Raw genomic sequence first — 72,089 nt, forward strand, 5'->3', positions numbered from 1 at the left:
GAGCTGTGCTTTCATTTGGCTCGAGGCTACCTTCTCATGCCTACACAAAGCTCCAGCCATCAGTGACAATCCTCTGGATTTTGAATATTTTATGAGAAAGGAAGCCTGCTGTCAGCTGTTTGCGAATGGTTCCCAATGCTGCTTACATCTCCCTTGACTGATCCAGGCCACCTCTCCTCAGACCCAAGGTCTTGACCCATGCCCTTTGCAGACACCACAAGCAGAAATAAAGGGCTGCTGTACCCTATAGAACGCCCATCCCTATCAAGAACGGGTGTTGATGTGTTTGTCCTGAATTCCAGCACAGCTGTCCAAGTGGCTGGCAGATTAATTGCTGCACTGACGCCCATCACTCAGAGCCACGAGCGTCCCCTGAGGCAAGGTGTTGTCTTCATTCTGGGCTGCCAGTCCTGGAGAAAGGCAGTCACTCACTTTGAAGCGTGTTAGCAGGTTGCATGCCTCAAAAAGCAAATGTTATATAAATAGGCAGGTCTGGGGGCAACGTTGCCTGACTCTCTAAGAACTCTCACTACAGTTGTTGAGTTACTGGTTTGGGGATCTTGGGAAAATAAGACAGGATTAAGGAGTCCAGAGTGATGGCAAAGACATCAGGTAAAGCCAGCAGACTAAGGCAAAACACTGAACACCAAAGAGCCTGGGAAATTAAGGAAGGCAGGATGCTGTTCATAGAATTATAGAATGGTTTGGGTTGGAAGGGACATTTGAGATCATCTAGTTCCAACTCCCCTGCTATAGGCAGGGACACCTCCCTCTAGACCAGGTTGTTCACAGCCCCATCCAGCCCCATCCACCCCCATCCAGCCCACTTCCTTCCAGGGAATGCTTCCAGGGAGGGGGCATCCACAACCTCTCTGGGCAACTTGTTCCAGTGTCTCACCATCCTCACAGTAAAGAATTTTTTTCTGATATCTAGTCTAAATCTACCCTCTTCCAGTTTAAAGCCATTTGCCCTCATCCTGTTGCTACATGCCCTTATAAAAAGTTCTTCCCCAACTTTCCTATAGGCCCCCTTCAGGTACTGGAAGGCCTCTATAAGGTCCCTCGGAGCCTACTCTTCTCCAGGATGAAGAGCCCCAACTCTCTCAACCTGTACAATAGAGGAGGTGCTCCAGTCTTCTGATCATCTTCGTGGCCCTCCTCTGGACCCACTCCAACAGCTCCATGTCCTTCTTGTGTTGGGGGCCCCAGTTCCTGAAATAAAGCCATGACTTGGCAGCTTCCATGCCTTGGAGCCCTGGCGGTGTGCTCTTGCCAAACACAGGGCAGACAGCATCCTTTGGGGAGCTCAGAGACCCTGCCAAGTACCTGCTCCCACCTCCTCCATAACAGAGGTAAAGCCAGGAATGCAAAAGCTAATTCTGAGCAGAGCTGGCAGAAATTTATCACTTTCCTTCTAAGAATGTGAAATTCTGAATGCTATATCCTCATGCTTCCTGGCTAGTCCATCTTGTCTCTTCTTCCTCATGAAGATGGCTTTGGGTGTTCAATCCAGGCTGTAGCTGGGAAAAAACACAGAGCCAAGCTCTGCTTCTGCCAAGGTGGCTCAGGAAGTCCCTGGTACAAAAAGCAGTCACTGGCACCTAAGCTATGCCCCAGAAATTCCTCTCATGTACCTTTCCCAAACTTTGCACCTCAACTCAACACACTGAAAGTGATGCTTTCAATTTATTTCTATGTCAAGTAACACTTGACTAGATGTGATGAGTGAAACACACTGATCTTGGGCATAGATAATAGTTCTCCCCGTCCAAAATTAACCAACCAGCCAGAGGCTTAGCATGCAAGAAGGTGTGCTGAACCCGTGATGCTGTGAGCTGTCACTACTTGACCTGTATTTACAGCCTTACAACAGCCAAGTAGCAGATCATCAGCCATCTCCAGTCTAGTCTGTTTCTTTCAATGACTTTTTCCTTTAAATGTAATTTTTCAAGCTATCTACAGCAAGCCTCTGCATCACATAATTTTATTGTTTTAAAGACAGATACATTAACAAGAAGCCTAAAAATCATACCTGACACAGTTTGTTGTGGATTACACGAAGAACTGGTAGTTCAGAAGATCTATAGTAGCAAATGGTTTTACTCACACCTCATTTTCTGGGGCAAGAAGCACAGAACCAGAGCTAAAGACAGTCACAGCTTGCTTATTTACACTGCATTTGCTTCTGGGGAAATCAGAGCAAAGAAGAAAAGCAACATTTATTTGTTTGTAGTAGCTGAGAGACATTTGTCAAATGTCAGATACTTTCAAACAGGAGTGCCCACAAGCAACTGTTATCTTCCAGATAATAACAGCTAAATAACTGTCCTGAGTTTTGAGAGGATGCAGCATCAGCAATGGCTGCTGCAGGCAGCAGCAGCTAATGTCCAAAAACATCAAACCTGCCACAGGCATCTGCTACTTAGCAGGGCTGGGAGGGCACACGGACAGGCAATCCACTCTTACAATACTGATTAGCATCACTGCCTGACCGCTGCACCCATGGGTCCTTTCTGGCTACCTACATTTCCCTCCTTTGTTACTGCTGGTGATAAGATCCCACCGACCAAAACAGCCGGCGTTTTTGTTGCAGTAGCTGTGGTGAGTGGTCATAACCTTTGCCAGTGGACATAGTATAGTCCTGGCCATTGGAGAAGGCTGCCCACGCTGACGGCAGTGCCAGAAGTACGGCATGGCTCTTGTCTTGCAGGTGCGAAAGGATGGGTTATCGCAGCCCTCTTCAAGGGCTTCCCAGCTCAGATTTTTTAAGATGCCTTTTAAGCAAGCATCCAGTCTGGATTTAGAAATAGCCAGCAAGATGGTGGTGTTACATAAGAAACTTTAGCAGGAGCTACTTGCTCCAAACCACAGCACAGGGAATACATGTTCTCTTCGATGTGGGTGGGATATGTGCACATGAGCCCCACACAACATGAAAATGAGCTGCAGCACTTAATTACTTTGATATGCGTGAAGACCAAGAGAGCTGGCTAGCAAAGCAGATGGTGGTAAACACGTAGCTAGCTATTTTAGGATGCTCTTAAGCTTGTGCCGCGGCTGCTTTCTCAGTCTCTCCACCAGGTGCATCCTAAGAGGCAGCGCTTGCAGAGCTCCCCTCTGGCAGCAGTGAGAAGCCACAGCTTACAACAGAGGGAACTGTCACCCCATCCAAGAACAAGTCATCCTCAGGGGAAACCAAGGCCACTGCACGGTCTGTGCCATAACATCAGCCACCCACTTCTGTGAGCATCCTGGACAGGTGAGCAAAGGCAGCATGTCAACATACGCACATACCATTGATCTCCAGAAATAGCACTATGCAATGCGCTGGGATGGTATTTTTTTCTCCTCTCCACCCCCATCACAAAGGTCTCTTAACACTTCCCCGTGGTTATTGTTCTCAGGCCATGCAAAGGCAGTGCCCCAGAGGGGCCGGGCCGGAGCCTGGTGTGATCCACACCCACATTCCTCGCCAGTGGGAGACGGAAGTCTCCACGCTGCCTCTATTTGCACGACTTACTGTATATTTCCCTAGAAGGACAATGAGCAGCTACCAAAGTGTGACTGCGCAAGAAGTGTCCCAGATGGCATGCACTGTTACTTAGGCACCCAAAACGAGGGATTTGTGAAGCACAGAAATTCCCTGCGTGCTTCTCCTCTGAGGTTTTCTCTGGGATTTTTTTCTTCCTGTAAGAGACAGAGTCATTGCATGAGTAATGCTGTCCCATGTATGGGTTTTTTTTGTCATTCATTTCTGCTTCCAGTGATTTTCTGGTCCGGGAAACTTATAGACTTCTGGAAGTCAATTTGCTTTTGTGGATAAAACGCAGAAAATCCCTCTTTCATAGATGCATAACCTCTCAAGTTCTTACGTGAAAAAGCCACAAGTGTTGCTATTTGCAGATGAGAGCATCTCATCACCAGGAGATGCTTAAGCATGTTCTGATTTTACAAGACACAAGCAATTCTGCTGGCTTGAGGCACCAATAGACAAGTGTACATTTTAAAAGCACAAGTTTATCTCACAACAGGCTTAGAGTATGTTCTTCATCAGAGATCAGCTGAGGGCAAGGTAAAGGGAGTTTTGTGGCTGCCTTGATGGTAAGAGAATAGGAAGTAGGCAAAGCTAGTATCTTTCATTAGGCCAATGGGTACAGGAGACAAAAAACAAGAAAGCTTTGGTGCACACCAGAGCTAATATGCTCCCATGTTCTTACATTTTTTCTCAGCTCCATGTGATATTACTCACCTGTTGAGAAAAAGTAGAAGAGAATTTGACAGAGATTAAAGTCTAAGAGCTGAAAGGGAAAGGAATGTAGCTGTGGGTCCTTACTGACATAGCTCTGAAGGCAGCCTCCTCTTTGCTGGTACTCGTACAATTTACATTGTGTTGGCCATTTCAGTGAGCATGAGGTGATTAAATAATAATAAAGTTTATTAGTGCTTTTTGCTATTTCTGCTATAAGCACAGCTACCCAAGGAGGAAGATTTATCTCATTTAACTTGAGATGACTGAGCATTACGCATCTAGCATGACCTGGTGTGTCTGGACTCCCGCTCAAGTCAGTGGAAAGAGATGAGCTCTTCTGAGAGTGGTTCAACATGTTCTGTCACAGATATCAGAGACCAGATAGATGAATCATCCTGTTGACAGGCTTTTCTCCATGTGCTGAGGATATAGGGGCTCTCCATCACTAGACTTAGTCTTAAGTGGCTAAAATTAAGTGAGGTGAATCATGCTCAAAAAGTGATTTTGTATGCTAGAAATGTTGACCTTAACCTACCTGACAAAATTAGTGAGACAGCAAAGTCTGTCATTGTAAACTTGGCCATGACTTTGCAGTTCAGGAATTTGAAATGTCATTTGCTAGACATCCAGTTCCTCCCTCAAACTATCCTCCCTTCCTGGAGGATACTGTACCCACATATCCCTGTGCAGACATGGCACCCCAGAAACTTTTGCTGCCCATTCCTCACCTCCAACCCTCCTTGGTCTCAAAAGCATAGGCCCAAGCCCCTTGGAAGAGAAAAAGCCTCTTTTCCTCTATGTTTCCAAAGGCAGTTATGGCAACTCAGAACATCAAGGAAATAATCTCTCAGATTAAACATCTTTAGGGCATCAAAGAAGAGTCTTAATATTTAATAGGAAATCTTGTTATTTAAGCCTCTCCCATCCAATCAGGATGAGATACAAGTAAATGAACACTATTACTCTGATAGTGACTAGAACTGAAACTCATTGGTTGTTCATACAGGGAGATCACAAGGAACAACCTCTACAATACACATCTATAGGTAATACAATTACATTTCAGCCCATTATAGCAAGAGAGATCAGTGAAGGTCTCATCCTAAACAATAGCAGACAGGGCACAAGCTTGTGTCCTGATTTAATAGTTCTCACAACACTTCCCAAACCAACTTTTGTGGCATTACTTAACACTACTGCAAATAAGCACATCAACATACATTCCCAGCTCTTTCCAAATCTTGCTAAATTCCTGGCCTAAGAGACACTATGGCCTAATGGGTTTCATATCTGAATTATGTTGCACAGGGAAAAAGTTCGAAATAATTCTCAGCTTACTTGCTACCTTTCAGTTTCTTTCGCATCCTTGGATATTAGTTAGGGCATTTCAGGAATTTTCCAGTGAAACAGATTAGAAAAGGGCAATTTAGAATGACAATGTCTTTAGGAAATGTGTCTGTTTGACAGTCTTCTGATAAAGCACAAGTAAGATGGGTCATGAAGTGGTTTCCTGCTGGGTTGCTTGATATGATGCTGAGGAGTGGATTGCTGCTGACATCCCCACTCCAGGGCAAGTCATCGTTGGGCTGGCCACAGGTAGGAAACAAGAGGCCCTGGGAACTCTGGCCCCTGATGTCCTGAAGCTTAGATTCTCCCTGCAATGAAATTTAAAGTTTTCCTGAACAAACTTTCAGTTCAATTTTTTTTTTTTTTTTGTGGAATTCCCCTTTTGCAGAAAGTTTGGAAAATATGTTTCGCCCTCCCTCCCTCAAGTCTGCAGCATTTCTTCCCTCTCTTGCCACCCAGAAACAGAAACATTTAGCCCAGCATCATTACATTCAGTCTTTTTACTTTCTGATTTCAAGAAATAGTTGCCACCTTTCCAACCTATTTCCTCCTCGAGGTATGGAGGCTGCCCTCAGTTTTCTCTGCTCTCCTGAAGAATTTCTCTAAATCTGCAGTGTCTGTTCTGAGCAGTAAATCAGCAGCAGAGCTCCCAATGCCTTTACTGGGGAACAGGATCAGTATTTCCCATGTAAAGAGCCATGTAAATTTAGGATGACTGCTACCTGAGTATTTGCATACCAATAACCACTACCCAAAGGGTGTGCACGGAGCGCATTGGTGCGTAACAGTGTGCAGTATTTGGCAGTATTTCAAAATCTTGCTTCTTCCCTTTTGGTATGTCTCTGGCATGTAACTGCAACTCTCTTAGGAATTTACTGAACACCAAATATGGGAAAAATGACTCGTTAGGTTAGAAATGCAGACCCCTTCTCTTTGCAAGGAGAATTTCAAGCTTTCTCTTCCATTCCTGTTTGGTCTGAGAGAACGGACCTGAAGGCACATTTAGGGTTGCTTCCTCTAAATGTTCATTTTAGCTTAGTATGAGCCTATCATTACAAAATTAAACAAAAAAATCTCACACAGAATGAAAAGAAAGGGCCAAAAGGTCTCCTGATGGATGTTCTTCTTCAGCGTCTTTCTTCTGAAAGAGACAGAGGTAACATTAACACAAATTTCAGGAAAAAAAATAGCAATTCCCAAACCCTGACGTCATGGGTAAACCAAGAAAACACCATGGCAAATTCACACCTTTCATTCCCTTCATTCTTCACACCATTTTTTCCTCATCCCAGCAAAGCGAATATAAAACAAAACAAGTAGGCATAAAACTGATTTGTGCTTGAAATTTACAAAGGAGCCTACAGCTCTCCCATCAATAACATCTGCTGAGGTCTCCCGTCTGCATCACTACACTGGAGATGGAATGAGGTGAAGGGGTTTGTTTAGAGACAGCAGACATGCAAATGATGAAGCTGCAACAGACCTGCTGAAAAACAAACTTGGACATTTCAACATCCAAAGCAACCTCTCCAGCTGCAGTTGCTCCTAAAGGCTGGAAGATTTTGAGAGCCACAGCTGTGACTGATGGTTCAGCTCTTTTCCATTTCATTGCAATTCATGAAGCTTGACTTCTGGCAAGCACTTGGCCCTCACAGCTGCATCACCATGCAACTGTGCAGAGCCACAAGGAAGCTTATTACAGCATGCCATCGCAGCCAGCCACCACTGACAAATGCACAAACTTTACTGTCCACCTTGAACTATACATAGACAGCCAAGCCTGGAAAAACATGAGTTGGGTCATCCACTCCACTCACTCATACCACAAGGATTATTTCCTTACTTTATTCTTGCTATTGTCTCCCCCTATCTAGTCTCACCCACCCATGTCAGTCTGACAGTTTATTCCAGTCACACTCAAGTTTATGAATTTTTTTCCTAATGTCTAGCCTGATTCTTTTTCCATTTTTAATTTTAGACCAAACTCTGTTCAACCACTTTCTCGTTAATCCAGATAACCTTCTTCCTTTCTTTCATGCAATTTCCTGTCACTTATTTATATTACTATCATCATGTCATCACCCCTCAGCCTAAATTTTTCCAAGAGCTCCTGGCCAACTCACTCTCTATTCAGCATACTCATGCAGACTTCTCTGCTACTTTTCCAAGGCTTTCCAGCTGGCTTTTCTACCATTATAATGGTTTCAGCTCTCATGTAGCATTTTCCAAGTGAAGTTCTCTGCTCCCATCCAGCTTGTAAATATAAGAGGCTAATAAATTTGTGCTCTATATTAGCATTATGTTTGTCTTTGAGGCCTTTAAACAATTCATTGCCTTCAGCATCTTGTTCATTATCATCACTGTTAGATCACAAAACATAAAGGCCAAGATTACATCCAGTGTGCACAAATCTATGAGCTCAAAGAGGGGACAGAGCAAAAGGGCTCATGTATAGGCTTAGAGATGAAGGCAGTATTTCCCAACACAGTCTGAGCAATGAGGAAAATCTCAGACTTTGTCTTTGGGTACAAACCTTCCTCTGAGAAAAATGAGTCCTTAGAGATGGCACAGACCCCAGAGGGGACATCACTGCTGCCTTTGCAGCCCAAAAGCCCTATCCCAGAAGCCCTGTCCTTGCTAACTCCCACAGGAAACAGAAGCATGTGCTTCTGGGATTCATGATCCACAAGGCTGCACAGCACACAGTGCACAGAAATGTTGGCTCTTGGGAGACCTGTAAGAGGAGGTGGCCTTTCATAAGAGATCAGAGGGGAAAAAGTCCATTAAACAGCTTGAAGTAGTAGTAAAAAATAAAAACCCAGCATTTAAAAGAAAATAACTCAACATCCAGGAGGGTTTCAGTAAAAGACACGAAAAAATGGGAATGGAGCAAACCTTCTGAAGGATAAGGGATTTTTTCAGTGGCATAACAAACAATCAGAAATCAGTTTTTCCATTGGTTTCAACAGGACTTATGCACAACTTCACATGTGTCCAAAAAATGGTCTGCTTACATGTGGATGATCGTAAATGCATTGCTGAAAGAAGCACAATCAGCTTTTCTGTGTATTCTGCTGTATCTTAGCTCTGCTTTTCACTAGGTGGTTTAGAACTAACAAAATGCTAACTCATACTCAGGCAGTTTTGCCCACTCGTACTACTTTATACTACCTTAGCCTGGAGAGATACTGTTTTGAAAAATATAACACACAACTGATTATTGTGTAAAGGGCTTTTAAAAAACAAAAAAAGTGTTACTTCCATATTGTTTTCTTTTTATAATCTTCAAATATATAAATTACACCTTAGCAAATAACTCCCTTCCCCTCACAATTTGAGCTGTACCCATCAGTCATGGGAATCTGACCCTTGTTTTTAACTCACTGCATGCTGCAGTTATTCAAACACTGACCTTGCTGTCACTGACAATAGCCCAATGACAAAAACCTTTCAGTCTTTAATGCTAGCTACCCCTATGTCTTCCACAGAATATCAGTAACTACATTTTGTGTTTTAAGCCCTCCTTCTCTACTATCCTTGTGTCATGCCACTAGAACCTTGTGCATAGCTTGTAGATTTCCTCAATAATTTCCAATGTGAAAAAAATTTCCAATAGAAAAAAATAAACTCAAAAGTCCTTTTTTTCTGAGAAAGAATAGGATATTCTGGTGATGTAGTTGAAGTCAGTCCTGTGTTCCTGAAAATGCTAATAAAAATGGCAATGTTTCCTAATGTCAACACTTCTGATTCAGGACCAGCTAAGAACTGAGATAAAGATGTTTTAGATGATCCCAACTGTAACCTGGTGCTTTCACACACTCAAGTCATGGACAGCCTTCTCAGTCTCTGGCTGTCTCACCCCACCTCATTGCTCGCATAGTTTCAAACACTGCAATTATAGATCCAACTGAAAACAACCTTCTTTCAGTAGTTTTAAGTTAGCCTGACGACCACTAGAGCTGGTGCAAAGCAAAGAACATGAGAAAAAGGACATAGATTTGCCGTCAGGAGAGAGCAAGCAGGAGCATGGTGGCCTCAGACTGCTCAAAGCAACTGTGAAACTGCACCACTGGTTACTGGCCCCAGGCCTCAACTACCCACGGCCTGTGTTATCTACCACAGGTTATGCTGGATCCTCAAAGTATACCAAGCTTATTAATTATAAATAGCTCAGCCGTGTAGTTCTCTAGTAGACTACTGTGGCAATTTTAATGCTCAAATTTACCACTCCATTTACCTCACAGTGAAGGTCCCTACTCTGGTGAGCTCTCCACTACTACGCACCTCTGCAGATAGTTTTTCCTCAGCACCAGAGCTATTCACAACTGCTTACTCTTTATAGTCTTGGCAACTTCTACAGCTAGCTCAGCTCCCATGGCAGCACAGCTCCTAACACCCCCTTGATGAGAAATTTGTCATTGGTTAGCATTCTGCTTTAGTTTTGGGGGAAAGGAAAGATAAAGAAAGGAGAGTTGTTTTTGTCCACCCGCCTCTTCTCTCCAACTTTTGTTATAGCGAAGCATTAGGGAAGACCCTAGATGGACTTACAGAAGAAAAAGTAAGATTATCCTAGTTGTCAAAATAGAATTGAAGGAGTCTGATGCAGCCCTCTCCCTGCTGCATATGTAGTGTTTAATTGGGCAGTGACCTAATATAATCACTTTGTATATCAGTTTATACAATGCTAATGTGAAGCTAGTCATTACTGTACTAAAAACAGCAGCTTTTGTGGCACCAAGTTAGAACAGAGAAATTACAGAAACCCGGGCTTCTGAGAAAGTAATAACAAATGTTTGCAAAGCTCTGTGATTATGAGATAAGTGGAAGGCTTTGAGTCGCTAATCGTTACAGTCAAACCTCTTTTGGTGAGGTGCTACACAGGTAATTAGCACAATGGCTTCAGAGAAAGGAGACATGCTACTCTCTCTCACTCCGATGGTTCCTAATAGTTCAACAAATTAATGCAATTCTGGAGGAATTACATTTTAGTTTTCCCAGCAGCTGTAGTGAAGAAACAGAAAAGTCAGTAAGAGGGAAGAATTACGACATGATTTCCAATCCAGTAGGAAGGAAAGGTCTTGTCTTACAGAAAGAAGTTACAGGCAGAAGTGTCTTACAAGGGTTTGCCAGTAAGCAGAACTGAAAGCCTTCAGCAGAGGGATACAGACATCGGGATAAGAAATATTAGATTTTCCATAGTACTATTATTGCAGGAAAGTGGGTCAGGAAGTCAAGAAACCAATTAATGAATGGGGAATAGTATGCAAGGCAAAAACAAGTATCAGCATTTTTCCCCCTTGAAGCTGTTGATAACTTGAAGCTGTTTCAATAATGATATCCCAGACCGATGACAATGTTTCCTCCCACCATCCGACATTATCCTGTTGCTTTGTGTTTTGAAGGGCCGTCAGTCACATGGAAAACAAGGAATAAAGGGTCAGCAAGGGAGGACAGGATATGAAGGAATGTCGCACAACGAAGTCAAGGCTTTTGAACGTACAGAAGCCCAGCATGGGTCCTAGCATCTTGATAAAGCCTTCCACAACATCAGCCATTGGTGTTTGTGTCAGGGAAGCCAGCAGGTCCATGCACATCACCAGTGTGAGCAGGAGCATCCATACACGGTCCCAGTGCCATGCCCACAGTTAGCACCTTGATTTAGAATTCTTCCAACAAGTCTAGATACTGCAAGGAAACTGTTAGTACAATCTGATCCCTTCTCCTTCCTGACTTTTTATTTTTTCCTTTCTTTAGATGCATCTATCCTCGCAGAAGGGAAAAAAATTTCTCTGTGGAACTGAGGTCTTCCATGCAGCAGGCACAAGTGCTGCAGAGGAACCCACATGCATCTTGGAGTAGTAGGAAAGGTTCGTGACCATGGCCACAGTTATCCTCTATACTTACTGCTCAGAGCACAGTTGCTTGAAAGATGTCCAAAGGAGAGTAAGAAATGGCAAATGATACCCGTGTAAAACCATGGGAGAGCACTATTTCACTGGGAAAAATCCACTGAGAACATCAGCCCAGCACCCATGTCTTGCTGACAATGACTGTTTTCCCTAAGTAACGAGCTTCTTTGGGTCCAGTCTTGACATCTGTGCAGATTACAGAAAAGCAATCTCTGAAACCATGTGCAGAGACATAGTTTTATCATTGATTCATCACATAATTTGTATGCCACTTTTCCTCAGTTAAAAAAGGATTTACTCATAAGCCAGAGATCACTTGGCGAGCATATTTTCTATAGGCTGTGCACCCAAGGATTCTGAGCATCTTGTCCCTTAGGTAGTAGTTTGCAGTTTAACACAATATTAGCAAGAGCTCATGTCAGAAGAGGAGCAAAGTGTCAAGGAGTAAAGTATCAAGGAGCAAGAAAAGCCATTAGACAAGCTTGTGTAAATTGCATTAATTTTACCATTGTCAGCATCTAGATAAAAGCATGGAAGTGGCCATCTGACAAAGGTGGGTTTCTAAAATTCAAGGAACACCACAATCAAAAGGCCACATTCCGGCTCCTTTGATGATAGACGATTAAGACTGAGCCTCTTAAAGCTCATAGCTACTAAACTGTTAAGGGTCAGTGAGGAGAGTAGCCGTGGAAGTAATGTGGACTATTTAACAGACTAAAGCTGTCCAGCTGATTTTTTTTTCCCAAAAAGCTAAAGCCAGAACAAAAGGGCAACTTCAGAAGGGGAAGAGACCACACACACCTGGTAGATTAGAACAGGAGCCAGGAAGATGTAGATTCCGTCTTAACAAGAACTGTTGCTTAACTTTTCAGAACTGCACAAAATTAAGACTCAGTGTAACCCACCCAGCCTTTCCTGAACTCTGTGCAAACACTTGGAACTGACTAGGTAGTGGGCATATTCAAACTTCTGTCTTGTCTGATATCCATAAATTTGGCCTAAATACCTTGCTCACATGGCTTTGAACAAGAGTTTGAACCACTAGGGGCAAGAAAAAGAGCTTTTTTTACAGGGCTCAGACCATAAGAGTAAAAAGTCAGATAAAATGTGAGGTTTTTCATATATGTTCAACACATTGTAAATACTTCATCTAAACAAGAAATAGGAAAGTATTCACTCTTTGGGAATGGAATTTTTAAAAAATCTTACTTCAGGATACGATCTGATTGCATTACTACCACTTTCTGTTATCTGAGCTTTCACAAAACACATTACAGTCCTGTCCTGGAGTTTAGGTAAGCCTTTTAAAGCTGGTAATGCTTCCATTTACTAACAAAAGACAAATAGTGATCAAAGGTGCACATAAGCTTTTTCTTTAGCTGAAATAACACTTGAATTTTCCTCCCTCTGTGCCACAGCTTCTCTAATAGCACCTTACACCAGCTTTGACTCCTATTCACAGGGATGGTGTGAGCATTGAGGAATTACATTTTAAAGTACTACTTGTCTCATTCATCAAGGAGTGCAACAGAGACATTGAGAAAGAATATCATGCCTGGTAGTCCTTTCATGGCACTGGAAGGATCTGAAAAAGGACAAGAAAGAGCAGAACCTTAGGGAAAAGGCTAAGGTGACCTCTCAGATCAGGAAGACAGTATTTCCCTTTACCAAACTCAAGAACTGTTAGATCTTAGCTCAACAAAATCCCTGAGACCACCCTCACTCTGATTCCTTCTTAAAATGTCTCAAATATCAATTGCTTAAAGTTGTGCATTTACTTAACTACTTTCATTACTAACTGAACTACATCAACACCATCTCACTTATTCACTTTCATATACCCATGAAATTCAGAGACATTAACACATTAAACAGTAGTTTAGAAGAAAACATAACCAAAACAAAGCCTATCTGAGTATAGCAGCACTCTCCCTCATTGCTCCTAAAGAGAAAGTCTTCAGTAAAAGCCCATACCTTCAAAGAAATATTACCTTGCATTTGCCTACCTGGACCTCATCTGCCACCTTTTGTCCACTCGTGTGGGCCTTCAGAACATGGTATAACATTTGCCTGTGCAAAACTATTACTTAGCATTGTCTGCAGACTTGGAGATTTTATCATTCCCTCACTTCTTTACCCTTCGTTGTGAATGAAGACACAACACTGATCCCTACAGGACTCTGCTGCTGACTATAATCCTCTGGCCATTTAGTTTCTTAATAACCTTCATTGTGGAACATTGTATGACGCCTTTGAAAATTCACATACTTTATGCTGATTGGATTCTTTTCACTCAAGAACTATTGGTACCCTTCTAAAGATCCAGAGACAGATGTTCCCTTTGCAGAAACTTACTCTTTCCCAGGAAAGGTATGGAGTCATCTATTGTGTTCACAAGGATGGAAGTCAGACTGGTCTGACTTCCCAGTTCTGGCCTATAGTTCCCAATTCTAAAGGCAAATTAAATAAACGAAATATTCAAAGTAAAGAGAATTTTCCTCTCCACTTAAGAGTAAGTCCTGTCCTCAGTCCACTTCATATGATGTTGCTGGTGAGGCCTAGTTCAGTATGGATAAAGACCATGTACAGCATTTTGTCTGTATTCAGTAGGTTTGAGGCTGTTGTAGACTGTAGGGAAAAAAAGGCAATTAAGTCATTCTGGAGAGTTAAAAAAACAATTTTGGGCAATCCCAAGGGTCTTGTGTTTTGTACTCCAAATTCTTCAGTTGTAAGGCCATTTTCTAATTGAGAAGCACTTCCTAAGGGGCCATTCTTTCACTCCTTTCTGCAAGAGGACACAAGCATTCTGCATTTTTAGCTGCAAGCATACAATGTTATCTGTTCATTCTCTCTTATGTAAGTTTGCAGGAATGCTGAAAGACTTTCCGGGCTCTGGGAGGTTAGGGGTTGGAATCGGGTCCATTGTATATCACTGCATTGGCTTCTTGGGACGTGAAGTTATTGCAATTAAGATACTGCCCGGATGTGTGGGCTAAAGAACCCAACTGATATCACAGGCATTTATTGATAATGCAACTTCTGTGGAAGAAATCTGGGGAATTGTAGTTCATGCTTTCCTCTGTGAGCAAGAAAACCATATGGATTTATCAGAAAGACACAACACTTTATCTAGCTAGAGAGAAAAAGAATAGTGTTTATTTTTCTGTAGAGGAATGTTCTCTTCCAGTTTTGAGAGCCAGTTGCCTGAGCTGGCTTGGTGTCCCGTTTAATCCTCCAGTAGACTTTTTGCTCTGGTTTAATTCAGTGCTATCTTTGACCTGATTATTATTTACTATGTGTATTGTGATAATGCCTCTAAGCCATAGTCGAAGAGAAGGGCTTCACTGTGTTAGATACTGTACAAACACGGAACTGAAAGATAACTCTTGCCCTGAAATGTGCAACTAAATTGGGTGCTGTCACATGAAGAGGAAAACATCAGCTGGAGGCTGGACTACAGTTATGGAGCAGGCCTCCCTTCCTTAGCTGTGCAGTCTCAGATAAGTGGCTTTCCCTCTGTCTCATTTAACACTGGCACCACTGTGCAGAAAACCCAGATGTGCAGCAGTGCATCCTATATCATGATTGATTCCTCTGTGGTACCTGGGATTTAAGCAGACCTTCAGTGTCTGAGTGGCTGTAGCTTTCTCCACGTGCCAGTAGGCAGACATGGAGAAAACACTGACCTTAAACTCCAGTCACGCACCTGACACTCCCTCTGCAAAGTGTTAAGACCTTTCTGTGAAAATGAAAATCCTTTCTCAGAAGCCTTACCACACTCCTGAGAACATTTTGTTTGGCAGTGGCTGCTGAGGGGCCACCTGCTCCCAGAATATTTTGGGTCCTTTCTTACTGCTTGAGGATAGCATCCAAAACTCCATTAGCGAGGCCACTGCTTGGTTTAGTTTCACCATTTACCACATCAAGGTCTGAGGCCTCAGCGGTCTTGCAGGATGGAGCTCTTTGCCAGAAGAGGTCTGGTCGGATCAGAGTCCACCTCTCTGGGTCTGGCAGCAGGGATCCAAATGTTTTCCCAAAGCTACTGATTGCCAGACCGCCCTTGAGAAACAGGCTTTGAGCTAGGCCAGAGCACTGGTAAAAGTGTTTTCTTCTGTGTCTCAGGATGAGTCATGGCTCACTAAACCAATTCTCCCTTTTCAGTGCACTAGCTTAAATTCCAAGAGTCTGAAACATGCGAACACATATGCTCTACATGGGCTAAAGGCAGCCCAAGGGAGGCCAAAGGACAGGGAGAAAGACTGGCACTCTAGCTCTGTTACAGCACTGGAGTAATTCTCCTGATTTTATATTAAGTATGTCTATCTCCCACTGTTTCAGCAATATTTCAACTCTGTCTAGGTTTTGATACTCCCCAGGTGGAGATTTATTGAGTCATTTCCATCTGCACTGTGAGGATGAGTATTAGCTGGTGCTGCCAAGAAAAATGGAGCAAAATAACAAATGAGGCTCAGTGGGCTATTCATACTGAGCTTCTTCTCTTTTGTTCAACTGCAGCATCTTGCTTTCCTTGTGCTTCCTCTCTGTCTTGTGCTAAAATCTACTACTACAAATATCCATGCAAATAACCTCATGCAAAATAAAAAAAACCACACGTCTATAGTGAACTGGTTGTATCTTTGGTAACAAAATAATAAAAAGTCTGGTGGGACACATAAAAGTCTATCTTCATCATACAAGATAGGCTTATTGGTGGACACAAGGCTTAAAAACTCGTGAACTCTCTGTATATATGACCGCTGCATCAAAAGTACAAGAAATAAGCTCAAAGAAAACCTCTGACCTTTATGGAAGTTGTCAAAACGACACCATTGCTGGAAATGTTGGTATCAAACTAGCAACTCATGTTCACCGTAATTTAAGTACAAAATACACACAGTAGACAGCATAGTTCTACAGTTTGGTCATCTAGGTCCTAATAAAATGTATTCAAGACTATGTTCGTATTTTCATAAGAAAGTCCACGAAAGCCACTTTGACCTCCCATCTTCTGCACACTTCTTAAGTTGTTCCCAGATGTTTTTCTGTCTGTAGATTGCAAGCTGTCTTGGGAGAAGTGGATATAGGATGGAGAGGTCTTTTTTCTATTCTTTAAGTGGATAGTATGTTTTCAACAGCATTCTAACGTTAATAAATATAATAATTATAACTGTCTCCCAATAGGACATAAATAGCTTAAGGCACACTGCTCTAATTGTAGAAGTTTGTAAGCTTTGCAGAGCACAGATAAGCTTCATATACAAATTATACACACACACACACACAGAGGTTTTTGTTTGTTTTGTTTTTTAAACACTGCCACAAGTAGTAAATGAAAAGTAACGTGCAGGAACATAATGAGCATACTGTAAAAGCACAGTAAATACTATCATAATTACTATGATATTTTATCAGAGCTGTGCATAGTTTCGTATGCAAATATTACCTCACCTATAGTCAACTACCTACAATAAAGAACATTTAGGTAGAAAATGTAAAAATCATTTTCTATTCTTCATACTTGGCTTTCAAAACAGCATCATAAATTTACACACCTGCGTCTAAGTTGGTAGACGCTTGCTTTCACTAATTTTTAGCTTGGTACCTGTATAGCGGACATAATGCAAGGCCTATTAGAATAAAAAGGGGGACATGGGCTGACCAGAGACAGAGATACAGTTACACACTCTCTTGTGCTTGTGTCTTGAGCCATTAGCATAGGGCAAAGGGAAGAAGGTCCAGCTGCCCATCCAACATATTCAATAGCCAAATAATTTTACAATGCAGTTTCTGTGCTAGGCAACACAATACCTTCCTAATATTGCCACCATCTTGGACACTTTGAGAAATTACAGCCTTGGTCTAGGAAGGCACAAGAGAACTGAACTGGAAATGATTTTGTTATACTGTTGTCTGCTTCGACGTATGCTGGTAAAGCACGGCCTAAACCAGACTTACATGATCCGTACCTTCATGGGAGGTCAAGGAGAGGTTGCACACAGAGACACAGCAAACAGGATTCTGAGGAAAGATTATCTATAGCTATCCAAAGCAGACTGGTAGGGCTTTTCTCTTCACTTAGGAATTTTATGTGAATGATAGAGTAGAAAGCATAGTATGCACTATCAGAGAACAAAACTAAGTAAGGAAGCCATTAATCTCAGTAATTTTCTGGATGCAAATACCATTATGAAATTTTTTATAGCCTTCACACTCTAAAAGAATTAATATTTTCTTTTAATTTAATACAAAAAAAATTAAACAGCTTGTGTGCTAGCAGCAGAAGGGTCTGAAAAAGGACCCATATATTTGTGTGTAATGGCCATATGTAATAAAAACATTTAAAGAAAGGAAAACTTTGCATTTCCTGTCACAATTCCATTCAAAAAAATTACTAAAAATCCATCACTTAGCAGAACTTTTGCCTGAGATGGGTTGCTTTTTCCCCTTCTGAATTCCTGGCACAATATAAATCAAACAAATTCAAGATAGCAAAGACGGGAAAATCATTATTATAATCGCAAAACCAGCAAAAAGGTCAACAAGAAGGAGAACAACAATAGGATTCTGGTAACTGTTTGGGAAGAAACTATTCTTGCTGCAGTCAAACTCACTGTTTTCGTAACAACAAATTAAATACCAAGGTAATTCCCCAGAGTCTTCTGCAGAGTGGCTCGGTCGCAGTGGTAGAAGCCTCTATAGCACAATGCACAATATTATTATGAAAACCTCCCAGCCAAGTTACCATGCAACTCAGAGATTTTTGAAGTTAAGCTGGAGTCAAGCCTACCTTTTCAAAAGATCACATTGTTATTATTCTTTTCCTCCTATTCCTGTCCATTTCCCTGTCTTCCTCTCTCACTTTCCCCTGACAGACAGCTGCAATTTAGACTCCATTCATAATCTGAGAAGCTGTAAGAGGGAGTATTGTTATACTGGAGCAGAGACGGCTGAGCTGCTCACTTCACTAGCCAGCGATAAGGGATTCACAGATGCTCCCCATTTTCAATATTTTTATTTGCTTATTGATGTCCAATATGTACCCTATAAATGTGTGATCAGCACGGTGTAAGCTGCCATCTTTCACTCAAATGGCTCAGGACATATTTCAGCAAGGTGACCTCTGCAAACATTCATTCTGAAAAGAAGTGGCATTTGGATTTGCTTGTCTTGTTCAGCTTTGGACAGTGAAGAATCACCGAGATTCCTTTTACTAATCAATAAAATGTAATGTTCTAGACAGAGGAGTGTTTTAATGGAAGTTGCCAAGGAACTGCAGGCATCAAAACTTTCTTAACATTTTGCACTGGGAAGCTTAGATTTTCATGGCTAATATGCAAAAATAAGTATATTTTATCACTTCCTTGGGGAGTAGATTTGTCTACAGTACTATGTCAGTCCTTCTCTGAGCAATGAACAGTAATATAACTGTCACAGAGTGTCACAGAAAGAGAAATCATTATTACAAAAACAGCTGAATGCCTGGTGAAGAACATATAGCAGCAATATGATCAAAAGAAAAGACTGAGGTAGTTATTTCCTGCCAATCAGCAGGTTTAATATGTGTTCTTATGCAATTAATAGCCACAGAGGTTTCACCAGGTAATAAACACCAATCTAATAACAATAGGCTACTTCATCATTTGAAACTATTCAACATGCAGTCTGAGCCCTGGTTTATAGAGTCTAAAACACGTATATTCTCTGTGTTGTTTTATGGCATTTTCAGGTATGCACCCACTACTTTACCTTGCAAAACAGTCCAGTATTTTCATTTCCTTCACCGAGGCACCTGGCTGATGTAAATTCATGATTTCATGAGAGTGTCAGAGATGCAGGATGAACACAAAGAAAAGAATAATTCTTTTTTGAGACTCAGTGGGGTGGTAGGAGGGAAGCTGTTTCTGCTCCTTCTGTGGGCAGTGTTTCTTTCCAGGCCATACGTTTCCAGGTCATTAGTGTTTCTTTTCCTCAATTTCCAGGCCTCAGTTTCATGGCTGCTGGGCTCAGCAAAGACTGGCTGCCATTTACTGTGAGTCAGGCACTCCTGGAACATTTTGTGCTTCATTTAGCTCTTCTGTAAATGGTAATAAATAGAATTAAGTGGTTCTTTATCAAGATATTTGTCCTTAAAAGAAATTACCAGACTAACATCAAAGTTTGAAATCAAGCAGCCAAATAGAAGAAACTTCTTCACAAGTTGAACTTAATCTACATCAGAGTTTAAACCCAAATATCTGGTCTGACTCCTACTTACCTCATCTCTCCCCTGAAATCTGGATGCTTCAGCCTCCAGTCCAGAATATCTGAGATATAGAAACTCTTAAAACTTTCTCTGGATCTCTTTGAAGACTTCTAGTGATATATCTAATACCTAAATTAATTGTTCAGTGGACTTGCTATTAATAACACTTTCTACTCTGACTTAGCAGAATTTTGAAAAAGAATTGGAAAAAATCTAGAATTTGATTTCCTACCAGTGGTCTGTCATTGGAGACCATTATCATGGTCCAGCCATAATTTTCTATAGGTAAGAACTGAGACTGTATGTTTTATTCCTTTTTGCTGGGAAGCAAAATATTCCAGACTCAAGAACCTGACAGATTCCAGAAAGTCCATTCTGTGAATCATATCTTGTAGTGTAGATTCTAAAACCCAGTTTAGGAAATGGCATTTTTTTTCTGATGATCCTCTGATACTAGTGTTAGAAACACAAGCAAGTGTGAGAGAAGACTTAGCATCATTTAAAAAAATAGAGCTGAAAATGGCTTTATATCAAGTTCTCTGTGCATTTGCACTTTTCAAATGGCACACATTAGATTTTACTTAACTTAGCATGAAATTTGAGGATGGTGAGAAATCAGAAAGCATTGGCTGAATGAACTGGAGGAACTCCTGGGAACCCTTAACATTATTGGCTGCCTAGTGCACAATACAATGAAGACAGCCTTGCCTGTTCATGCAGTAACTTATCCCATTACAATTGCTAAATTCCTACAAAGGATAAACCTTTCTTGGGATGGTGAGGGAATAAGTAATGAATCAGAGATGCAAACAGTAGGTATCTTATGATAATAACAGTAGTGTGGGTGAAAATACTCCCTGGACCACATCTTTATATAAATTAGATGTAGACTGTGTGGTGAAAAACACAGGTAGAATGGAATCATAGAATCACAGAATGGCTTGGGTTTGAAGGGGACCTTAAAGACCATCTAGTTCCAACCTTGCTGCCATGGGCAGGGTTGCCACCCCTCAGATCATGTTGCCCAGAGCTTCATCCAACCTGGCTTTGAACACCTCCAGGAATAGGGCATCCACAATTTCTCTGGGCAATCTGTTTCAGTGCCTCACCACTCTCTGAGTAAAGAATTTCCTCCTGACATCTAACCTAAATCTTCTCTCTTTTTGTTTAAAAACATTCTCCCTTGTCCTCTCACTACCAGATCATATAAAAGGTCAGTCTCCCTCCTGTTTATAAGCTCTCTTTAAGTATTGGAAGGCTGCTATCAGGTCTCCCTGGAGCCTTCTCCAGGCTGAACAAGCCCAGATCCCTTAGCCATTCTTTGTAGGAGAGGTGCTCCAGCCCTTCGATCATCTTTGTGAGCCTCCTCTGGACTTGCTCCAAATCCTTCCTGCGCTGGAGGCCCCAGGCTGGAGGCAGTACTACAGATGGGTCTCCATGAGGGCAGAATAGAGGGGGACAATCACCTCCCTCTTCTTGCTGGCCATCCTAATTTTGATGCAGATCAGGATACTGTTGGCCTTCTGGGCTGCAAGTGCACACTATTGACTCGTGTCCAGCTCTTCTTCCACCAGAACCCGCAAGTCCTTCTCTGCAGGGCTGCTCTCAATGAGTTCTCCCAGTCTGTACACATACCTGGAATTGCCCCAACCCAAGTGCAACACTTTGCACTTGGCCTTGGTGAACCTCCTTATGTTCTCAAGGGCCCACTTTTCAAGCTTTTCCAGGTCCCTTTGGAGGGCATCCCTTCCTCCTGTTATATCAACTGCACCATTCAGCTTGGTGTCATCAGCAAACTTACTGAGGGTACACTCGATCTCACTGTCAAGGCTGTTGATATAGATGTTGAAGAGCCCTGATTCCAAGACAGACCTCTGAGGGGTACCACTTGCTACAGGCCTCCATTTGGATTTAGAGCCATCGACTGCAATTCTCTGGCTGCGGACATCCAGACCAATTCTTATTTTTCCCTAAGTCCAAACATTCCTAATGCATAATTTTGCAGAGGTCTGCTTGCCAGTAGCCAGATTGACATAGTTACTAGAGAACAGTTTTATTTAAAAGGATAAACAAGTTTATTCTCTCCAGGAAAACATCCTCCTCCACTTCCAGAGATTTATAACATATTGCAGAGAGTATAATCAGCAGAACTCTATTAAAAACATTTGTCTGAAGTTACCAAGCAGTAGGATGCACAACATGGTGGGGGGAGCTTCTAGTTCAGACTGATCAGATGGCCCTGGCATAAGATAACACACCCAATCTGTATTTGTTTTCCTTATCAGTAAACTTCCCTGCAACTCAACTCACCATGAATGTAAAACTAAATCTGTAGAGACTCAGTTTTCAAACAGAATGTTGAAAGTCTATCCCAACTGAAAGCAACAGCAGAATCCCAAGTGACTTTAATTTACTGTGATTTCATCCCTTGTCTCTGCTCACTACATAGGCCATTGTAAATTAATTTGGTCTTTCAAATATCTCTTGCACCCAAAAATTGTTTTGCTTTCTGGAGGTGAAATGCTAAACTTAGGCTAACCATTTAATCATATGTTTCCAGTGCATTCCACCTGAGCGCTGTCAAGGCAAGCTTTCCTTCTAATTACAAAGATGAGCTGAAGAAGCAGCGATTAAAATAAGATCAGCTTTTCCTTAAATACTGTTGTACTTCAGGAGTGATCAAAGCCAGTAGTTGCTTCCAGAGGTATATTTGCTTACAGCAGATGACCTTCTCAAGTGAGGAATAGTAAGTGCTATTTTTCTTGCTCAGGTTCAGTCTACTGGGCAACCCTTCTATTAAAAAGTTCTGCCTCCTTTCACACTGAAAGGGGACTGAGGAAGGCTAAAGGATTTGCCTAAAGGCCCCAGGGAAGATTGTGTTCTGTCTATAATTTTGTTGTCAGAATAATACATGGTTTTTTTTTAAAAAGGAGATTTCTGTGTTATTATCAGTTAACACGTGTAGAGCGCTTTCAGATCCATGGTGAAACAATGTGAAACTACATACATATATACGTGCACGTGCATACACGCGTATAAAGTGTTAAGCTTTTCCTTTCCTCCCAATTCCTGCTTCCTTGTGAGGCACCAGCATAGCATCTCAAAACGAAATTACACCCAGAATAATTTGTTGGATTTGCTGGAAGAACTGCAGTAAACCTGATAAGAGTTACTGCTTTTTTGGGAGGAGCTTGAAAAAAATGCTCAAATTCCAACTGCTCCTCAGGGCACTTGGACAAGCTGCTGCCTCAGGTGGAGAATAGCGTACAGCCCATCCTGCTGTGTGCTCAGCATTCTGCAGAGTCTGGAAGAGGAGTAAAACAAGGTTCCCTCAGTATGTCTAATATATTTGCAATAACAGAGGAAAGTGGCCACTTGCGAGATGCCATGCTCTGGCATCTCTGTATCTGGTGATGGTAAACTTTAGGATCAACACTGTAGCCTACAGTATAGCTTTTCTGTGTGCCAGCATGAACACATTTTCATGACAACTGCAAAAGAGGGCAGCAAAGTCTGTTTCCAAAGCAAAATACTGACAGAGAAGCAGCTCATTTAAATATCTATAAAATTGTGGGTTATTTATTGCTTCTGATTCACCATAAGAACATCCAGGGCATATCTGCTCTGTAGGCCACAGCAGCATAATGTCACAGATTGTTTTTCCATGGTAATAAGTGACCCTATTGACAACTGTTTGGAGTTATCCCATGATGGAATCATTTAAAATAAGAATGCTCAGCTAATCATGTTCAGATCTGATGTGGATGGTCTTAGCCATCTGAAACAAATGATAGGGTGGGCTTTCTTGCGGCCAGGAGACTATGAACTCACTTTGACTCAGTACAGGTGTTGAAATCACTGCAGGATTATCCCTGGAGGTGGGTAATCCTTTAAAGGTTCAGAGCTTTGGGTTAGATAAAGATCTAAACATTTGGACGTTTATCTGAAACCTTATCTCAATAATCTTAAGTCCTGGAGGCTGAACACCCATCAGCTGCACATCTACAAGTAAAAGAGTAACAGGGCCTCTTGTTTCTACAAACTTAAAGCCTGATCCTGACATCTCTGAATAAACAAAACCTTGCATTGATATCAACCCACCTTCAAGTTGGAGTACTGCTAACAGGAAGTTCCCTTTCAACTAAGGGTGATAACAAACATTATCTGACAGAGGAAAAATGAAGTTTTCATCAAAAAAATATAGCTGTTTTCTTTTTCTCCATACAAATCATGCATCTTCCTTGGAAAACTTCTTTTTTTGCTGAAAATCTGTACATCTGAAAATGGGCAAAGGAGCTCTGGTTGAAAAGCAGAATATTTCAGCACCTCGACCCACTTGAACAAATGGGATCTTCCCAATGAACTGCTATGCTTTAAACCCCCACCAATATTTTAACTCAGATGACTCAGGTTTCTTTGTCCTTATCTGTCCTTCATCCCCCCGGATGCCAGATGACTGCTACTGGGGTGTGGTATGTCACGAGAGACATAAGGACTGGGAGTGTGAAATGTATGCTGCAGCTTGCAGCACTAAATTATGCCAGTGCACAGATGTTTTTATTTTCTACTATGGTTCCTCATGTGTTCCATTTTTTCATGGTTTCACACATTTCTTGCATTTCAGTGAATGTAAGAACAATTGTTCTACATGATGAAAAATCAACTTGTGGATGCTAAAATTTGTGTAACTATCTAAGTTGTTGTTGTGGGGGAGGGAGTTTAAGAAATTACTCCCTTTCCTTCACTGCCATTTGTACAGCGAATCGTCTTCTTCTTTCCTCTGCTGTGGGATGTGGCCCATTTCCACCAGGACCTGAAGTGACAGGGCAAATGGCAATGGGCAGAGCTCCTTGCTCCATCACAACCTCAGTCCTTACTCCAGATGGTACTCTAGACTCTGGGGCTTTCCTATTAACCCTGAATGCTAGCATTCCCTTACCTTAAGGAGCATTCCAAAGCTAAACACTAAAAAAAAATCCCACCAAGTGATCAATTTAACACATAAACAGGAGGCAGAAAAAATCTGGACTGTGCTACTGCTTGGAAATGCACACAAGTGCTTCATTGAGGTCTAGGCCATGTGACTATGCTGCTGTTTGTGAGCTGAGTCTTTTCCACATTTGGATCATGTTAGCTGGAGAATTAGCATTGTTTTTCAATGTTTTAGAGGCTGGGAAGAAAACTGAAACACTTTCCCCTTCCTTTTCCCCATGCTGTGCCAGTTACAGCCCGCAGTTAGCAGGGTAGCTCTGCTCATTCCTGCCCCTCTGGGACCTTTTGCATAGCTGCTGCCTCGCTCATGTAACAACACTCTTGCCTTGGGAATGAAAAAAATGCACTTTTTTGTTTGTTTTGGCACTCTCAGTAGGGCCATGAGATTAATGGCCTTTAATTAAAGACATGCTAGTAGGATTCATCTTTGATATGGCAATTTAAAATTGATACCTGGAGACAAAATGCTGTTCAGAGTTTCACAGAGTAATATTTTTCCCTGTCCGCGGTACAGTTGTTTTTTGGCATTAAGAAGTGCTTGTGTGAAAAGGGAGGGAGTGATTTACTCCAAATCATTACATTCTGTGGCTCAAAAGAATCCTACTTCCACTTCTGTGGCAGAAAATTATTGTCATTCTCATGGCGTTTTTCAAGCATCGTTGTGCTTTTGATGACTTATTCTGTCAAGCTCCCTGTTTAAGCAATGCTCTTGTTTCCTCTGATTAACTACTTTTAATACCTACAGCTGTTCTTTCTCATTAGTATTCTATACTTCAAATAAAAATGCTCATCTAGCTCATGCAGAAGGACAGTCAGTCCTTTCTGTCTGAATAACAGTGTTGCCACTAAACTAATTTCAAATAGGTCAGGAAAATATTAGTATTTTATCAAATACATGTGCTGCTGGGTGCTGTTGCTCTGAAAACCCAGCCCCTTGCAGGGGCTACCTGGCAAAGAGGCCTTACTTTCGGAGATGTGAGGGAGGGGGTTGCTGCAGGGCTTGTGGTAGAGAAGGAGAATGAAGCGAGACACAACGCGCCTTGTTGGCTCAAGGGCTGAATGCAAAGGCAGGGTTTGCCCACCTGTTCCCTGTGAGCACTGGTTTCTCCCAGCAGAGCCTGTGTGGGACGCAGCAAGTGGGGTTTGCCCCAGGGGAAGTGTGCACCACCCCTCAGAGGCATGCATAACACAACTCCAACACAGTGCACTCGTCTCTCCCTTCTCCCTCAGTGCTTTGGGGGAAATTCTTGCGGGATGCTTCCTGTTATTCATTTAATCCTCTCTCATATTCAAATTCCATTAAATTGGTCCTTATGAAAGCTTCCAATGATTTATTAATCGAGAATTGTTTTCGCGGAGCTGATTTTTGCTTGCAGCCAGTGTCCTCCAGCCGTGTCGACACCTGGAATTTTTGGCTGAGGATCCTCACCACTGTGGTAAGTGGCAATGGGTCTTGCCCATCATCACAGAAGCGCTGACTAAGTTCCAGTAAGTTTTAGCCACCCAGATCTACTGAAGACAATTTAATTGTACTCATCCCAGTGAAGGTGTCATTTAAAGCTTAGTTAGTCACTAGACAGCAGGGAGTATCCATTGTCTCTGGTTACTAGTAGACATGAGTTATTCTAGAACACCTCATTAGTAGAGAGACGCTGCTCTGGAATTATGCACTGAGATCCATAGTGAGGACTTGGGTTTATTTTTCTGAGGAACTTGCAATGCATATCTGAAAACTCAACAGTGTGAACCCATGTGCTCCAGTTTGCTGTTGATATTCACTTTTACAACTCACCGCTCATATGCAAGCAATAAACACGAGTAACAGACATGCCAAACAACAAGATGTTGTTGCCTTCCACAAACAGCACTGCCAGCTCACATACTTCCTACGGATTTTTTAAAGATGACACATTTCCCAGTTAAGTTAAAAACGTAACAGTAGTAGAATGGCTGGGCTGTAGTTATTTCCCTGGTAAGATGTGATGAGAATTGCTCAGCTGTGTGTCACAGCAGCAAGCAGCTTTGCAAGCTACACCCTACCTGATGGAAATTTAGATGACCCAGGTGTCAATTAGAGCATCATCCACCGTTTCACAAACAGCCAAAGATTCAGAAACATTAGCGATAGAGCTGTTTGTTGCTTTCTTTTTACATTTAAGTGACACTTGTTTCTATATTTCAGTGAGGAAAACATATTTTCTAAAAGTAATTTATGTAAATGAAGGTAGGTAAGAGGTGCATTCCCAGGTAGGAAACACAACAGATAGAGGACGCTGTGGAGGGAAGTGGAACCACAGTGGGCAAGTGGACAGAAGAGTGTCAGAGCCAATAAGAAGGAGCTGTTAAATAGTTAGAGAAATTTTTCTACCTCTGCATTTTAAGTAATAGAGCAATTCATATGGGTAAGAATCCCAGCTGGGCTGATGCTATTCAAAGTATTCCATCTTCCCTCAAAAAGAAAAGAAAAACAGTATGCTTTTTCTGCTATGTTAAGACAGGCAAAAAAGCATTTAAGCCAGCAAACACGCCTGCAATGCAGCCCAGCCTAAAGGCAACAACATGCGGATGGTTTAATAATGCTACCCTAACAAGCTTAATTTCTGTCCTTAAAATAATTTGCGTGATTGGACCTTTGGGTGAAACACACATTATAGAAACACATTATTTCCTAAATTATAAATTCTTTGGGGGAGGAATTCTGTGTTCCCACAGGCCCTTGTTTGCAGAAGCCCTATCCACAGCCTCCCCTTGCTACACATCCCCAGAAATAAGTACGTGCTTGTGTCTTGGCCCACACCGGACAAAAGGCAATAGTCAGCGCGTATTTCAGCTGTTTAAAAATGATTTCTTTTTTACTGCTGAAGATGGATTCTTGCATTTCTTTTACTGATACAGTACGATATGCATATACCAAATATCACCAGCCAGAGAGCAAGCCCCAACTCAGAAAGTATATGCTTCAGCATCGCCAGATTTAGCAGACAATAAGAGGCTGTCAGAAAGCAGGATTAACTCTCAGGCTAGGTGAAAAGGAGGGATTAAGTGAAATCCACTGCTATTACTACATGATCTGTGAACATGAATGTGGAACAAAACATTACATGCTAACCTAAGAAACTAAATGGAAAACTTAAGAGAAGCAACAAGATGCAGAAGCTTAAAGGGAAACTGCTCAGCATCACAGAGCTCCTGACAAGATGAGCTGTGGAGCACCATCAACTCTGTTGATAATTATATTGCTGTTAGCATTAAGGGAACCATTGAGCTCTCTTTTTTTTTCTTTTTTTCCCCCAAAGCCTACACTGTGCTGCACTGCTGCAGAAACCTTCATCCCATAGAGGCTACTCAAGGCAGTTCCAGTTCCAGAGTTTGAAATACTACTGGATTTTTCCATGTGAGGGAAGACCACCACCAGCTGACCTTATTGCCAAGGCAAGGAACCTAAGACTACCTGGATTACTTCCTTCATCTGTTAGTGTGATATTTTATCAGAAAAGCCGCAGACCCTGCATTACAGAAACTCATGGAAGAGGCACAGCTGGCCATGCTTGCCTTCCCCAGATGGCCAAATCACCTTGTGCTGACAGTCCTACAGCACCACTGCCAACCCATGGCTATGAACTGTGAACTTGGAGTTATTTTGCTGGTTCAGGAGAGAGGTCTCCTAAAGCTCCTTGGGGTTCTCCATCCCAGTGCCTGCAAAGGTCTCAGAAGACATAGGGCTCAGTTCACTGTGAATTAGAATGACAAGCAGCTTGGTTTTCTTTTGGATCACTTGCCACCAGCTACTTAAAAAAAAAAAAAAAACCAACCCTACAATTCAGCTCTTATCTGCTGAACCCTGCATATGTGAATTTTGTTTCCTGTTATTGCGGCAACAGTAGGATGGAGAAATGCTCTTAATTTCCTTTTTCAGAAAAAGTTTTCTTTCCTAAACAATTGCTATGAAGCAGAACAAAACAACCAAGCAACAGCATGCTTATTTCACAAATTTCCAGTAATATTAGAGTTCTGTACATTGTTTCAGTTCTTTCTGAGTTGAAATTTGATTACATTAATGTTAATCAGGATTAAATTTGTCTAAGAGACTTCCACTACAGACTTTCTGGATCTTTAGAGACTGGCCCTGCTCTCAACTGGAAGAGTGGGCTCTCAGCATTAGTGCTAAGAGCTTCTGTAGGGTTTTCATCAGGCTTCTACAAAAACAGGTGTGATCATAATGTGTTTGTTCACATGGGTATGTACCTGTATTTGCTGGCAGAGATATAGGTGTGGCCTTCTCTAGGGCTCTTGAGCCCTCTGACCAATCTCAACCAGCCTGATAGAAGGGCATAGGTTAGGAGGATTATTAAAGTCTAGTAATTAACAGGAGAGAGACCACAGAAAACAGCCACTCACAGGAAACAGTGCAGTGTGTGTGTCCAACAAAGCACATGTGAACAAACAAGAAAAGCCTTGTTCAGGGCTCACCATGAGCTCTTCACTGGCAGTTTGTAGCAAGGCCAAAGAGCTTCTCTGTATGCCGGGATCAGGCTGAAGCAGGACGAACTAGTAGTATAATCAATAGCAATGCAGTCAGCATCACATGCTTGCTCATATACCTATTTTGATGGTCAGGAATTGGATTATCCAGTAAGACTATGAGTACAACCTATATCATATTTCATAAATGCCTGTATAATATATTAGCCAATATAAGTTTGGCTAAGGAAGTCATGTTAACTCAAGAATCTTACAACTAATACTTGTGAAGAAGGTCCCAACCTTGTCTTAGATGAATCCCTCTATGCCGTACACTGGGCATTCATTGATTTCTAGAGGAACGCAAAGTGCTTGTTTATACACAAAAACCCCAAGCTACTCAAGGGTGTTTTCTTGCCTCATGATTTTAATTAGGACAGATGAGATCAGCGGAGCCAGTAAAGAAACACCACTTCCTTACACAGCAGGGACTCTTCAGGAAGTCCCAGTCTTGTGTCTCCTGAAGCCTTTGGAAGAGAGTACAACTCCCATGTCTTTCCCATGGTGCCTAAATTGTGGCTCATCTTCCTGGAGCGTGAACTATTACAAATCTGGAGAATGGAGAAGTGGAGATTAGATACAAATATGACCATTGACACCATGCACAATATGCCTGAACCAGCTCTTTTTCTCCCGGGTGGAATCTGGATCAGGTTGCACTTTGCTGCTGCTAAAAGTCAATGAGAGGCAGGCCCTAAAGTGATGCTGCCCAGCAACAGTCCAGTCTTCAAGGCAAATCTATGAATTATTGGAGCACTAAGTGACATTGTGACAGAGTAGTATAATCAATATCTTTTCTGCAACAAAACAATTTGCACATCTCATGGTGCACTCATCAGAAGTAACTTTTCAGCTAGAATCTTATCAGTAATATATGAGCAGCTGGTTTGTTTATGTTTTTCATTGTTCATTTCAAGGAATTCTCCATTTGTTTCTTGCAAATTAATATCTTGCATCATGTCTTACTCTGATGGCTTATTTTACATTTGAGGAATGCAAAACAATTGCACAATAAATCACAGGAGGAATGTACATGAGGGTTATTTGTCATGCTTATAAATAAATGAACTTTAGCAATAGCTGATAAACAGAAGATTATGGACAATTCGGGCATGGTTTCAAAAAAGATCAGAGCATGACTTAAGTCCTTAATTAGCAAGCTTCTTTATATTGTCCCATAACCTGGAAACACTGTAAGAGAAGTGGCCAACTGCTCATGCAAGCTGGCAGCTGGCCACCAGGAATAAGCTATAAAGCCCTATTTGTTCCTGTGCCACTCAGTTCTGTCACAAATTGAGACATTCAGCACCTGTGAAAATATGAAGAAATACCATCCTACAGGTGCTTAGATCTTAAAAACTCAGGTTTAGCTACTAAGATTGAACTAGAGAATCAAATTGGCCTTAGGTTTTACCCTGAGTGGTCTTCTCATGGCTGAAAGATGGAAGACATTTTGATCTGCACTGTCTGAAATCTCTTCTGACAAACCGTTTTCATGCTCAACTGTAGTGTACCTTTTTCATTCAGCACAATGCAGTTACATGTCCCACTGAACAGGATTATCTATTTGTTTAAATGCTTCCTGAACCAAGGACTGAGCAAGAAAGTTTATCTAGCCTTCAATTTGCCAGTGGAAATATTTGAGAGGCTCAGATTTTTATGGGCTCAGAGTCACTGAGCAGTTCACACGTTTTTATTAGAACCTGTCATATTCGTGAAAATTTTACTGTCTTAAAAATTATGCAGACTTCAGTTCTGTGGTATGACCATATTCCCAATTACTGCTGCTTTCACTTATGGAAGTTTAAACTTAGACTGCTTTGAAATTATAGACCTGGTCCAGCTCAGAGAGAAAGGAAAAGGATAAAAGGATAACCTGAGCTCTCAGCAGAAAGGCTTATTTCTTCAAAATACATCTGAGACAATATGCATCTTTCAGAGTTCAGTTCAGGACCAAGCCTCAGGAACATGGCATATTAATATAATTTCAGAGATGGAAACATACATATTTTTGAAATGCAATGATGGGAGTAGCAGTAATTTTAACGTGTACCAATCTTAGTAGCAGATTTCTGAAGTGTAGTTACCAGCAGTCACAAAGTAGCCACCATTCTGATAACAGGATGCAATTAATTCAGATAAGAAAAGCACTTGGATATGCGTGCCTTTGTGTCAATAGCTTTGCCATAACAAATAGAGCTAGCATTGCTCTTCAAACTCTGATACCCGAATTGCTTCTATCTGCCAAAATGCTTGCGAGCAGTACACTGCTCTTATTGTCTATTGTTATTATCTATCTTGGGAACGGTTGAAGTGTCCTTCACTTCTGTGTCAGAGGGTGTGGTGCGATGCTGGGGCTGGGCTGACAGAGGCTCGTAGGCACTGCAGGAGAGTGGGTCCACCCCAGCCCACCTCCCCTCCCTGCTCCCTCCCGCTGGTGCACAGCTGATATGCCGATAAGGCAATTCAAGCCAACAGGAAACTAACCCAGGGAGGCGGAAAACAGCCCATGGGTACAGGGCTGAACAAGTCTATGCAAACAGGCACGCACTGGAGCCGGCGCAGGGATGGGGAGGGATGGGGACAGACAGCCTCGGCACCAGCAGCAAGGCGCGACACTGGCCTCGCTCCACTGTCTGACCGCACCCTCAGCTTCTAAGAACAGCGACATAAGTATACCAGGAATACGACAACAGCTTCTTTATGTTTTGTCCTCCAGTCTTGGAAGTACAGTATGTATGGGCATTGGTGTACTGTGCACGGGGAGAATATCAAGCTCGGAGCTGAAGGAAAAATATCAGATGGTGAAATTTGCCAGAAGACAGGACTATTATAGCTTCACAAGCAGCCAAATCCAGATCCAGCATCAGCTGTTTTCCTCATTTTTTCTTATCCATTATGTTGAATAATTTGCTGAACAGAAGATACTGTCAAAGATCAACACTGAGCCATGAACTTGAGCCATAGTCACTCCTGAAACCCAATCAGTAGCACTAACAGCAAGCTTCTACACCCACTGCAAACTCTGAATGCTGAAGAGACCAAGAAGTCAAAGCCTGCACACTTTCTCCAAGTCTTTGCTTGGCATGCGTGTTCACCTCAGAGGGAGCACACCATTTTCTGGGGGAGAGATTAGAGCGGGCCAAGGTACAGGGCTGCAGGAGCCTGCCTGGCACAGGTGTGCTTCAGGTGTCCCAGACATCACACACAGCAGGAGTGGCCTTGCACCTCCAGACAGCCATCAGCTCTCTGCCAGACTCTCCAGGGGAAGGCTGCCAAGGAGCACTCCCACTGCCACCTTTATCCAAACAGACAAGTATGAAAACTATGAACCCAAAGGGGTTTCTGGACCCATAGAGTGGCTTGGATTGTAAGCATCCTTTAAAAATCATCTAGTCTAACCCACTAACTGTGGGCAGGGACATCTTTCAGTAGATCAAGTTGCTCAAAGCCCCATCCAATGAGACTTTGAACATTTTCAGAGATGGAACACTCAGATTTCCTCTGGGCAACCCATTCCAGTGTCTCACCACCCTCGCAGTGAAGCCTTTCATCCTTACACCTAATCTAAATGCACCCTCTTTCAATTCAAAACCACAGACGCATGTCCTGTCATTTCAGGCCCTGGTAAAAAGTGTCTCCAGCTGTCTGATATGTTCTCCTTGTATATTGGAAATATACAATATATCTCTTCCCAGAGACTTCTCTTTTCCAGGCTGAACAACCCCATCTCTCTCAGCCTTTCTTCATCAGAGAGGTGCTCCAGCCCTCTAATAACTTTTGTGGCCCTCCTCTGGGCATGCTCCAACAGCTCCATGTCCTTTCTGTTGTTGGGGACCCCAGACCTGGATGCAATACTGCAGGTGAGGGCATCACACAAGTGGAGCAGAGGGGGACAGTCACCTCCCTTGTCCTGCTGGTCATGCTTCTTTGATGTAGCCCAGGATATGGTCAGCTTTCTGGGCTGCAAGTGCACACTTGCTTGTGTCCAAATTTTCATTCAGCAGTACCCTAGTCCTTCTCTGTAGGGCGGCTCTCAATCCATCCATCACACAGTCTACGACTGGGAATTGTCCCAGCCCAGGTGTAGGGCCTTGCACTTTGCCTTGTTGAAACATGGCAACATGCCAAACAGCAACTGCTCCCTATCCTTTTCAGGGGAGTTTTGCAGTGCAAGACACAGCTTGGAGAGGAAAGCCTTTGTGCTGCTGAAATAACACAGGCAGGTGCAGATCATGCTACTGCAGAACACCTGGCAATTGTCAAAATAGCAGAAACTAGTCAATTAGTGTTGATAGTTCATTACAGAACATGTTTTACTTTATGACTATTAAATCTTTAATCCTCTACTAGCACATTTTTCTCTCCCCTCACATAAACAGCTTCTGGTTCCCAGGAATGAAGCAGGGCTTTTTCATACAGTCAACCACAGCCCAGAAGAGCCACTGGGAGGAGAGTAAGCACTGAGGCATCCTCTTCGCTTTGTTGTTCCTCTCATTTTGTCTTGATAGATCTTGAATTTTCATTACCAGCAGGCTCCAGAAGTGTCTGTGGAAATAAAGTGAAGAGCCTGGGAGGTAGGGGGAATTCTTAGGGTGGGGTATGGACTACAGGCACCTTCTCCCTCCTGCCTCCATCAATGACACGTCATGGTGGTAAATAGAGCCTTCCCCAGGGAAGTGTTACTCAGTGCAACCTAAGCCTCTTCCTCATAGCACCATCCAGCCAGGCTGCACAGGATTGCTGGGCTGCTTCATTCAGGGAAGGTTCTGAGTACTTAACATGCATATCTGCACAGCAAAGCTTAGCAGTAAATATGCACATAAATAACAAACATATAAGGATTTGGTTTTGTACCCTGCACATTGCAATGCTTTCCTCCAGACAGTCAATGTAGGACCCTGTAAGCTCATCTGCAAGGCCTGACTTGGAGTACTGTGGCAGAGAGGTATGCAAAAAGCAATCCTATATCTACAGCACTGAGGTGACTCTTCTGCTCAGGATTGGTAGTCGTTCCCAATCTCTTTGCATGCAGTTTTCTTGATTTCCAGGACCTACGCAGATAGCATTGTAACACAGGCTAAATGGGACCATTCAAGTGTTCTGCTACTATTTCTGCAAATCCTGTTGTAGTGAAAGGATATTAGATTGGTTCCTCACACCTAGCACTAAAGAACTTAACTAAAAACAGAAATGAAGGCTCACCCATCAGTGAGGTTGTCTCATTTGTCTCAACAACATCAGAAAGACCCACTCCTGGATCCAGCCATTAACCAATGTACTTGCACACAACCATTAAAATCCAATATAATGTGTCCTATTTTTCACAGTACTGCTGCCCATTTATAGCTGTTTGGTTCAGAATAACAATTACAAGAGGGAAGGAAGACTTCTTGTCCCGGAGGACATACTGGGTCTTCTGTAGCAGAAGAAACTAGAGCAGGACAGCCTTTTCCACTGAAAACTAGATGTCAGCCCTTCTGGGAGCATGCCAGATGGCTCATACGTATCATTATGGGAATACTTAGCACCTTCAGAATGGGGTTAAGTGATATTTCATATCCTCCTGTATACAATAAACTATGATTAATCACTAAACTTGTACATAACACTTTCTTACTCTTGTACTTTGCCCTCCAAAGCTCTTTATTGCAGGAGGTGCCAGAAACCAGCCAGAATATCAGCACAAGTTTCTAGGCTTCATGTTTTTGTATATGCAGTAAACATAGCCCTTGTGGTTTCTTCTTTGTTGCATAAAGAGCAAAAGACTTGAAATATGTGACTAATTGTAATGTACTGCCATGTTGGCATGTGCAGAACTTGAAATGGGCAGGGATCACAGTCCAGGAAAGCACAAAATGAAATGGGGACTTCACACTTTCTTATGAGCTCTGCTCCAGGAAGGACAGCAGGCCCTGACCATCAGTGGTGCTGTCTAACAAATGTTTTTACCTACCTTTAACCTAGGAATTTGTTTGCCTTGGGTTTGTCTCTGACTGAAAAGCTCAACAGGTGGGTTTATTCACCCACTTGTTAGCTATATCTTCCTCCATCACACTCCACACAGTATTAGCAGATTCACAATCAGAAAACAGCAGTATCTTAGCTATCAGCCTCACAAAGTTAATGCTGGTAGAATTCAGGCTTAATACATATAGCCTGTACGCTCTTCACCCAGCAAAATTTGTGAAGGCAGGCTTGAAAGAAACAGATATTGGCTAGAACAGTCTGTTTAAAATCCAAATTAAAGTGAGTACTCAGAAAATATTTTGTAGCATACGCCCAGATTTATGACACAACAACAATAATAGTAATACCACCTAACTTTCATCAGTAGATCTCAAAAGCATTTTACAAAGAGATTAAGCATCCTTAGAGCAGCTACTTCGCAATAGGCACTTTCAGCTGCTGACAATATTTAAATTACTGAAACAGATTAAGTGATATTATTAACTAAACACCTGCCAAGCCTTTCACATCAAGTTGCTACCTGGAGCAAAATATCAGGCTTAATTTTGGAACAGTTGAAACTACGGTTTATAAGGGCAGCTGTAAGCATAAACAGTAAGTCTGACAGCACAGATGAGTTTACATGGCCTAATTTCAGTTTTGCCAGCTGTACTATCTTTTTTTTTTTCCCCATTTTTTCAGTCATACAGATGGTCTTCTGCAGAAGTCAGTGGAGGCCTAGGGAATGGAAGCGTCTTGGGGAAAAATCTATGCTTTGAATCATAGCTAAAGCTAATCTGAACGAATCTGTGTAATGACAAGTATAAACTAACAGAACCTGAACACCTCAGCACTGGCAGGGAAGTAGTGCTTCAGTGGATTTGCCTGATGGAGATGGGGAGACATAGGCCTACTTACAAGATGAAAAGCTACTTTCTTCTTCCAAACTGCTGCCGAATTTTGTTATGGTGCAATATCAGGCTATACTCAGTGGTAGATAGTGCATTAGATATGCACAGTGGGTGGTAGATGTATATTAAGATACTGCGTGAAGCAATAACGTTTCCTAAACTTTCTCTTTCTTCTACCTAGCATACATTGTAAAAAGAATGAAAACTACCCACAGGTTAGTGATGGGTAGATTTGAAAGGCCCCTATGCACTTGGAGATATTTTGACTACGTAACAAGTAAATAGTCTCACTGGCTGTCATGGTCCTACCAAGTCATACAATGTTTATGGACTTATATTTCATTAAAAAAAATGAAAACAACAAAACAACAACAATAACAAAAAACCTTGGAATCAAGCATTATTTTTAAAGTGTTAATTATACAAAACAAAAAATAAATGTCTTACCCTTGCAGTAAAGCAAAGCTTACAAATATGACAAAGGTATGTTTTTAAGAGACTAAGAGATACATAAAGTGTCTCAAGCTGCCTTAGAAAGGATAAAATAGAGTCTGCAGTATCTAAAGCTTTCAGTATGGCGTACCTACTTCTTCTTTAAAATGACTCGGTATGCAAGATCTCAGACTTTGTATATTCCAAAAACTAGGGGAGTCCTCTACTGAGGCTCCAAGAAGCAGAGGGAGGCCTTGTAGGACAGGTTACTCCAAGACTAACTCAGTTTGGTGGCAGAAAACAGGCAATGCCAATGGGTATTGCAGCTGGACAAGAGAAAACCAGTCATAGAATGAAATAATTGCTGGAATGAAAGACAACCCAGCAAAACACAGACTCTAGGATACCTCTGTCACCGAATGGACTTGACTTTACGTAGTATTTTTATTGCAGGTATATTTGTGGCAAGTCTTCATTTTGAAATGACTTTAGATTTCTGAAAATGAGAATATAGGTATCTCAGAGGAGGAAGCTGACTGCAGGGCAGTATGATGCTTCTTCACTTCCAATTCCTGTATAGATACTAAAGAAAAAAAGAGAAAGAGCGAAGAAACCCTGTTTTTTTTTTTTGTTTGTTTGTTTGTTTTTTAAAGTTCATGGGTCTTTTCCCTTCTTGCAGCTCAAGTTTTGTCAAATCTTGCAAAACAGTTGCAGTGCAATTTTCACATGAGCCCATTGCAATGGAATCAGGTTATACTCTTGTTTTCCCTCATACCTCAGCTGTAGGTGGGGCCTTTGTGTAGGTGCCAGGACAAGTCAAGCAACGACTGTCAGGTAACCTCAGAATGCAATTAAAATGAACATTGAAATAAAACATATCTGAACAAGAAGTTTTAAAAGTTTAAGAGGGATGGCAGTTACCAGCAAGCTAGATTTTAACAAAGGAATCAAAATCTCACCACAATAGACAGGAAGATGGTAATGTTCTAGAAAACTTTGGGATGAACCGTGTAGCAGAATGTTACGGGGATTGTCCTTGTAGAGTTCTCGCATGGTCCCTAAAAAACACAGTGCTCAAAGCTTTGCTCAGGAAAACCTGCATTTTCAGTTTAGCAGGAACCAAATAACTGCATCAGATCTTTGTAAAACAGTGCTGACTGCACTCACCAGCTTCTGCATGCAGGCACCTACCTGCAGGCATGCAAAAGAGATTGTAAAGAGGGCCATGACACATGTTAGTACAAGGCTACCAGCAGTCACTTCCATTAACAGAATACTAAGATAACTGCTATCTCTGCAACTCCCATGCTTGGGCACATCTCCTCAGTTTTCCGTTCACAGATCAAGAAAAGTAGCTTCACCATCTTCATCCCAGCCTATGCCAGCTAGCACACCTTGGTCATTAGAAATACACCACCACCTTTCTGATACATCAGGGACTGAAACAAGGCTTTCATATACCTAAGAGGCACAGCACACAGCCTCTCAGGGAGCTGTGGGGCATCACTTGCTTCCAGTGTGTCCCACCACTAGCTAGTCCACTCCACACTTCCAGGCAGAGCTGCTCTCTGTAAACGCTGCTAGCTAGTCTCTTACCAGAGACTGAAACCAGAGATACCTACCAGCAGACATGCCTATATGAAGTCTTTAATGTAGTGCAGAATGACACAAGTCCCCTGTGCTGATGCTAAAGACCCACACAGGGGCTAAATTTATCACTCCTAGTCATTATTTTGCAGCTGGAGTTAAACATGCACCTGGTAATTCACAGCCTACCTAATTGATTTTACTTTGCTCTCTTCTAGAATGTTTTGATAAATTGCTGGATTCTGCAGCATGATTCTTCTTTGGATTTTACTGCAGTTATTTTCTTTGTAACTTCTTGGGCTGCAGCTCGTTCAAAAGTACATGTGTGTACTTCTAATGTTTGGCATTTAACCATCGAAGTATTTGAATCAGAAACCCAGGACCAATGGGATGTTTGTGTTTCCCAGGACATCAGCCTAAGTCCTGCCCTAATATTACTGCATGATCATAATATGCTTTAATATTTAGATATTACCCTCACCGTCAGAGGATTTCCATGCCCCTTCTGGAAGGAGACAATTTCATTATAAGCGTTTTTAGAATGGGACTCCCTCCCTGTTTGATGCACAGAAGTACAATAACTTGCCTTTTTGTCAGGCTGATAGCAGAGCTAAAAGAGGAACTCTGATTTCATGTCTCTCATCTAGCATCCTGGCTAAAAGTAGCACCGATTAGTTTTACCCTAAAGCCTCCATATATAATTATAACATTTAATTTACTGGTTCCTATTTTCCAACAAAATCAGAATGGGTTATTTTTGGCTAATGCATGATACTTACTTAGGATCCTCTGACTTGGTGACCACTTCTGCCCGTGGACTCAGATTCAGAAAGAGTACATACTCAGTGCAGATGCATACAAACAACTGGTTTTGGTGGAAAATGTCCCATTGCAGGATGAGTCCATTTTGTTAAGTGAACGGCACAGCTAGGAAGCGATCTGTCCTTCCAGCTCTGATTTATTTCTATTACCATGTGTTATCTCAAGGAAGAAAATGCCAAACGCTTAGTGAAGTCGTCCTCTTCAGAGCATATTGCAGAGCTGCTTCTGCCACACTGCCTTCACATCTTGGATTCTTGTATGCAAAACAAGAGCAGTGGAACAGTTACGGTTGATTGAAGCAGAAATTTTGTCCTCAGATCTGATCCTAATCCCTTTTGGGATTGCTTTAATGCTATCGAGGTTTCCATGTCATCTTTCTCCAAAGAATAGCTTAGGGTGACCTCCAAGAGCAAAAACATCCCCGAAAATACAAGGAGGAAAAGAAGGAAACTCTGTAAAAGAAAAATTAACAGAGATTTTGCTTTGATCTTACTGTATTGTTTTGGTTTTTCTTCTTTTCTCAAAGTTCAAGTATTTTCTAGCCTGTAGCAATGCTAGCAAATGGAATGTATTAACACACCCTTCTGCTTGTTGACGATTACTATATTAAGATAGGCTTTAGATCAAAAAGCAGATGGAAAAACAGAGGTATAGTTTACAAACTTTATTAAGGAAGAAAAGTCTAACTTAAAGATACCTTGTAAACTTTTATCACTACTGTTAATTATTAAAGCATACAGACTAATTTTGCATCTGCTGTTGGAAGGAGTTGATAAGGGCACCTCTGAAGAGCTTCAAGGATCATGCCTGCCTATTGGTTTTGACTGCATTTCCCCCAGGCAGTTTGGTTTCTCTGTGCAGTAAAGATACCCAGCTTCTAGCACAACGCCAGCATGGGTCTGTCCTTACATGCAAACAAAGCCCAGAGAGAAGCAATTTTTGCTGAGAATGTTTCTCACACCAAAAATGCTAATTTGCTGGCATAAGCTTTAAATTGGAGCTGTACAACATCCAAAGAGAATTGCTATGAGGTAAATGACATAAGGGGGTGCAGGAGTAAATAAATACCTTGACTGGATGTATTCAAACACATTAGATAGTATTTTCACCTCTCCTCCTCTTCCCTCCAGGAGACAGTGGGAGACAAATTACATTACAAAGCTGTTAACGACTGCAAATATTAAATGAATTATTAAAAATCATTACAAACAAGCTTTATCTTCTTCAAGCCAAAAGGAGCCTGAGAACCTCTCAGTCCATTCAGTGAAATGATTCATTTGTTGCTGACCCTTGCCAGCACGCTGCATTTGTGCAGTCCAGCTCCAAAGGCCTCAGGACCGCTAAGACTTTTGGAGAGGCAAGGTACAGCAGCAGTAGCCACTAGAGGGCATTCAAAACACAATTTTTCAAATTTTTGGGTGCCCATAGCACTCAATAAAATCAATTAACTAGTGTTGTGGACAGAGTAAGTTAGAGAACACCTACACTTCTCAAGTCATGTTTGTTCAAGACCTAATGCAGGTAATATATGTCCTGACGCTACCACAAATGCTGTTCCTATGTAATTACAGACAGAATTACACCACAGAGGACTCAAATCCTATACTAAAAGCCTACTTTGGAGTATAAATATGCAGATTTTCATCTCTTATTTGCTTTTTTTTTTTTTTAGTTGGGCTTCCAGTAGACATCAAAGTAAATAGAAAGGTGGTAGGGTCTCATTACTCCTTCATATGGAGAAGTGCAAACGTACACTCTATTCTTCTGACATGAATACAGCCCCTCACAGGTCTCCTAGTTTGGTTGACAAGATATGATTTAGCAAGCACCTTTCCTCTGCTACCTTTGCCCTAATATCACTGTTACCTTCTTTCTGCAGTTTGCATTTTCAATTAAAGAGAAATAGATATATTTGGTTTGCCTATTTGTTTAGATTAAGTTTTAGAAAATCCATCACATCCTTCCTCATCAGCTATAGCTGGATTATCCACTTATTCCCAGAAAACACGGGTGATATATAAGATAAAACCATATCTCATCAACTAAACAGATGTGAGGTTTAATGTGCTGCCAGCTTGAGAGGAAAGATGAGTCTAACTAACAAGAGGCCAGTAACACAATTCTGCAGTTTGAGGTCATGGTTCAGAATTTATCGAGGGCCTTTCTTTAGTAAGAGCCTTTCACTTACTAGTGTCAGCTGTGGTAGTGCAGTCACAACCAGGAGAGCATTTGAAGTTTGAATCAGTACACTGAACAACTTTGTTCTGACTTGAAGGTACTTTAAGGAAAGAAAAAAATAGTGCTGCAACTTGTGCATAAGGTTCTGGGCATTTCTTCCTGTGGAGACCTGCTTAGTCATTGTTTTCTTCCTTCAAGCCCATTTTACCTGTCAGGATAAAAGTGCCCAACTATGCAATAAACTTCAGTCAAAATCTGTGATAGGATCTTCTAGGCTGGTTTATGGGATGGCTATGCTGTGAAGCCCCAACCTCTGTGAACACTGCTTGTGGATATACTCTGCTTTGAAAAGCTAGGCTGTTTCCGCTGATCATCTCATCGCCACGTTACTTTCTCAGAATGAATACACTTGGGACAGGGTGGGTCATAGAAACAGCGCATACATGTTTCTAAGGAAAAGACTGTACGCTGCTGCTACTTGTGTCAAAGCAACTACAAACACCCTGCTAGAAACATAAGAATTTTGCTCTCAATTTTCATTGATGAGCAGGCTTGGAGTCTGGAGGCCCAGTCTCACATGCCGAGTGCTAAGTGCCGCTGGCTCTCTCCCCGCACAGGCTGCAGAGGGAAGCCAGGCCCAGGCCAGGCAGCTTGTACAAGGGGCCACAGGATGGTGGAACCCTGGTGCCCCTGGCTGCAACTCCTGATACTGGGTGGAGCTGGTTCACCCAGCAGGCCTCTACCTGCAAAGGCCCTCCCCTGTCCTTTATCATCACTTTGTGAGAGTGGAAGAGGATCTGAGGTGTAGATGTGGGAAAGCAAAATGCTACTTTCACTAGGATAAAACAGGGACCAGAAAACACAAGACAACAGGGTGCCACAGTGGAGTCAAAGTGCAGAGGCTCACTACGATCAGGCTTGTTAAAGGAATCCCCAGCTCATGCACATCAGAAGAGAACAAAACAGAAACCACCCATCATTACATGCAACTCTAATAGTTTAACTGTGATCATGGCCCACAAGGATTGATTTTTCCTGATGTCCAGGTTGAGAGAAGAAGGAAAGTTGGAAAGCAATGTCAAGTAGCTGTGGATGTGTCTCCTGGAAAACATGGGCTTCTTTTCTCGTGTAGCTGCTCTGTTTGGGAAGGCTGAAAGAGGTGATGGCCTTGCCTGAGGAATCCACAAGCCCTGTGGCTAATCTTGAAGGCTCTGCCATTCAGAGCTTCCTAAAATTAATATATACATCTTCTGGAAAGTGCCCATTGACAGATTTAAGTAGATCACTTTATGTCCTCTGATAAAGCTTGCTTGTCAACAATTTGGGAAAAAGCGTTGGGAAAAAAAATAGTCTCACAAACACACATACTCACAAAAGATAGCAATAAAGCCAAGCCAAATATTAGAACGGTGATTTTATAAAATGTTGCATTTTATTGCTTCTGCATGTCAAGCTATATTCTCCAAAACCAAGCCAGAAACAAAGCAAGGTTTACTATAGGAAAGAGCTGCTGCTCTCTCTGAATCTCTCTCTGCAAAGGACCATCTATAAGAGAAATGGAGACCTGAAACAAAGGCTTCGGGTTAAAATGATATTAATACTTCTAGTAAATGCATTGTAACTGTGGAGGTTTTCTTCTGCTTGTGATAGGGTTGGCAAGAACCCAAAATAGCTGAAGCACTGAGATACACACCTCTGGGTATTGATAATTTGGTAGGATATGAGGTGTTCCAAAGAAGTCTAAGTGTACTCCAGGTCTCATCTATGATCTGAGTATGGAATATATCATCCTTACAGCCTCAAGTGCAGTTCCAAAAGGTGTGGTATTCCCAAAGGTACAACTAGATGGAAGTCTTTCCTGATGTATAGGATATACCTGCCCACCTTGCCCCCACATGTACTCATATCTTTTATTTCATTCACCTTTTCCAAAGTTTTTGCTTAGAAACCACTGTTTGTCTCTGACCTTATCAACTCATGAGCCTTATGAGCCATCCCTCTGAGTACATTGGGACATCCCACACTCTCTCAGTTAGGGATGTGAGTGAGTCTCTTTAGCAGTCAATCTATAGAAATTACCCTGTTACGGGAGTAGTTAGGACACGAACATACAGTTGTTACCACATTCATATGACGTACTAACCTTACATGACTCCAGTAGTAACTCTTTTTATGGTACTTTGTGCCTGGCTGAGGAATGTGCATTGCCCAGCCTACTACAGGAAACACTTTCTTATTATTCATGGATTAGGACTGTCAGATAGGCTGAAACTCCACAGCCTGTACTGCATTTATTCAAATGGATGCTGCATACGGTCTGTGTCTGTGCCTCGTGCCTGTGCCTCTTGTTCACAGCAAGTGATTACTTCCGTAGCCTTTGCGCAAGGAAAGAATAATGGCCTGAGGCAGCCTTTTAGGTCAAAACCTGAAGGGAAGAACACAACCACTGCTGGAGCAAATGCAGATTACATACAAATGTCCATTACAATCACACTCACATTGCAGTGGGATTTCAGCCAGCCATTTCTGCATTAGCTGCCTTGCTTGCCTGAGAATTATTTTTCCTGGATAGGGCTGTTCTTCTCAGCTGATGAATTTTCTAGACATTGAGTGTGACTGTTGAAGCAGCTTGGTGAAAGTTGTTAGGGTTACCTGGCCAGACCTTAGACATGAGTTTCCCATGAACAGCAATGTGCTTCATTTTCCTTCGCCCTTCAGGATCCTAGTTGTGCTTGCACTACAGCTTTACGAGCAGTAATGCACTTTTTGATGCTCCTCCCACAAACTTGTGTGTTGCCTGCTCTATAGGCTTGCTGTGGCCCCTAAAACACTCTCCTTTCTGGTGTTTATGCTTTTGTGATGGAATTTTTCAAGAGTTATTGTACAGAGGAAAGGTCTGTGGCTGAGAGGTGACTTTAGCCAGTGCATCAAATTCTCTCCAGGATCAGAGATACTCCTGTGGCTACTCTAAGCTTCAGGAGCAGAACAGACCTTGAGAGCTTGGGATTTCTGGCCAAGCATATTGTCCTGTTGTGACAGAAGCTTATTTATTTGTGTCCTTTTTCCAAGCAACCGCATGCTGCCTCTCAAGATAGTGCCCTCATGTCTTAGGTCCTAGTCTGTAAGTGGTGGTAACAAGTTCTTTCTTCTGTCCTTCATTTTTCTGTGTTCAGACTGTGAACTCCTTGAAGGACAGACCATCCCCACAATGAACAGATCTCCTAGTGAAAATCAGAACCAACAGTAACATGGCACCTGGAAGAAGTGTAGTTAGTCCAACAAGTGAAGCTTGAACAATTAATTTAGATAGCATTTTTTGGGAGTCATTTCCACTGACGGATGGAAATGGATATTTCCAATGAAAGGAATCTGCATTCCTTTCAGGGCAGCCTGAACAGCTCATCTTTTTGTTTTTATTTCCCCAAAGCATTCAAAAATGTACTTGTGAGGGTAAAGACTTGCTCAGGGAGATGCAGTTGAAGCTTTTTTAAAGTTTCTGACTTGATTAAATGCAGCAAGATTACACTCCAGTGAAAAATCTAGTGTGTGTGCCTAGTCATGTCAGGAACAGCAGGAGTACATGGAGAAACAACTGCTCTGAACTTCACATGATATTACCAGTAAGAATGAAATGACAACGTTTTCCTATTTTCTGTTTTTGGTTGTAAAGCCTAATTCAAAGATAATTGCATTGCTCTTAAGTCAGCAGTTTAGCTTTCACTTTTAAGAGGAAGATGTGAGGGTAGGGATTTGAATGAGATAATATCCTTTAATCATTTACCATAATTAAGATAAATGAACTTTGGGCACTGCATATCTTTCCACTTACATCTCTGCCCAACCCTGCTTCTTTAAGTCTGCTCTCCTAATATTTTCCCATTTCATTTGGAATGGGAAACTGAGCATGTTGTCAACTTCAGCCTTAAAAAGTGTGAAAGAAAAAAAAGAGAAAAGAGAAAAATATCTGAATAAAGGATATAAATAAATTCCAGCTACATACAGACCAAATAGTCACTGTTTTTACACTGGCCATTTTACTTCAGTTTCTTTTTTGAGAGTTCATGTACAATTTAAGCCTTTAGAATAGTGTTTTTGAATCTTAGATTAGTTTCCTTATCCCAATAGCAGCTTCAGTAGCTTCTCTGAGATAAAATACATGTAATCTCAGAGACAAGAATTTTCTGTCCACTGCTGAGTCAAAACTGCCACTGAAGATAATGTTCTTGCTGAGAGAGTCTAAGAATGCAAGCAAGGTTTGTGGGAGGAGGTAATAGTTTTTATCAGACTGGCTGATATAGCTGAAAAAGCAAACAAGAGTCTGGGTACAGAAATTCTTCAAGTCAAAAAATAGAAAAAGCTGAAAAGCTAGATACAAACTGTAACAATTGCTCTAATTTTAACCTGATTATGCTGTCCCCATAGACTATGATGGAGGAATGACATTCCCAGTTTGTGCCTGCAAAACAGAGATGAAGGTGCTTGACAAGGTAGGACAAGAAGATGTTGGTACTGAAGACACTAACTTGGAATCTGGGCCTGCTTTCAGAGGAGCAAAGGACCTTTGGAAGTCCCTTCCAAACTCAATTATTAGATTTTGTTTTACCTCTTCCCATAAACTGTGCCTTTTTAATGGTAAAATTCTGTCTCCTGAATGAGAACAGCATCCATGGACCAGAGCACTGACCAGTTCCTTTCTCCCATTTTAATCTAGACTGTGGGGTGACACAAGCCATTTAAAGCTTACAGCTTTATCTCAGATGTGAACTCTTACAGATGAGTTCCTGTCCTCTTTGCCATGAAAAGCTTCTGATCTTTTTGAATCGTTCAGCTGGATGAAATGTGGAAACCCTTTAGATCTGTGAAGTTTTCTATACCTGATGGGGAGTGCCATAGGTGGGAACCAGTGGTATAGGTAGGAACTGGACTCTGCTTTCCATCAGGCATCAACATGTGTTGCAGGAAAGTCTGGACCCAAAATGGAAGGCAAAAAGACCAAATGTGGTGGTAAGGTGTGCACATATGTAAGGCGAGGAAGAGCAGGAGTCAGGGAGCTGCAGTAAGGGGGTGCAGGAGGGTGTTTTAGATGCTCACAAGAACGGTCATGCACACATCCCCAGAGACATTTGACATCGGGGTCAATCATGTCTTTCAGCTATTTGAAGGATGACATCGCTGCAAGTTTCAAAAGGATGATCTGCAAGTGCAGCCAAAGCCGGCTCATTAGAGCACCTGCCAGTCTTTATCAGTTGTCAAATAAAGCAGATGGATTTAGTCAGCAAACCTGCAGATAAAACATTAAAGGTTTTGTTGGCTTTTCTTTCTTACTTCAGGCCTCACTTCAAAGCTGATTTCTGCTTTAAAGTTCTGACTCAATCTGACAAATAAAAGAAGTTTAAGTTCCCAGTTAACAATGTTTATTAACAACAACAAAAAAAATCCACAGCTGACCATTACAAAGTTTATCATAGATATACTCAACAGTAATTTTTTCAAAAGAGAAGGGAAAATAGTTTAGCAGAGTATACAGCAAAATCATTCTATAAATAGAAAAGCAAACATTAATGATAATCGCGCAGTAACAAGCATTCGTTACCTCTTGTCCCAGTAGCTTAATATATTTTACAAGAAGCAATTGTGGCACAAGTTAAAGGGCATAATGAATGTAACATCTGGGTGCTTTGGTTAGAGAGAAGTTCTCAAGAATTGATACTGGAGCTAGTGAAGGAGAGCTACATCACCCCTGGTAGGGTGGATGTTAGGGACAATTGTCCCCTGTAGTTTAGGGAAGCTCTAAGGGCTGCTATAGTACAGGTAACTCACTGATGTATCTGTTTTGGAGCTGGCGTTTGCTGCCATAGTTTGCCCTCAGCAAGGCTGTGCTCTGGAAGCCCAGATCCCTCCAGTATTGATCACCAATGGAAAAAAATCCCCCTGACACCCCTTCAACCACTTTGGATACCAGCAGCAATGTTATCTGGTTCATCAAGCCTAGTTTGGTGTGGGTGGAAAATCCTTATCACTTAGGTGTTTGTGCAATACAAAAACATTAGAAAGAAACATAGATACCATCAGGGGGAATTCGTTAACGAAATGCAAATTCATCTTCTCAGCAAGCTACATATATTTTCCATTCAGCCCTAATTATGATTTACAGTCATTACAAAGAGCGCCTCTAAATATTTATCACTTTTCAGCAGCTGCTTCCTAATCAATGTCACTGCACATGGACTAGAAGTTGCTTCAGATGTATCTCTGATACTGAGATTGAGAAATGAGTGTCTTTCTGGGATTATTGCCAAGGACATAAGTCTCAGAGCCATTTCATGAATATAGAGGTGTGAAGAAGGCACTTGAGGAACAGACTTTATCTTGCAGTGATGATTCAGGGAGATATAGTTGGAGAAGTAAAGAAGTTACAAGTGCTTGTCAGAGAAGATAGTGGTAAGAGGAAAAAGAGCTTTGACAGAATTCAAGCAAATCCTTTCTGGTGACAAGTAAGAATGCACTGGTTCCATTTGGCAAGGCCCTCATTTATCACAGGGGTACAAAACTAATTATGTGATTCAAACAAGATCTGCGAAGTGATGATTTTAATTATCTCTTATATGTAATAATTCTTTGCCATGCAGACATGAAAATGATTTCCTGCTCCCAAAAGATTGCGTTTGTGCTTAGAGAGGAGAAAACAGCCCAGATTCTACCTTAGACACCACAAGCCTGCATCTGCCGCAATATCATCAAAGGTATTGGAATAACACAGGATTTAATATGTAATTTAGAGTGATTCTAGTCTCAAATTATACAAATTATGGTTTATCACTGTACTCTTCCTGATACCTAGAGACTGATATGCATTAAATCTCACAGAGAATCTCATTCAGTGAGGAGTACCTGCGGCTGATACAATGGCGGACTTGCACCATGTTGATACTCCAAGGAAAACCACCTAAGTCAAAACAAATCATCAAGCATGCAATCTCTGCGTCTGGTTTCAGCTGACATTTACCTGGAGCAGCACCAGCATTCAGGTGCAGTTGTAGTAACATCTAAATCTTTGTTTATGGCGGGGCATTAGCATAGAATGAGTGCCAGTGAAATTAGCCCACCGTTGTACTGGATAAACAGTGCTTGGGCTGAGACAAATGAGCACATGGATCTTATCTGTCAACACCCAGATCATCATCTAGTCTTTCACTTATTGTCTGCTCTGTCAACAGTTCTCCTGTAGAGAAAAGAAATGGCAACAGCAGTAGGAACAGCAGCCTGCAGCGCACAATAAACTTTTTTCTTTATCAACATGCCAGGTCATAAAAACATGAAATTTTGAATTTTGAAGACACATTGCTACTGAAACAGTGAGCCTCTGGGCAATGTTCAGCAATGGGATTACAGTGAACTCCACCTTGAACAAGCATTTGATGATGCAGATGTTGCAGAGTTTGGTAGTTGCAATTGATCAGTGTCATGATTCACCAGAAAACCCAGGTCTTTAGTCAAGCATTCTGTTTTATTTTGATTTTCTTTGTGCATTTGTGTCTGTATCTGAATCAGTGGAGAAGTATAACAAACAAACAAACAGAAAACCCCAACAAAGCACAATACTTCCATTAATGGAGTATTTTGGCTGGAAGCTTTATCGGTAAAAGAAGGAGACTCAACAGTGTGTTTCCCTTATTTCCTTGCAGCACAGTTTTCATCTTCTGTTTCCTTTTCCTTATCCATCAAGCTGCTATGAAAAGGTGTATTTCAGGATGTGGGCACAGAGCGATGGAAAGTACCGTAGGCAAACATTAGCTCCTCAGTCAGTGCAATTTTCCTCTGCAATGTGTTAATTTGAGGAGGCTCACGAAGGAAAGATTTATCAGTGTGCCAAGGCTGCTGATAAAAGGTGACCTACTTCCATATCCAGCCAAATTTTTATTCCATTTCTTGCTGATCCATCAGGGTGCACAGAATGAGGTGGAATCATACCCGGGAGCATGGCCTGAGCACAGGCTGTCAGGTTTGATGAGCTGCCATGCACCTATTGGGTCGGGCACTAACATGGATCTTGGGAAGGAGAAGAGGGAGATATGTAGCTGGTAAGAGCTATTTGCAGGAGTTTATGACAGGCATGTATTTAGTCAGAGTATCGTGTAGAGGAAAGCCATGCCTTGGTGAAGGAAGATCTCTTGAAGCAACCACCTGCCTCTGAAACCTCAGGATATCTGGCTGCCTAGCCATGATCAGCTCTCTAATCATATTGTCAGGGTTCAAACTGTCATTAAAAAGATCACCGTCTCCCTTTCTGAGATGAGTTGGGCATCTGTGAAGCCTGTAACATCCTTGCATCTTCAACAAGGCAGAGAAAAAACTATTTAAATTAAATGGTTTTAGTACAAAGAGGATCTGGCAGTGGACAGCTTCATATTATTAACATTTCCCAGGAGTGATGTTCCACAGTGGCAAGCTGATGTAATTACCAGAAGTGAAGTTGTAAGTCCCATTGAGAAGACCAGGAGATTTGTTAATGACTTCAAAGAGGTAAAGATTTGTGTGGATTTGCACTGGGATAGAAAATGCAATGGGTTAGAAAATTGGGTCCCTCAGTGTCTTTAATCTTTTGTGAGCTTTATCCAGACATTTTAGTCTACAGGGGATTAAATTAGCTCGCAAGAGACACTTCCTAAACTTTCTATCTATCTGAATATTATGTTGTGTAAATTTTATTCTATTAACCAAAAAAAAATATGACCTTTTCAAAGTTCTTTGGATTAATGTCTTTTGAACACCTAACATTAGCTTAGTGTTGGCATAGAATTCACTTTCATGAAAGTGGAGATAGACGATGAACCAATAGTGATTTGCCTTTGTGCAGGAAATTCACGTATGTATTTAAACATGAAAGAAGGTTCTCAGGATGAACCAGTAAATTATCAAAACTGACAGGTCAGGATAAAGTACATTGAAGAAGGCATTTGAGAGAACTTGTAGTACAATATATATTACAGAGAATCTGTGAAAGCACATCAACAATTGTTAGATTCTTTAGAACAACTTGTTCTAAAGTAAATGTGTAGATATGTTCACAGTTATTTACAACTGATCACGTGTCAAGTTTTGTGACTTTTTTTTTAAGGGATATTTCTATAAAATGTGAAAGAACAAGCAGCTGAGGTAAAAAAAGATCATACTTGTGATTTAATGGAGCCTTGTGTCCATATATGTATGGATCAAAGGGATATCTACGCTCAGTCCATGCACCATGAAGAGATGTCCTGGAGAATCCAGTGGTCTGAGGATGTCACTCTTCTTTTACAGCTAAGGTAGGTATGTCCTATAAAGTAGTAGGAGTCAGATTTTCAAAAATGGCCAGCACTGTGAAAGGACTCTAAATCATCTTGATCGGAAGGTTCTTTTCACTTCAAAGATCACACTGAAGAAAAAAAGTCATCTTTTGAAAGATTTCCAGCTCCCATTCAGTCCTTGTGGGTGGCTCAGCTTCTTCCTCTGACCTCTGGTTTCCAGTACTTTGAAAAATCCACCATTATGATAATTTTACACAGATCTGGGTCAACTATGGACAAATTAAGGCATGTTTCAGTTGACAAAGAGCCTTTCTTTAAAATAAATGTCATATGACTTTTTCCCGTCTGCCTTGGTTTCCCTCTGTGTTCAGCGGTAATAAAGGTACATACTCCAGAGCAATGTCACATGGTTAAAGCAACCTTGCTTTTTGAGACCTCTAGAAAGAGTTCAACATGGTGGACTGTGTATTACTATTTACCTTCAACCAGTAGTCGTGGACTGATATCCTCCAAAGAGTAAATTTATATTGAGAGGACTCCAGGATGAGCTAAATGGACTGTGAATGCAGCACAAAAGGGAATATTTGTTTTCTCTCTTCACTTCCCAAAAAAGTACTACTTGTGACTTTCGCTCAGCTCAGGCATTTTGTAGATAAAGCTGCAAAATTTATCTCCTTTTTGAATATCCTTACAAAGACATGTAACAACTCTCTGACTGCATCTCTCTTCCTCAGAGATACTGTATGAGGCAAAGGTGTTGACGCAGAAGAAGACTGTGGTTGGGCATACAGTACATACTATTCCCTGGGTTAGCTTACTCATCAGAACAGGCTGACTGAGGAAGAGCAGGAGTGGGGGAGTATAGCAGTTGGCACATGAGTCCTAGGAGCACCATCGCCACTTGTTACAAGTGCCACGATATCTTGGCTTGTTCCAAAGTGAAATTGCACCTGCGAATGTGGGGTGCCCCATGGGAATGTTGTTTTAGTCAATGTAGGAGAGTTTGTGTTGTGAGCTCGGATTTAGGAGAGCCACGCTGGGGTTCAAGGTTGGCCACAGACCTGTGCCCCCTGTTCCTCCTTCTTTTATTCTGAGCATCCCATCCATTTATCTGTCAACATCCTGAATATCCTGAATATTTTTTACAGACATTTAGTAGCTTTGACATTTAGCGGGGGAGCATCTGCATCTGATGCAGAGAAATATCCTTTCATGGTACGTGGATTCTCCCTTACTTTGGGGAGCCTTGGTCCATTTTATTGTACTTGTCAAGTTAAAATATTGTCAGCTGTTAATTAGGACACACTGGTCTACACAAGGTAAATGAAAGGAGAATTTTGATTCTGCCATATTTTCCTTCTGCTCGAGTGTGGATTACTCTGTCCTCCTCTCAGTTCAGGACAGAGCAGTTGTAGTCTTGGCTTAATGTGGTGAGCTCTGCAGCGACTGTAGCAATGCATACCTTCACAGTAATTTAGAATGGTTTCTGAACTGTTTCTTTAGTATTTGTACACTATATAAGTACACTTATGTAAGCACCTACAGTTCTTCACTGTTGTATATGCAACAGAATATAGATGACATAGTGGACCATTTTGCCTGTATATTCAGTCTCTGCTATCAAAATATCCAGATGTAAGCATAGGGATAAATATCTATACAGAGTAATGTGAGGTTTCTCCCATTGGGTTATTTCCTGACATGTAAAATAGAAATGGATCATGATGAAGAAGAGTACAACATTCCTAGAGACAAATGACTGCAGAAGATGCTCAGCTTGAAGAGGTTTAATATTCTTGTTCATTTGATCACCACCTAAATTTAGTCAGGAGAGTCTGCAGCCACAGTAACCAAGCGTCTTTCTGAGGACTGCGCTTGTAATTAGTTTGTACTTGCCAAATGCTGGACAGCTTTACTTAATGATTATGCATGCTGGGCAGGCTCAGTGGCCAACAACCTCACTAGTAACAAACCACACAATGATTGTACTCTAGGGTTTGGGGGACAAAGTTTCTGACTGGAAAAACATACAGAGATTTTGTAAGAAAGTATGCTGTTTTACTGTTGGTTTTTTTTGCTGCAGTTGAGAGATACATTGAGACTCACTCAAAAATAAAATCTAGCCTTTAATTCTACCTTTCAGAAATAAAGATGTTTTCAAATATACACATGGACAGCAAAGAAAACCTGTCTTAAAAGGCAAATTGGTGAAATGGTCAAAGTAAACCTATAACAATTATTTGGAATGCTAATAAACTCCAGATTTAATTGCAGCTGCAGTGAAGTCTGTCACCTACCAGCTTGTAAGCTATCATTGTGTAAATCTGATATATAGCAGGTGTAAGATAGCAGAGAAGCCCTGACTTCAGCCTGATGGTAACACTGGGCTCAGTGAACTCCAGTAGGAGATGAAGATCCAACACCCCAGTCAAACTTTTCTAGATGTCAGCAAATCTTTTGCCTGTGATTATTCTGGTCTCGTTTAAAAAAGCGAAAATGAAAAGAAGAGATTAAATTATTGAAATGAGATGAGGCAGAGTTAGAGACCTCGTTCCTCTTTTGATTTAGAGCTAATTTTTAATTTTCTAGGTGAAAAGGCATGAATTGCAATGGTAGGTACTGCTGAAGTCAGAGTGAAAAGAAAATAATACAGAAAACACTTGCAGATTGCTGGGAAGGTACAGCTCAAAATGTGGAAAGACTGTGGAGCTGAAGCATTTGCATACATCAGCATCTTACTGCAAGGTCTTCCTGGGATGAGCACTTGACATGGCTTTATTTCTAGCATAGCCCTTTTGGTAGCTGGAGTGTAAGAGAGTGAAACCATCCGAGGCTACTAATGAGGAGTACCAGTGGGGGGAATGCCTTCAAGGGGCAGCTTGGAGTTTCCTTCACAGCCTTGTAGGCCCTGTGTATTTATCATCCACTGCAAAAAAGATTAGCTATGACCATGAAATACAAGACCAACAGGCAGGTCTCCTGCTCAAGTGAGGATATCAAACTGGGGAAGTATAGTGCTACTGCATAGCTAAGTCATGCATTTGTGGGTGTTGGTTTTTTTTTTGCTGTTGTTGGACATGTTTTGTTAGACGTCTCCAAGAGCGTGAAGAAAACTATAACCTGGCAAACAGTCAGCAATGATTTCAAAGAGGTATCTCCATCAGTAAGAACATCCACCTGCAAAAGCACTGGACGACTGCTGGACACTAAATATTGCCCAGCAGTGACCCTACAGTACTGCTATGGAGACAGAGAACTAGCACATTGTTCAGGTCAATTCTGGATGAGCTCTTCAGGGCCACGCAATGCCTACATATGTGGCTTTGTGAGGGCTGACTTGTCCACTCGCCTATTCTTCAGCCTATCTGAGCCCTTCCAGACTTGCTGGATCTCCACTACCTGTTAGCAGCATACTGGAGAAGTGCTGAAAATAAGTACTGGGAAAAGACGTGAGAATGTTGAGGTCCTTGGTGTCATACTGACTTGACAGCATGTTTTGCAGATCCTAGTAGTGTTAAATCTTGTTGTGTATCTTGTTCATGATGTCTGTGTTAAGCCAAACACTTGATCTGGGGCCAAGAAGCATTTTCTGGGGAAAGGAAGACTGCCATCTTCCTCAGTGTGTGAGATACAACCGGCTTCCTCAGGCTATTGATACTTTTTAGTACAATTTTCCTACTCCATTGTTGTTCCTGCACGTGGGCATTCTGTGGGTCTCTTCTTCTCCCTTTCCATTATTTGTTCTGGCTCTCAGTCTTTACCACAGGTCTTAGTTTGTCAGAGAACATTAGGAAACTATTTTGAAGCCTCTAACAGTCAGTGGCGTGTGGAGGTGATGCTCTAGGGCCCTGTTGAGATAAAACATTTACTGCTTGGCTTGTTTGTGATGACAGGGGGCCTGGCTGGTCTTCTCTTCCTATACAAACTGGCAGAGCTCGGCATTTCAGCAGCCTGGAAAACAGCCTTGTCGGCACCACTCCTTGTCTGTAGTGCAGGACAGCTTAGCCTGGGAGCATACAATCTTAAAGCAGTGCTCTCCAGTACAAAAGTCTTTGATATGCTTCACTATAGAAGATCCTGAAAATACCAGCAAGAGGTCTGCTGATTTTGTGCCTCATCTTCATAGGCCCTGTCAACAGCATCTAATGAAGGTGGGCACTCCTTTCCTCTCACCAGGGAGATGAGCATTGCCTGGGCAGCACAATCAAAAAAATGAACATCTAGGCACTATGCCTGGCCAGATAGATCTCCACGATTGGCTGTGGATATTTTCTGTTGCGCTAGACTTTCATTTGACTGCTTACCCTATTTCTTCTACATCGTTAACACATAACAATTAATGGAAAAGGCTCAGTAGCTCACAATATTTGTATTTTGTACAAGCTATGACTCGTACAAAACTTTGTATCAACTATGATTAGCTGGGTATATCTATCTTGTACTTGACAAGGTATCTATCTACCGTTGTTTTGGGGGACTGTGGTCTGTAAGGGCAAGAAATGATTCTTCTTGGAGCAGAGCACTCACCTCACCAAAGCTACCTTCACTCTCCTTTCCAGAATTTCTCAGGTGTGGACTCTACCCTGTTGCCTGCCATTCCCAGGAAGCAACAGTCACCCCATCACAGCCAGGCTCCAAACACAGTGACACAGCAGCTTGGCATGGAGATTCCTACAAGTAATGACACTGGACAAATGACCAGCTCTTGCTCACCCCTGTTTTACTCCATGTTTGCCATACAGTGGGTTTTGATCATTCTTACATCTGTGAGTTCCTGTAATACAGACAGTTGCATGTGCAAGCACTAACAAGCTGACATTTGGCATCCACCATGCACTCGGTGGATTGCAAAAAGTTTGGAAATTAAACTGTAGATCTGTGGGTAGAACTGGAAAAATGTTCAGTGACGTTTAAATCACCATAATGAGACTCCTTGATGAGCTTGAATCTGACACGCTGTTATATTACGTCAATTTACCAAGCAGAAATTTTAAAACAAGCAAAAGAAAGCACTTTTTTTTCCCTACAAAAGCATAGTCAAGCTCTAGAGATCCTCATCACTACAGAAATGGTGACAGCCAAAAATATAAAGCAATTCACAAACAAACAAACAAACAAACAAACAAACAAACAAAAAACCCAAAGTTTCGGAAACTGCATCTGCTATTTAACCATGAACTGAATTGATAGAAGTATCCTGTAGGGCAGATGTGTGCTTGACTGTTTCTATAACCTTTATTTGAACATTTACTGCTGACCATGAATGGTTGGACTAAATGTACAAGCCAAGTTGCATTCTTCTTTTACATAAATCTTTCTATTAAAGTATAACTGAGAATGGATAGTGGCTGCTTCTTGTTATTGCTGATATTTCATTACTTGCCTTGAGAATGATCTGTGTGTGGAGCCAACAGAACTACAGTGGATTACAGGGATGTCCTCTGGTTGTCTTAGGGTCCAAGTTAAATATCAACTCAAGGAATCATGTTTTACCAATGCATAGCATTTGAACTGGAGAAATTGCTTTATAGCACTCTGTTAAGTAGACCTTCCTGCAGTGGATTAAATACCAAGTCCCATTCAGAATAAACCATGAATTACAATGATAAGTAGCCAGCCCTGTACATATATAATCTGTGTTATTTTGGAAGTAGCACAGAAAAAGCCAGAAAAACAAAGTTATAATGATGGGTTTATGCCAAAATGCTAACGCAAAAATTCAGGCTGTCCTACCTACCACATTTTTCCCCTATTGCTCTGAAGGTAGCTATGTGCTTTTCTGGATTCAGATCTCCAAGTGGAATGTGATCCCTTTGAGAGCAGGGAGGTGTAGGCAAGCAGGATGCTTTCTGCTCCTCCTCAAGGCCGTTGCATCACTGCCTTTGAGTCAACACATTTCAGACCTCCCACAGAGAGCAGATCTGGCTCTTTACCTGCGCAAGTCCTGGCATCATACCACAGGGGAGACCTCCTGAGGTCATACATGACCATCACAAATATTTCCTGGATCACTGCATTGTGTGGAAGGCTGTTGTGTGCTAGACAAATATTTATATATCTATAATTACTGTAAGACAGAAGTTAGCTAAAAGAAGATTTTACAAAGTGAAGTCTGAGTTGCTTAACTTCCTGCGCTAAAATTTTGGCAACACCAGCTAAGAAAGCGTTTTTAGAAAATGCTCCTGGAAGGGGGCAATCTCCAAAGGAAGTGGAAGAAATTTCTTTGTTGTGACTTTTAGGTACCATAAGACAGAAGGGAAGTACTGGAGGAAGGGTCGAACTATCTGGAAACTTTAGCAGAGGCCTGTGCTAAATGATGTGAACTGGAACAAGACTGAGGATAATCTGGGGATGAAACAGAGAACTGGAAAGCTTTGACTTGGTCCCTGATGTCTAATCTATCCACAGAAAGGAAATTGTCCTGACATTTGTTGAGAAGGACTGTTAGCTGGTAAAAAGTCTCCATTTCTGGCAAATCAGCATAAACAGCAACGTATGTGCTGCTTTCTTGCAGACCACATACAACAGTTGTTTCAGCTGTGTAGGTGAGACAAACCAGGTACTTGAGCTAACTACTGAAAGCTAACAGATTTCTTAGACAAAGCACAATGAAGCAGGATGACAAGAAAGCATTTAAGGTGTGCAAGGCACTCATATTTGCACCCACTCACATTTGTTGGAACTCATATCCTTGATCAGGGATGACATTTTGTCATTTCTGCAAATGAAAAAAATTCCTTTGATGAGAAATTTGAAGTTTAAGCAGAGCCAAAATTGTTCAATGCCATTAATAGAGGCCAGGCTGAGCTTTCATGTTGAAATAGCAACAAACCAAGGAAAAAAGTAACAACTTTAAGAAATCAGTCAGGAGGCCCTTGAGGGTATAAACTATGCAGATCTCTGTTCTTCCAGTTAACACCTTGCTCCAGCCTCTTTTGATTAATCCTCTGCCTTTTTTCTTATGCTCTTGTTTTCTGCTAAAATTAGCCCAGCTTGGAACAGAAGAAAGCAGAAGCATTCTTACCATGTTTGTGTTGCAGGGCACAAGTGACCTCTTACAGTGTGGGTTAGGTATGTGCTTAGCAGATGCTCAAACTGTGCCTGGTTTCCTACAGAGCAAAAATAATAGGATAACTAACATAGCAGCCTTTTTTGTGTTGTTACTTCATGTCTTGCTCCAGGACAGGGCCTTCGAGAGGAGAAATGATCATATTCATATTAGTGTTCCTGATAATACCTGTGGCTTGTCATATTGTCTGGTTGCAGAAACTAAACCAGCCAGAAGTTAGTTAGTTTAAGTGCTCCAGTGTGAACCCCCCTCTGTTATGATATACAAGCCAGGGAGAGATGGTTGAATCCTTGGCAAACAGATGACATCCAAAACAGGGACAACTTTACATAATCTCACTGTTGCTTTTGGGCTGACTGACTAAAACAACAAAATAAGTTTCTTATGAAGAAGACCTACATTTCTTTTAAAAGTGAGGATAATATTATGGATCCTAGCTATATTTGTTTTTCTTTTATTCTTTTCTTCCTCTCTTTCTTCCTTTCTTTCTTTCTTTTTTTTCCTGTAGTTCAGCTGCTCTCTTCACTATTTTGTAAACCCTCTGCTCACCAATGAGTTGGGCTACAGCTGGGAAACTTCCTGAGTCCTGATCCAGACATAGTCTAAACAATAACTGCAAGAAACATTCAAGATACAGAACTTTTTCCTTCAGTGAGCTGATGTCAGGTCCAATGCCAACAATTTTTACATACAAATGTATGTGTATAAGCATGTATGTACATATAAATGCATAAAAATGTATTTCTGTATGAGACTATGGTTAAGGTACATACTCCACATATCTTCCTGACAGTGCTGGCTTTCACTGTAGAGTTGCATTGCAATGAAGTGTAATAGTTTTGTTATGGAAAATCAGGTCACTGTTGTATAAGGAGGGAAATGGAACTAAAAGGTGCTCCACCTCAATTCCCCTAGCAAGAAGATTTTCAGGTTTGAGGGTTCTGACAAAAGGAAGACATCAACTGTTGTCTTCCAGACAGATCTCCTATCTGTGTTTGTTTGACTGCATGGTAAGCAGGCTCTTGGCTCAACTGATTGGCATGGCTGAGCAATTTCATCAACCTTGCTTCAGACAGCAAGAGGTGAGAATTCTGGAATAAGAGGTTCTATTCTATTTTAATGTTGTTTTTTTTTTTTCTTTTCTCATGGCTAATGCATGTGTTTACAAGCACAGTAAGAAGTGTGCAAGAACTCTCCTGCCTGTGAACCTAGAGTCCTTGTTCAGCTGCAAACTTGTGCTGTAATAAGCCATTTTTTTCTCCAGTTTTGCACTGGCTCTCAAGCTCCCTGTGTTTTGTGACTCACCTAAAAAGCCCGTGGGAGAGCTCATAGATTTTTATCACCAGTGAAGAACTATGGTGTTTTCCAGAAGAATTGCTGATGTACATACAATAATCTGTGCCTGTACATCCAGAACAGTCCACTTTTGGCAGGAAGGTGTGCAGTGGAAACAAAATAGTGATGTGAGAAATAATTTCCTTACAGGGTGCTATGTGAGGTCCAAGCTGAACTGAGAAAGGATTAAACTGTTAACTTGATAGTTTTTTGTCAGAGTATGTAGGCTGGGTTGATGATCCTATGCAAGGGGAACTCATGCATCTCGTCCTACAGGGTATCTCTGGGTCGCCAAAGATAATGCCTTGCAAAAATAGCAGGAATTCAAGGTTCAGCATTCAGTGCAGTTTCTTAGCCTAACCCCCTGTTGAACCAGGAAAGTTGCAGAGATCACCCAATAGCTATAAGCAGTGTGTTTGGTGGGATCTTTCCCCATCAAAGGACAGTAGCTCCTGCTGCACACACATCTAACTTGACATGCCCAGCTTCCAGACAAGAAACCTACAGCCCTGCACATCACTTTTCAGAAGCTGCTGAGCTGTACTGTTGTCTATTATTTCTCTTCATCATTTCCAGCATATGTCATGCACAGCATGACTTAAACAGCTCAGAAAAAAAATGAGCTACAAAAAATGAAATGCCCCGTTATCCTAAATTCTTTATCATGAGCCATTTTGGTCATTCTTTAAAAATAAGAAATCTTCTAACATAACGTTAATGATGAGAAAAGGCTCCTTGACCTCCATCTCACACATACACATATTCAGTTGTCTGCTAGGCATTTTTGCATGCTCATCTCTTCTTTCTCTCTTGCAATCTCTCACACCCTCCTGGAGGTCCTGCTTTCTTACTTGTACACTGGTTTACAAAATTCAATCAAAACAAAAGATTTCCACATGTTAATTAGTCAGTCTGAGTTTTACTTATTCTGGAGAGAGCCTTGAAAATTGAAAAGGCATTGAGTGCCAACAGTGGAGCACTCAATGATAGAGGAATATTTGTTTTCAGAGGTGGACTACCAAATACCATCAGTCCTGACCTGCCTGGCCATGAGGTGAATTGAGGAGGAGGAAAACACTCCACTTTCCCAAGAACAGACATAGGTTATCTTTTCTTTAACCTTCCAGTTTGTTTCCCCAGCTTGTTTGTTTGTGTTGTTTTACCCTCTGCCCATTTGAGGTGTGTTTCTGGTTCAATGCCCCTCTAAAGGCCAAGGGAATTAGCACTGCTGAAAGAAATGCAGTACTGAATTGCTCTTGTGTTGTCCGGACTTTGTTATGGCTTCAGTTCATTAAAACCAAGAGACAGACAGCTGGAAGAGAGACCAACTAGACGGGGCCACTTGGGACTGGATGGTGGTTAAGTCTTCTTTTGGGGCCAGAGCTGTTTCCTTTTGAAAAGAACATGATGAAAAAAGTCATAGCTGTGAACTGGCATGCTAAGTAGGAAATGACATTCCAGACAAGCTGGAGAAAGAGTGATAGATATTCCATGCCTCAATTTTCCTAAGTGCTTTGTTTCCAGGTCCCAGCGGTAATGCAGCTCGATTGGCAGACGGGTGCATTGCATCCATGCCTCAGTTCTCCAGCTCTGTCAGTTGTGTTGATTTACTCATCTGAACGCCTCCTAGTCCCTGAAGGGTGACTTTAGCGGGTCCCATAGCTGTGTGGTGGGCTGCCTGATATGGGCATTCCCAAGGTGAGTGGGCAAATGTTTCTCGGGGTGGAATCCAGATTTCATGAGTTACTGCCTCTGTCCAAAACAGACAGGCAAGGCATGGGATGAAGAATTCAGCAGGGCAGAGATGGTCCCCTCCCAAAGAGATGCAGCCAGCTCAGAAAGGGGGATACAAAACTGAACCTTTAATTTTTCTCAGTTCCTCACTGAGATCCTTGCTATTGGTGAAAAGGCTTAATTTTGCACAGCTATTCCAAATCAAACTTCCCAGGACTCCACGGTCTACTTAACCAAACTTATCAAGACCTCCTGAAATAGGAGCAGAGTCCTTGAAGAACAGTAGCAATAAAGTGACTTTTTCCTATCAGTTATCTAAAAACTTGCTGTTGCTACAAGAGTAATTGCAACAACAGAGAAGATCATTGTAACAGACTGGCCTATTTTTAACAGCTAACCAAGACTGAAGCTTTTCTCTCTTCTTGCTTTTAAATTGTTATTCCTCTTTCCCTTCCCCCTCCTTACACTTAACGATTCGATTCCATTACTGAAAAAGGGAGGAAAATAGAAGCAAAAGTATGCAGAGGAAAGAAATGACAGAGAGGAAGTTCCTGACAGAAAATGGCCTGTTTTGTCCATGTCAGCAAAAAAAATCCAAAAATGCTTTGAAAACCAAAATTCAGAACACCATTTTTAGTTCTACAAGAATGTGGTATCTATTAAAAAGGATTTAATTTGTAAATCACGAACCAGCTTTGCTAAATAAACTATTAAAAATAACTTGGATACCTTGCAAATATATGAGCATCTGCTAAACGGCATACCTTATAAATAACAAAATGTGGCTGAATTGTCCTGTTTTTGGAGGGAAACATTCATCAGAATTCTTTTGAAGCTATTTCTGTCTAGTGTGTCAGACTTTGCTAAACTGTTTCCTAGGCTCTTCATCAAAGAACAGTAGAAACGATATGAAACATAATTTAAAAATAGCTACTTATTAAGAAAAACAGATGATGCATTCATGTATGACGAAACTGCAAATTTTACCAACCTTGAATACCAAGTTCTTGAGTTGTAACTCATTTGCACTGGAAACATAGTTAATAGTTCAGAAAAGCACATTCAGAATATTGCAGAACTCTGAAAGAAGTAGGTGCTGACACATTAAATAAAATGCATCTATTTTTATGTTCTTATGTCCTGAATATGGTACTTTTTTTTTTCCTTTTAAAATATAAAGAAAAAAAGAATTCACATCCTTCTAGACTTGACTGGGGCACTTGATTCACAATGGAAAATAATTTTATGTCTTATGTCAGCAGTACTTTGTTCAGAATTAAGGGCTACAGTACTGAAATCTTTCTTTTGTGGCAACATCCCTTTCTCACCAGTTCTCTATTTCCCATAATAGTGTCTTGTGCTGGAGATGCAACACAGCAGCATTTCAGTTCACTCAGCTTTTCTCATCAACTTTCATCTTTTTGAATGCAAATTTACATGAGGAAATATACTTTTGTGACGCAAGACAGTGAAACCCTGGAGGAATTGAATGCTAGTTTGAAACCAAATTTCCCAGACAAATGACTCTGAATCAGATTTTTTAACTGTTTTATTAGCAGAAAAAAAAAGGTTAAATATATCTAAGTTGCTGCTGCAAGTATTTAATGGCCAGGGTTGCAGACTTGAGTCTCCCTGTCCGTTTTTCCACTTAACCTCTAGAACTGCATGACAAACTATTATGACTGTATCAGCAAAAATAAGCTCTTGAAAGATAAATCAAATGAGTACACTGGGAAACAGAAAAGTATCAGCATTGAAGAAAGGATGGTGTCACTCAGACAAATGTTAAAAGGTTGATATCAGCAGCTGGAAAAGAGTGACAAATTCTTAGCAATTGTGCCCTTCACCACGAGCTATAAACAGTGGAACTAGCTCTATCTAGCTCCTCACATGACTTTGCATCCTTTGTTTAATTAATTCTTTAAGCGTCTATGAAAAGTCATCTCCAACACATTTTGGCATTGGCTGAAGTCCTGCAGAAGTCAATGTACAGAATACGTGTCAGAGTACAAATGCAGGGCTTGCAAAATTTCCTCCTCTGTCTTTCACTTATTATTTTATTGTCTGCCAGAGCCTTAGAAGCAGGTATTACTCAGAATCTCGGAATCAATCCTGTTCCTGCAAGATTTCCAGAGTCTTGTATTTTCTGTGCAATGTGATTCTTCAGTCCCATAACTTACAGTCAGCATGTATCTAGTATCTTGGAGTAAATATATGCTGGTATCTTAGTGTGTAACTCCCATGCCCTCCTTGTCTACCTTTCTCTTCTACTCTTTCCCATAGTCACAAGCATTCTGGAAGCTGGATAGGTTAGACATGTAGACTGACCATGACTTTTAGTGTTAGTGCAATCACTAATCTGGGAGGTCACAGAATACGGAGCCTGGATGGAAATCTCATTTCTTGTAGGTGCCACCCTTACAGTTACTTTTCATTCAGGCTTGTAGGAACTTCCCCAGTCTTTCCAACAACACTCAAAATTAAGTATAACAGTTTCCCATACCTCAGGAGAGCTCTTTGTGTCACTGCAATCCTGCGGAAATCAAACATGAGTTGCTGTGAACTTGAGGGCAGCATCTGTACCAGGTAAACTGCTCAGTAAACAAACAGGAGATAAGCTAAGCTTGCTCCATCTTTGGAGTTGTATACAGGTCTCTGGTTTAGGAGACAAGTCAACAAATGTTATCACTTTTGTTTATGTGCACTTGTTTATAAGAGCACAAGAGACAGACTATTGTCCTTTCCCTTGTTTTTGTCTGCAGTAGAAGGTCAAGTTCAATTTAGAAGTTATCCATATCTTTACCATCTCATCACTGAAGAGAAACACATTTCAGCTAATCCAGAATAATAGTAGGCAGATTACTCATGTTTGATCATCTGAGAACATTAAAGACCTGAGGAAAATATATCTTTTCCATTACAATATTTTTGCAGCAGTTGGCAGTACCCTCTGTTGTCAAACATTAATGAGAAATCGATTCAAATCAAGGTGGCCCCATCCCACAGCTTTGTTCAGCACATGAAGTCACTTCATAAAGTTTCACTGAGTACTCACCTGGCTCAGAGCTAGCATAACCTTTCAGTGACATCACTAGATATTTCAAAGCAGGGTGCGGTGGGCCTGGATATGGTCAGTTCTCATGTTTGATACCGCTCTGGAAACGTCCATCCTGACTTCAACTTTTTCACTAGCCAAACTCATATTGAGAAATTTGGCTTAAACTAGTTCTCTCAAGGAATACTGGTGCTGTCTAAATGATCTGACTTTCTGATTGCAATCATATGTGGCACGAATTCATAAAGTTTCTTCAAACTAGGAGTGAGCACTGTGGGAACTGATCTTTTTTGAGATCCTGGCATGTACTCCAGGCATGTGCACTACTGAAAGTAATGGCTTCAATGCTGTTCCTACATCCTTTCTAACCACATTGAAATTATCACTTTCTAATGATCTTAATTTTGAACGGTTTCTGTTCATTATTTTAACTTTTCCCTTTTTCCAGGATGGAAGAATTTCCAATGTATGATTATCCTGGAAGTGTACAGTTAAAAATAACATCTCTTGGGTGCGGAAGGCTCTCCAAAATATCTGATTAAGTTAGAAAAGAGCAAGAATATCATCTTTTTCTCTCTCATTATGGTAATCAAAATTTGCCATTTCATCCCCTTGAGTCATCCCAGGTATGTGAGTGTTATGGGCCACGCTGAAGGTGCTAGCCTCATTCAAAATTTCATGGGAATTAAATTCTTATCACACTTGTTTCTCTCTTGCTTTTTTCTTCCCTTTGTCTTGTTGCCTTTTCAGGATGCAATGTCTTAGATATAGTTCACACTAATCAAACCTGTCCTAGAAACCCAGCTTAGGAAGATGAGTTTATCTTGCCAAGAGTTTCCTTTACATTATTTTCTTCACTATGCCTTCAGTTGATTTCATAGCTGTTATAGAGTGCATATTGCTCTTAGGAATTGCTTATCTTGGAAGATATTGGAAGATAATTATTTTTCTGTGAAAGAACAACTAAAAAAAAATAGCTGTTCTGCTGTGGGAAATTCAGATTTCACATGAGAAAATTAGATATTGACTACAGCAGGCCCAAATAGGCATTTCCTTCTTCTTAGTACAGTTGTACCCTTCAAATGCTACTTCATGAAGATAAAGTGGTGTCATCTCTATAGGGTCCTTTGCCAGGTCAATTGAGAAAGTCAGGTGCCTCCAGAGGATCATTATTCTCAGCTCAAGTGCATCATTCATCTATGTAAATTAAACTGGCTAAATCTAGACACAAAGTTTTTTCCTACTGAACCTCCATGTTGCCAAAAGACTATTTCCCCACAATTACCTTTCTGTCATCTTTTTGGCATCTCCTTATAAACCTGTCCACTTGGCCCATATCAGCTCTCTTATCATGATCCCATGGCATAATGTCTTGGGAGCAATCTCATTTCTTTGGAGAAGTTCTCCTATACTCTTTGCACTTAAATGTTTATCTCAAAATTAGGCTGGATTTATATATCTCCTTTGCTCCTCCTTTATTGCTTACTTAGTGGATGCAAGCTAACCTGAAAACATGTCTTTTTCTGAACGCTTTATCTAGCTGAGAAGCATACTTGTTCTTCAGAGTGAATAGTACCTTAAGAATAAATTGCTTGATATTGAATTGCCACTAAATTAGTATCATGCAGAGGACTTTATCTGTTCGTTCAGTTCTGCTCATCTCAGTGCACTCCTGTTGCCTAGTTCCATTTTGAAATGCAGATCCTTGTTGGGAGGACCTTGGGACCCTTTGGGTCAGAAAGTAATTTGCAGCAAGTCTCATTTCACTCCTTCATTGTTCCTGCTTATGTCCTGTAGCATCCATAAGATGTAGGTTTCTAGAGGGCACAGTGATTAAGGGTGTACTACATACCTACCTTCAGAAACTGTACTTTGGAGGTAAACTTCCTTTCTACCCTAAGACTGTCAACTTACACAAGCTTTCTGTCTGTTCACCACACAAGCTGTTAGTGACAGAAAGTATCATAGAATCATAGAATGGCCTGGGTAGAAAAGGACTTCGAAGATTACCTAGTTTGAACCTCCTGCCATGGGCAGGGTCACCAACAAGAACAGGCTGCCCAGAGCCACATCCAGCCTGGCCTTGAATGACTCCAGGGATGGGGCATCCACAACCTCCTTGGGCAACTTGTTCCAGCGCATCACCACCCTCTGCATGAAAAACTTCCTCCTAATATCCAACCTAAATCTCCTCTGTCTTAGTTTAAAACCATTCCCCCTTGTCCTATCACTATCAACCCATGTAAACAGTCATTCCCACTCCTGTTTATACCCTCCCTTCAAGTATTGGAAGGCCACAATGAGGTCTCCCCAGAGCCTTCTCTTCTCCAAGCTAAACAAGCCCAGTTCCCTCAACCTTTCTTCATAGGAGAGATGCTCCAGCCCTCTGATCACCTTAGTGACCCTCCTCTGGAACTGTTCCAAGAGCTCTGCATCCTTCTTGCACTGGGGGCCCCAGGCCTGGACGCAGTACTCCAGATGGGGCCTCACAAGAGCTGAGTAGAGTGGGACAATCACCTCCTTCTCCCTGCTGGCCACCCCTTTTTTAATGCAGCCCAGGATATAGTTGGCTTTCCGGGCTGCAGTAGTAGTCCCGAAGTAGTCCCCAAGTCCTTTTTCATTACATAAACCTTCAGTTCTCCCTCCAGTGGAAGACTATTCATTGCATCTAACTCCATTTAACATTAATTAAAGACCTTTTTCATATTTATTTCCCATGCCTAAAACTTTCTTATGTTCTGAAGAAATATTTCCCTATGGATCATGTGCACACCACTCAGACTGATGCTTTGGAGATCTTCCAAAGTCCCTAAGATAGTGAAGGATTAGACTGGACATGAGTAGGATCTCACTGTTAGAGCACCTTCATGTGCAATTTCTGTCACTTTTACCAGTGCCTCCTGTCTTTACTTTAGGCCACTCTAGGTAATTTAAAGTTCTTAATTCATAGTATGTTCAATAAGTCCTACTTACGTTGGGAAAATGACAGCTGACCCCAGTCAGCATAAGGCAAAAGATTCAGCACATGTCAGTTCTTTCTTTATTTATTTGGTCAAAGTGTTCCTCAGTCTGGAGGACATCAGAGAGAAATTTCACTCAGAGAGCATCTCCTTTGTCTGTGGTGAGATCAAATCTTGGTGGCCAGGCCCCAGACAGCTTCAGAGTAACCACGCTGAACCACACTACAAAACCTCACGTTTGTCTATAAGCTTTCAGGGGTGAATGAGAAGTGAAGCATCAGTCAGCACCTCCTATTGTTCATGCCTGCACTTGGGTTGTGTTGTTCTGTTTTTCTAATGAGCTCTTTCTCATCAGAATAATCAGGCACAGGAAAAGTGATTGTACTGAAAGACAGGATTGCGTGCAAATGAATTTCTCAGATATAAGGCAGACTCATGGCAGCGAGGATGTGTTTTCAAAAATTTGTCAGTGGTAACGACAGCAGGTCCAGGTCTGCAAACTTTATTTCCAGGAGTTACCAAGTCTTGCTGGAGTGCTCCTGTTCTGTTATCACAACTGGAGAATGAGCAAACATCAGCAAGGGCAGAGCAAGGATTTCACTTCAGATCCAAGTGCTGTTGTTGCAGTGTTCTTCAAAATTGTCCTTTGCTTCTGATGGCCCAAGAAAAAGGGAATCCCTGATGTGCAGTGGTGATGCTAATGCTGCCTGTGAGCTGGCCTGATGGAAGACAGGCTCTCTTGGCATTGCCACCGTTAGTGATGGCCATTGCTCCTCTGGCACCTGCAGGCCTTGCTCTGGGAGGTCTACTGAAGGGCAGGGCCATTTTTGTGCTGATACTGCCCGTTTCTAGAGATCCAGCAAGCTTTGGTCATTGAACTTTGCGAGAGCTGTGCACACAGCTCTGTTGTTTTTCCTCTAACCTTCAGTATCTTTCTATGACAAAGTATATATACTTTTTTTTCTGCAAAAAAGAGAAAAATGAAAGCATCAAATGACTATGCAAGAGTATTATGACCTCTGCAGTACCCTTACGGTTTTGCAGAGGGGTCCAATGCAAGAATTAGCAACATCCTCAGGGAGCTCAAGGAGGTTTCATTGCGTTCTCCATCAAGTAGTGGTCATGAAATGCCCTTTAAAAACAGGTCCAAATTCTGCTCCTGTGCTCTCACCCATAAGAACATAATTCAGTCAAATATTGTCCTGTTTCTTCACATAGGTAAAGACCTTTCTGCCCTTGTTTTCAACTATGTCCTCTTTGTTGGCAAGACCATCATTAGTGGCCGAGTACAGATTGGAGATTGTCTTTCCTCCTCCTCCATGTCTACTCGTACTTCTCTGCTTTTCAGGAGCTCATTCTCTCCTCATACCAAGCCTTACTGGGCAAGGTGCTGGGAAGAGGTACGGATGAGCATTTACAGACACTCAGAGCTGCCTCCTAAATGAATGAGAGAAAACTAAAGGATTCCCAGACAACGGCAATTATTGATTCTGTAACTATCTTAACAGCTCCATCAGCAGTGGTATATAAAAGGAGCTCATCATTTATAAATTGACTCTTCCAGGAATCAAAGGCCTGTCAGAACAACAATTAGTTCTGGCAATATATCAGCTGTTTAAGCTTGTCAGGTAGAGAGAGAAGGGCAGTTCTGCATCAGCTCCCCTCCAAAGCTACTGTAGCTAGACCCAGATAGGATGTGTAGATCAGTCATTTACTGCGTATTTCATGTCCTCAGATGTTTTGTCAGACTTTCCGACACCTGATCCAATTTTGTGGGGCTGTCAGGTTAAAAAGAGGCATTTCTGAGCATGTTGAAGTCACACTGGCTATAGCTTATTTATCTCCTTAACAATGCCCCTGTCAAATCCCCACAGAGCAGCTAAACAAATGAATGCAGCAGAAAGACAAAAACAAAACAAAATCCCACAAACCTGTGGTCTGTTTCTAATTAGCCATAAACCATTCAGAACCATGCAAAAGTGCTGTCTGGAGAGATAAAACTGAGGGCAGTTTGTAGACCTTGTAGTAAAAAAATCCATGTAAACAACATGAGTTTTTTTTAACAGAACAGAGTACAGGCAAAAGCAACCATTGTGCACAACACTGCCTGGGCAGGGTGCAGTGAGCAGCAGCTAAAGCATCCTTGGTGAGGGCACCTGAATAATTTGGCCATACTGACCAGAGTCTGAAGTATTAAAAGGGGATTAAAAAGACAAATGTAGAGACAGAGAGCCCCTCAAAGGAAGTAGATCCAAAATATGTTGTATACCACCAGAAACACCTTCACTATGTTGTGTTACACATGCACTCATGTCCATGCTACAGGTACATGTGCAGATTTACCAAGTGCTTTGAGTTTTCCCCAGTGTGCTTATCCACCCTGCTGCACACATGCTTTGCAATACCTGATAATGCAGTTATACAAACACAATTCCTTTAATCAAAATATCTTTCTTATTTGCTATGAGTCTGGACTCAATTCTGTTCTTGCCAATGCTGACAACTTGTTTTTGCAACCTTTTTTCAAACATACTTTCCACGTATAACACAAAGGTTTACTTTATATTTAACGCAGAGCACTAAAAAAATCCCAGTGGAAGTGCAAACCGTTCCAAGAATTTCACATATGCAGGTTGTTGTAAAGCATGTATGAATTTGCATCCCTTAATCACATTTCATGGTTCTTCAGACGTTCACGGATCACAGGTAGAACAAACAACCATGATCAGAGCTTTGTCCAGAAGCAGCTCACAAAAGCTGTGTTTGGCCACAGAAACAGCAAATAAATGCTTGGAAGAAGAAAAATAAATAGTGGAGAAGGAAAGGTTGTAGTTGGCTTACAAAGTTGACCTCTGTGCATGTATAGACATTTTTAGAAATGTTTGTGGAGCAAAATAATTACTCAGCAAAAAGTAGTTAGTTCAAAGAATACAGTTTTACTGCACAATGATACCTAGCCAACTTTGTGACTTGCCTAAAGGATCAACACCAAAATCAACGATCCATAATCCATTGCCAATTCAGGGCAAAGACAGCACTTGCAGGCACCTCACTTTCCATCCAAATGAAAGATGTTCTCATCCTTATAATGAAGCAGACTCGGGGCCAAGTACAATTAAATTAACAGCTTTAATGCACATTGTTTTCAAACCAGTGGAAAGCACAAAGCTGCAAAGTGTCCTGCTGGATGCATACTGAGAATGACGTAATGATTCGCGGAGGCTTGGAAGGAAAATCTGCAGGCCAAGTCCTCTACAAAGGCCATCAGATTCTAGAAAGACACAGGAGTACAATTTTTGGAAAAATGATGATAATATTCTTCTTTTGAACATGTGGAAGAAATATGGACAAAGAAGTCTCAGTAGAAGCATCTGTAGATTTCATGTTTGTGTGCTGTATCTACATGACTGTTACCCTGGGCTGGTGAAGCCAGTGGAGCTCCTCCAAGCTAACCCAGGTGACATCATGTTGGTCCATTTGCGGGGAAACTGTGACCAGTGGACAACCTCCCCAGCTGAGATGCTTTCTCAGAAAATGTTGCAATAAGATAGCTATAAAACCAGTGGGAGCATTTGGAGACCATATGTATCAACAGTGCAGCTGCCATTGCAAAGTAGCTCAGTTGGCATTACCCAGGGTGAACCTGTGGCCAAGTGGGAAGGGTGGTTTACATTTCCATGGGATGATATTACGGTTGATGTTTTATTCTCACTGATGCTGCTCCAGGGATGCTCACCCACTTTGGTGAGTTTGGTCAGGGCATGAGAAAGTACAGAAATCCCTTCTTCCTCCAGGAGAGAGCTTGGTCCTGCAAAGTAGCCAGCACCTCTGCACACAGATACATGGCCACTGAAGGTGATGGTCACAGTGTTTAACTCTTTGCAGTTTGGTTATGGGTTAAATCACTTGTCATAGGTCACAGCTATTTAAGAACTCTTCTTCATACAAATCAACAGTGTAAAGGCCTGTTTCTGCTAAGAGTACACTAAGCACCATTTGCCCAATTTTTATGTCCACTTTAGTTTGCTGTCTAGATTGTGAATATCACTGTTTTATGTCTCTGTTAGAAATAAGAGAGGATGAGAAGAAGTAGTAGAAATAAAACAAATCTTTTTAAACAACAGGACTGAATGAAGATGAGGAAGATGACCAGAGGAGGACTTTGGTTCATCAGAACATTAAATGCATGTGGATACCTTTGTACAGGTGCATCCTAAAGTCACTGACACATTGTTCATGATGGACACTTCACCAAGTGCTCGATTGAATCATGTCTGTGAAAAGAGATGGAGAAAGGAGAGGTAAATGTAAATCTGGTCTACATGACTAAAATACAGTGCTGCTTTCTTCTTGAAAGAGTAGAGACTGGTTTTGTTTCTAATGAATGGCACATAACATACATTTTTTTCTGTTAGCTAGAAAAAAAATAGAACAATGTTAGTTTTAGTGGTTTAATTTATTATTATTATTTCTTGGGGGGAAACGCAACAACAATGTGAGCTTGAATTACAGCCGCTGAACTCAAATCATTTCTGCAGCCCCAAAAAAAGCCGGAGAGGTTGATGAAACTGCAAGTTCCATGGGGCTCCTCTCCTCCTATAAGCGACTTTCTTGAGCCAAAGGCAAACTGCCCCAAAGTGATATTTATCAAATTTGTTGCTAGCAAATGCCTGTGGGCCAAAAAGAAAAGCAAGAAAAAAATAAAAGGCAAAACAGCAGCAACAAGATCCACTGCAGACTTGTGCTAGCATCAGCAAATCAGTGTCCGTTTGCTCTCATCATGGTGATATCAGAGAGGAAAAAAGCCTTTCTGGGTCAAGATCTGCCCTCGTTTTCACTGGAATAAATGATGCCTCCATAGTGAGAGAACTGTTGGCTGACTGAGTGACCCGGTGGACTTCAGACAGAATCAGGTCTCCTTGACCCGATCAGAATACAGGAGCTTGTCCCAGGCACGCCGCAGAGGCGTAGCAGCCAATAGTTTAACCATATTGAGAAATAGAAAAATAGGCTCCCCTATCATTTTTCACCTAGCTCAGATTTTATCAGAGATATAAAATAAAAAAAACTTGACAGCTGATTCTGGCTGTGTTTCCAAAATCTCCTTTGCATGATGTTTACTCCAGGAAAAATGATCCTGCCAGTATCTTTGTACTTTATCTGTGACATTCTGTCTCTTTACATACTTACGCTCACCGTCACAGCTTCCAAGAATTCTCATCTAATAAATCAAAACCTCTGTCCTTTTGTTTCCTGGGTCACAAAGGAAGAACAGTAAATTAAATAAAGATACTGGTCAAGAAAGGGAGCTGGATTTCTACCCAAGGAATCTAATAATAGCACCACGATGCAGATGAAGGTGAAATTGATACAGTTTTATACACACAGAGGCAAATAATTGAGTGTTAAGGAAATAAACATCAGATGGCATTCAAACAGTGGTCTAACCAGCTCATTCTGTTTGTAAATATAGAAATGCATTGCAGTGGCTAAATTTATCCTAATGTAAG

The 72,089-nt window shown here is 41.4% G+C and overlaps 2 long non-coding RNA genes across 2 annotated transcripts; both read right to left on the minus strand.

The window, feature by feature from the left end:
- Nucleotides 2,129-39,501, minus strand: LOC110394946. Its single transcript, XR_002436054.1, has 4 exons — nt 38,919-39,501; nt 19,252-19,579; nt 6,676-6,737; nt 2,129-5,904 (listed from the first exon to the last, which is right to left on the minus strand). It is a non-coding gene; the product is annotated as an uncharacterized LOC110394946 (long non-coding RNA).
- LOC110394947 lies at nt 33,378-38,236 on the minus strand. The gene is made up of 2 exons (XR_002436055.1): nt 38,175-38,236; nt 33,378-33,808 (listed from the first exon to the last, which is right to left on the minus strand). It is a non-coding gene; the product is annotated as an uncharacterized LOC110394947 (long non-coding RNA).

This window comes from Numida meleagris, chromosome 2, assembly GCF_002078875.1.
Source record: "Numida meleagris isolate 19003 breed g44 Domestic line chromosome 2, NumMel1.0, whole genome shotgun sequence".
NCBI classification, from domain to species: Eukaryota; Metazoa; Chordata; class Aves; order Galliformes; family Numididae; genus Numida; species Numida meleagris.